Source organism: Solanum lycopersicum, chromosome 9 (assembly GCF_036512215.1).
Source record: "Solanum lycopersicum chromosome 9, SLM_r2.1".
Lineage (NCBI taxonomy): Eukaryota > Viridiplantae > Streptophyta > Magnoliopsida > Solanales > Solanaceae > Solanum > Solanum lycopersicum.
The window spans coordinates 13,967,115-14,039,203 of NC_090808.1; the positions used below are offsets into that span (position 1 = coordinate 13,967,115).

General features: G+C 33.3%; 5 protein-coding genes across 5 annotated transcripts in view; 4 read left to right on the plus strand and 1 right to left on the minus strand.

Moving 5' to 3' along the window:
* The window catches only part of LOC101256025 (uncharacterized), a 13,043-nt gene extending 11,694 nt beyond the window's left edge, over positions 1–1,349 (plus strand). The window contains exons 8-10 of the mRNA XM_004246224.5: positions 1–262; positions 428–828; positions 906–1,349. The exon at positions 1–262 is cut by the window's left edge and continues 853 nt beyond it. Of these exons, the coding sequence (XP_004246272.1) occupies positions 1–262; positions 428–828; positions 906–969 (727 nt within the window). The 3' untranslated portion in view covers positions 970–1,349. The remainder of the gene's footprint in view (positions 263–427; positions 829–905) is intronic.
* Positions 1,350–11,213: 9,864 nt separating this feature from the next.
* Positions 11,214–16,809, plus strand: LOC101255722 (probable serine/threonine-protein kinase WNK5). Its single transcript, XM_004246223.5, has 7 exons — positions 11,214–12,169; positions 14,206–14,471; positions 14,563–14,786; positions 14,873–15,030; positions 15,355–15,676; positions 15,749–16,114; positions 16,193–16,809. Exons 1-7 carry the CDS (start codon positions 12,074–12,076, stop codon positions 16,579–16,581), a joined length of 1,821 nt encoding a protein of 606 aa, XP_004246271.1. The 5' UTR covers positions 11,214–12,073; the 3' UTR covers positions 16,582–16,809.
* A 3,713-nt stretch (positions 16,810–20,522) lies between these two features.
* On the plus strand, positions 20,523–24,718 carry LOC104649024 (uncharacterized). Its single transcript, XM_010327449.4, has 3 exons — positions 20,523–21,787; positions 23,496–23,829; positions 24,272–24,718. Exons 1-3 carry the CDS (start codon positions 21,513–21,515, stop codon positions 24,479–24,481), a joined length of 819 nt encoding a protein of 272 aa, XP_010325751.1. The 5' UTR covers positions 20,523–21,512; the 3' UTR covers positions 24,482–24,718.
* Positions 24,719–27,462: 2,744 nt separating this feature from the next.
* Positions 27,463–37,705, minus strand: LOC138338380 (uncharacterized). Its single transcript, XM_069289335.1, has 4 exons — positions 37,589–37,705; positions 29,844–30,069; positions 28,737–28,938; positions 27,463–27,985 (listed from the first exon to the last, which is right to left on the minus strand). Exons 1-4 carry the CDS (start codon positions 37,703–37,705, stop codon positions 27,463–27,465), a joined length of 1,068 nt encoding a protein of 355 aa, XP_069145436.1.
* A 6,587-nt stretch (positions 37,706–44,292) lies between these two features.
* On the plus strand, positions 44,293–45,216 carry LOC138338381 (secreted RxLR effector protein 161-like). Its single transcript, XM_069289336.1, has 3 exons — positions 44,293–44,388; positions 44,761–44,938; positions 45,038–45,216. Exons 1-3 carry the CDS (start codon positions 44,293–44,295, stop codon positions 45,214–45,216), a joined length of 453 nt encoding a protein of 150 aa, XP_069145437.1.
* The last annotated feature ends 26,873 nt before the right edge of the window (positions 45,217–72,089 follow it).

The window sequence follows — 72,089 nt, forward strand, 5'->3', positions numbered from 1 at the left end:
GTTTTATGAACATGCCTTGAATATTCCTGCTCTGACTGTACCTCAAGCACCACCTTCTCCATATCACATGAAGTACTCATGGGAAGCTGCTCAGCAGCCTTCATATATGAATACCAATGGGTTTTCTCATGGGAGTACAAATGGTGTTATCCCAAGTCAAGCATTTTACCCCATAAATCCAATGTTAATGCATGGTATGCCTTATGCTGCCTTGGAAGAGATGCCAAAGCAACGGGGAACTGGGACATACTTCCCGAATTTGGTATACTCATGTTCAACCTGTTGTTTATTGGCATTTTAAATGTATGGGGCTCACATGCAATACTCATTGCATATGTGGATGTCAGTCCTATGCATACATTTCTTTCTGTTGTGAGCTAAAGTATGTTCCTTGTTTGGTAAGTAATTTATGGCTTAATTTTTGCAGAATCATCCTCCACATGGTTATAGGCCATCAACAGTGAAGGGTAGACATCAGGCAGGATTGAGATCTCCCAGAACTAATGGCCGGGGAACTTTCTCGGAGATGCACACACTTGGGAGAAGTTACCATGAGCAGGTGCAATCTGAATCTTCTGCTGATCAAAGTAATGTCCACCCTTTATCATCCCCCCATAGGAGGGGACACCATAGTATGACAGGTATGGTTTTACCGACCGAGAGAACGGTTAATTTTGGTTCTGTTGGCACGGGGCCTTTGGGAACAAGCATCTCCGAAAGGAGTAGGCAACAAAGAACTGTTCCTTCTCTTACTCAACAGTCCAGCCCTGTATCTCCAGTACCAGCATTTCAGAGGTCAAATTCTGTATTTAGTAAGGAGCTTGATAGGTATGAGCGACTTTGATTAGTAGTAACTCCTACAGTATTCAATCACAAAACTCCTAAGCTTGCTTTTAAACATTCAGGGTTACCCTCAAGTCATCATACCATCTAAAAGATGAAGATGAGTTCCCCCCTCTCTCTTTCTGAGTGTGGGTTCTGGAGATGCTCCTGGTGTTCTGCTAGAAAAGAAGTATGATCTGGGCATTTCTGCCTCATGGTCGTCGTGATTTCAAATACATGATGTATTATTAGTCTTTTTAATGTGTAACTTTGTTCAAGGTGTTTGTACAATATTACAGATGATGTGTTTGTGTGTCGCAACTGTATAGGATGTTAAAATCATAGAAGTTCTTTTATGAGTCTCTGCTCTTGATTATAAGTTGTAGGCTTGTCATAAGATGACTTTTGGTTAAGTGCTTCGTTTGTAACAACAGGTAGGGAGTGAATGGAGATGTTGGAATGTAAACATCCCTTATTCTGGTTTTCGAAGTTTGCTTCTACGTCAAAAATCATGAAGCTTGAAGACATATTCTATCTTTGATTTTACAGCCTCTTAGCGTGGAGATTTTCCCTTCCAAATTATCTATAAGTGGTAATTAAGCTACAAGTAACATTTTCCAACAATTACTTTTTTTGGTTTAAATCTCAACTTTCGTACCATTCAAAATAACGTTTTCAAATCTTAGTTTATTCACTGTCCACTTCGAACCATGTTGTGTTTCTAACATGCTATTAGTCTATTGATGGAGTCGTGAGTAGTGGCTATGTAGAATGTGATGGAGATGTGAGTACGTGCAATTGTTTTGATATTTATTATTATCTCATAATGTGTTATCAATACGTTACTCTGTCATCTTGAGTGCGTATCTAACATTATCAAAGGTATATAGTAACTGTGGAGTTTCATGGATTGAATTTGGAATTGAGATTTGTCGTAGTAAAAGTGTTAGCTGCAGACGTATGGTAAAGTGATATGTTGTTGTTTAGTTCATGCAAATTATTAAGATAAGTAGCATATGCAAGTCAGAGTTTGAATTATGACTTTTAAGTTGAATGACATTTGATGCCTTTGAACAAGAATTTCAACACCACACACTGATTCCTTTATAGATTTAGGAATAGTTTACAATGTAAGATCAAGAGGATATATTCTTAAACAACTACACTATATGCTCCTGAGATTTCAGTCGTTGTTTGAATAATTCTTCTGTTTTGATTTTCGATGGCCTTTGCAAGTGGTTTTGAAAATGTTTTATCAAGTTGCAAAAACTAAGAAATAATGTTTAGGAAAGTGACTTTTGTAGAGACAAGTCCCTTTCCTTAAACTCTTGTCATTGGTTGGAGAGGTCTGACTTTTCTGACGCAGTTGGGACATGTGCACCCGCTTTCTGTACCTTCTCCAGCTGGCAGTCAATAGGCTAGTCATGTTGGGGAACCTGGTACTTGTACGAGGTCCTTGAGTTCGTTACATCTTCAAAACTCATGTTGAGAACCTGATACCTTTACAAGGTCCCTGAGTTTGTCATATCATCAAAACTACAAATAACATTTCCCTAACAAACAATACTCAGGCACCACTCCAGTTTTATAACTGGTTCCCCTTGAATTACGATTCCATCCTCCTGAAAAGAAATTTCCCCCCTCATTGTATTCCCCCTTACTGCATTCCCCCTCACTCACACATCTACCACTTATCAGTCAGTTATAACTCCCCCTTTTGGCATCATAAAAAAGAGATACAGTAAACCAATAATATCAACAATAATATCAGATAAGATCAGAGCTTGATAACAATCAAACATAAAGGAAAAACATTCACAATAGATATTAGCTATAACACCAGGGGAATAAGATAAATAGCATCTCAAGATAACATTTACTACATTAAAAACAAACTGATAATCCAACGACACAAAGACAAGCCACACAAAGAAGACACAGGAAATGTTTGGGACAGACTAAGAAGGGGGAGGTCGATGAGAAAGGGACTGATAATGAGAGTCAGTAGATCATTTGCAGCATCATTATCCTTAATTGAGTTTTCTTGCAAAGCAATAACCTTGGCCCTCAGCTCTGCATTTTCTCTTTCCAGGGCTTGAACCACGAAAGTACCAGGTCCCTCTGTCTGTGCAGTGAGTAGTTCAGCTTTGAGTATAACAATTTCAGCATCTTTTCCACTCAAACGCACAGTTAACTCTTCAACCTCATGCTTGAGTTGATCCTGATCGTCTATGAGTTGAGACATCTTGCTCTAAGGATTGCCTTTCCCTTCGATACACTCACATTCGACCAGGGTATTCTCTGAAAAGGTTTGTTTCACAGTCCCAACCCTGCCAACGCTCAGAGGAATTTTAAAATGTTTGAATACTTCAGTAAGAAAGTATATGTATCCCATACCATGAATTCCTTTCCTCTAAATGACAGTCTTGTACATGTTCTCAAGCATAAGCCCTGGGAGATTCAGAGGTTCAAATCTGCACTACATCTCCATCACAAATAAATCAGCAGAAGTAGCTGAAGTCCTCTTTTCAGTCCAAGGGAGGAGAGTTTTGTTTACAAACTCGAACGCCAACTGATACTCGCTCTTCATCACCTTCTTAAAAACCCCAGCACATTTTGTTGTAGGAATCTTCGAAACCACAGACACAAACTCAACCGAACAAGTTTTCCCAATCACAGACCTGGTGTCCTCTCGAGGTACCGTGAGAATTTTGCCCAGCAGAAACTCATCCAGATGCACTGCAATATCATTTACTCTTGTAAGGATACTCCTATCTTCCTTAAATTGAATGTTGTAGTAGAATTCACGCACTTCCTCTTCGTGAAGGATAGGAGATTTCCTGTTGAATATATGCATCCATGATTGAATTTCCACCATGTTATGGAGAGAGTCCATGCCGGGAAGATTGATTATTGCCATTTCAAAGACTCTTCCAGCCAGCACATCCTGCGTTCTCAAGTTGTCAACAATTTCTTGCATGTTGACCTCCTCTTCACCCCTTTGTTGGGTACCAGTTCCCTGTGATCTTTTCCGTTTTCCTGTAGAACTCTTCTTCGTCGGTTTTACTTTCTCAAACCTTTTTGGATCCCTTGAATTTGTTTTTCCTGAACTTTTCTTCTTGTTTTTCTTGTCCATTTCTTCGGCAGACACCCTTACGACACCAAATTCAGGCATTCTAAAGTTTGATACTTAAATGTTCTGGCACTCCTGATTTCAGCCGTAGATCTTGCACTAGCCTTTAAGGAATCAACCATCAACTTCCTAGCATCAGACCTAGTAGTAGCTCTTGTTCTAGGAACCTCTTCCACTACCTTTTCTTTTCCCTTTCTTGATACCCCAACATCCCTCCTTTCAACCTTCCATTAGATAGGTTCATCATAACTTTCAGAATCTGAGGAGTTAGAATATGGATATCTCCCAGAATCTGGATTTTATCAAAAATGGGTTAAGTATCTCTTACCTCTTCACCTTGTAAAGGCTCATTTTGTTCAGCCCTAGCTTCTTCTCTCATCATCGCAAGACTTTCGATTACCACTTCTTCACTTGCTGCCAAAATGTTTGACTCAGACGATTTATTTCTTGGAAAATCTCCTTCAAAAAGAGTGTCTGGTAACATCTCATGGTAAGGACCAGGTCCAGTAGGGATACTAGTGCTGTTCAGATCTATGGAATGGAATGGATTTTCAAGAGTATCTTGCTGAGAACTTGAAGGAACACTAGATCTGGACTCTACTGCTGAAGGAGAGTAAAATGCAATAGGTTCAATCTCACTGAGAGCAGTGAGCATTTTCTTAGAGGTTGGAGAAGGATCAGACATCTTGCCCAGAATAAGAACAAAAATAACTTTTCAAAGACAAAGAAAAAGGAATAAAAGATCAAATTTTGTCTTTAACTTTTCCTTTTTTTTTTGAGTGAAGGAATGTTGAGAGACAGATGAGAAATCAAAAAGGAGGAAACAGGGTTTAAAAAGGATTTGAAACGGTGTCAGGTCCTTAATTTGATGTGTTGCTGGAAGAATAAGCGATGGGACTAACGGTCAGAATGACCGATGAGTGACACGTGGCATTATCAACGGTCATATTTTTTCAATTTAAAATTAATGTACAAATGCTAACCTAGACAGGAACCAGGTCCCATAACACAACTTTATCATCATTCCTCAGCTGTTCTAGCCATGTCTTTGCTAAGCTAGTCCTTCCTGAAAGTATACCTACAATAGGTACCAAAATGATCTAATCCAGATAATAAATTATTGACACAAAGGATACCTGTACTGCAAATTTAGCCATCAAAGAAATTCAACTGTTGAAGCTCCGGAATTTAGTTAGAGATCATCATGCCCAACTTCAACCTATTTCTTTCAAATTGATCTTTACTGAGAGCCTTGGTGAAGATGTCTGCAATTTGTTCCTCTGTTGGACAATATGTAAGCACAATATTCCCTTTTTCAACATTGTCTCTCAAAAAATGATGTCCAACATCAATGTGCTTTGTTCTCTTATGGTGAACTGGACTTTTTTCCCATACTAATTGCACTGGTATTGTCACACATAAAAGGAATAGCTTTGATGTTTATACCAAAATCCTCCAAGTGTTGCTTGATCCATAACAATTGTGAACACATGCAGCAGCTGCTACATACTCAGCTTCAGCTGTTGAAAGAGCCACAAAATTCTGTTTCTTAGTTCCCCAAGAAATGAGTGAAGATCCAAGGAAATGAGCCATTCCAGAAGTACTCTTCCTGTCAACTTGATAACCAGCAAAATCAGCATCTGCAAAGCCAACTAGATCAAAAGTGTCACCTGCTGGACAGAAAAGGACCAGGTCCCCTGTCTTTTTCAAGTATCTTAGAATATGTTTTGCAGCCTTCAGATGTGAATCACGAGGACACGCCTAGAATCTAGCACACATTCCAACACTGTAAACAATATCAGGTCTACTAGCAGTCAGATACAACAAGGACCCAATGATTCCCCTATACATGGTTTGATTCACAAGGAATTCAGATTCCTTTACTACAAGCTTGGAGTTTGTTCCCATAGGAGTATCAATAGGTTTTGAATCAAACATATTGAATTTCTTCAGTAACTCCTTAATGTACTTCTACTGACTGATTGAGATTCCATTTGATGATTGCTTGATTTGTAGGCCAAGGAAGAATGTCAGTTCACCCATCATGCTCATTTCAAATTCCTTTCCCATTAATGATGAGAATTCTTCACACAAGTGTTCTGAAATAGCTCCAAAAATTATATCATCCACATAAACCTGAATAATAAGCAATTCTTGTTCTCTTTTTAATAAGAACAAAATATTGTCTATTTTTCCTCTTTTGAAACCATTCTTCAACAGGAACTTTGACAACCTTTCATACCATGCTTTAGGGGCTTGTTTCAAGCCATACAGAGCTTGTTTAACAAATACCTCCTCTTTCAGATCTCCATTCAAAAATGCACTTTTGACATCCATTTGATACAACTTGAACCCAATCTTCATCATTCGATGCATTTCTTTTCAAATTTCCATCTTCATCAAACACAACATGAATGCTTTCTTCAATACATTGAGTTCTTTTGCTGAAAATTTTGTATGCTTTACTTGATGAATAATATCCAACAAACACTCCTTCATCACTTCTAGTATCAAATTTTTCCAGATCATCCTTTCCATTGTTCAGCACAAAACATCTGCAGCCAAACGCTCTAAGATAGCTCAACATAAGCATTCTAATATTGAGAAACTGATAGGGATTTTTATTCAAAACAGCCCTTATCATACACCTGTTAGTAACATGACATACTGTGTTGACAGCTTCAGCCCAGAAACTTTGAGGAAGATTTGACTCAATGATCATGGTCCTGGCAATGTTCACCAAGGTTCTGGTTTTTCTTTCCACCACTCCATTTTGTTGAGGAGTTCTTGGAGCAGAAAAATTACGACTAGTACAATTCTCCATGCAAAATTGATCCAGTTTTGAGTTTTTAAACTCAGTTCCATGATCAGATCTAATCCCAACAATCACTTGATTCAATTTAGTTCGAATCATTTTGAAGAACACTACCGATTCTTCAGGTGTCTCTGCTTTTGATCTTAGGAATCTTGTCCATGTACCTTGAGTAATCATCAACTATCACCAGGATGTATTTCTTACCATTTCTGCTTTGAACCTTCAAAGGTCCACATGAGTCCATGTGTAACAGCTCCAGTACTCTTGATGAAGTTACTTGCTTCTTTGACTTGAAGGATGATCTGATTTGTTTCCCTTTGACACAAGCTTCACATATTTTGTTTTCACAAAACTTTAACTTTGGCAAACCTTGGACCATGTCCTTAGAAATTAGTTTTTTCAATAAAGATAAGCTCACATTCTCTAGTCTACGATGCCAAAGATCAACATTTTCATTTTGAGCACTAAGACATGTCAGATCATCTCCATGAGACGTTTCTAAATTGGCCACATAGATTTTTTTACTTATAAAGGCAGTGAGAATCACTTTCTTTGTAGTTAGACTGACCACTGTGCACTTCTCAGAAGTAAACTTGACTTCATTTCCCTTGTCACAAATTTGAGATACACTCAAAAGACTATGCTTCAACCCATCAACATGATACACATTGTCAATTGATTCTTCAAGAGACTTTCCCACTTTACCAACTCCCAAAATGTTCCCCTTCTTTCCATCACCAAAAGAGACACTTCCTCCTTGAAGTGTCTTGAGTGAGAGGAAATTTTTTATGTCACCAGTCATATGTTTAGAGCATCCACTGTCCATATACCAACATTGACTGCTGCTCCTCTCACTAACCTTGTCGTCCTCTTCTTCATTTTCTGTATGAGCCATTAAAGCAAACATTTCATTGAATATGGTTTCCTCTTCATGAACCACCACCTTAGACACGTCATTTGGTTCATCAGGATCTTCTGAGTCACTTGAAGAGTCTCCCCATGCAGCAAGAGCCTTTTTGACCACATAGTCAGCAACAATTTTGCGATCATTTTTACTGAGTACCAGGTCCCTTCTCTTCTATTTGTCAGCTCTTGGTTTTTGATATTCCTTATTTTCAGTTTTGAGCAAAGGACACTCTCTAATAAAGTGCCTTGCTTTTCCACACTTGTAACATGTATTATTTTGAGTTGCAATTCGAGGACCATTTTTTCCCCTTCTATAGCCTTTGTTCTTTCTCACAATCTTTTGAAATCTATTGATGAGATAAGCCATATCATCATCACTGGAGTCCTCCTCATATTTGTATTTCAGCATCAAGGACTTATCCTTTTTGACTTCCTTCTTTGACATATCATGATTTAGATTCATCTTATGAGTCTTTAGATTTCCAATGAGAGCATCCATTGTCAGCACTTTCAGATCTTTTGCTTCAGTAATGACATCAACCTTGCTTTTCCAAGACTTTGGAAAAATTCGAAGCAATATCCTGACTTGCTGGCTCATGCCGATAGGTTCTCCAAGGCTTCTCAACTCATTGGTAATGGAGGACAATTTAGTGAACATCTCATGAATGGTTTCTCCTTCTTTCATCTTGAAATTTTCATACAAAGAAGTGAGCATATCAATCTTTGACTCTTTTACTTGTTCAGTTCCCTCATGAGTTGTTTTTAAGAAGTCCCATATTTCTTTTGCAGACTCACAGGCTGAGGCACGATTGAACTCATCTGGCTCTATCCCGCAGACAAGAAGAGTATTTGCTTTGTAACCTTTTTCGATCTTCTTCTTATCAGCTTCATCATATTTTTGTCTAGGCTTTGGAACAAGCCTAGTTTTTTCTCCATCCTTTTCTTCAATCATTGGAATAAATGGTCCATCTAAGACAATATCCCGTAGCTCACTGTCTTCAGCCATGAGAAAATCATGCATTCTAACTTTTCACCAACTGTAGAAGTGCCCATTGAAACGAGGAGGTTTGGTTGAAGATTGACCTTCTTCTAGATTAAGTGAGGCAGCCATCCTAGAACAGATATCACTTTCTTGGTGTGAACCAGATAGAAAGTGCCTGCTCTGATACCACTTGTTGGAATATATGCGTCCACTTATTAATCAATGGACCAGGTCCCTTGACACACAAACAAGAATGAACAGAAAATAAATGCAGTTTAACAACACAATAATTTTATGTGGAAACCTCTTTGCTTAAGGGAGTAAAACCACGACTTGTCTCACAAGATTTTCACAACTATTTCACTAATCTTTGCAAGCAAAAGTAAAACCAGTTACACAAATGTGAGAAAAAGTTTTTAATCTCACGTTCAAGCAATAACTCTATTGCTTGATAAGCCTAAGTAGAAGTTATTCTACCCACTAAGCTATCCCTTCTAGACAACTTAGAATTTCAACATCACACACTGATTCCTTTATAGATTTAGGAATAGTTCACAATGTAAAAACCAAGAGAATATATTCTTAAACAACTACACTTTATGCTCCTGAGATTTCAGTCGTTGTTTGAATAATTCTTCTGTTTTGATTTTCAATGGCCTTTGCAAGTGTTCTTGAAAATGCTTTATCAAGTTGCAAAAACTAAGGAATAATGTTTAGGAAAGTGACTTTTGTAGAGACAAGTCCCTTTCCTTAAACTCTTTCCATTGGTTGGAGAGGCCTGACTTTTCTGACGCTGTTGAGAAATGTGCACCCACTTTCTATACCTTCTCCAGCTGGCAGTCAACAAGCTAGTCATGTTGGGGAACCTGATACCTTTATGAGGTCCTTGACTTCGTTACATCTTCAAAACTCATGTTGAGAACCTGATACCTTTACAAGGTCCCTAAATTTGTCATATCATCAAAACTACAAATAACACTATATATAGAGGATAAATCGCCTCAGAAAACAAAAAATAACAATGAAATAAGTGGATTTACAATTATGTGTACCATAATGAATAGCAATAGGGAGGCTAAGATCTTCTAGAGGATTAGACGGATGATGATCTGATGACAAAGGGACAGGTGCATGACATGTATCATGGCCTCTTGCCTCATCGAGTAAATTTGTACAACTGGTGGTCTTGCCACCAGTTATACGGATGATAACATGGCTTATTTAAAATTTTTATATTATATTCAAAAATATGTTGCAACAGTCATAACTGCTGCAACAAATAATATATTTCCAGGATCGTATAACCGTTGCTGGATAACCATTTGAATATATATTTTACACTGCGCGAAGCACAAATAGCGAAGCACAGATAGACTCAGTAGTTGGAAATAAACGAAAAAAAGTCATACTCAAGCTTTTTTTTTCCTTCCCTTTTTAGCTTAGCATCTCAAACAATAGTAATAATGAATTATCTATATTCAAAATATAACTATAAAATCTCTCAGTGTTAATTATATCTATTCAAAATATAACTATAGATCTCTAATATATAATAAACCTAGACGAATAATGTCGGCACATATACGGTTTAATATTTATCTTGATATATATTTGTGTGTATTTATCTATCTATCTATATATATATATATATATATATATATATATATATATATTTGTGCGAAAAATGAAAATCATTTTTTAAATGTCAATTTGAAAGAATCAATTACTTATGATGTGAGTAACTAAAATATTTTTAGTAAATATATATTTACAACATATTATTCATAGGTCGCATAAATTATGACCAATCGAATATACACTATCGTACGGAAAATGACTCCAAGAATAAGGTAGCCAAATTTTCAACTCTAAGCTAGTTACAACACTGACATTATTGGCCAGTATTTTGTATATAATTTATACACTAATGAGAAAAATGTCATTAGAAATTTCCAAAATTGCATTTTTGTGTTCATCTCCTTCTTTTAAATCGTACTAATTCATCGTCTTCATCACATCATATTATTTCTTTTGGGAATAATGTTCCATCAATTTATATAAAAAGAAAAGGAAAAATGTGTAGTTTATGGGTAAGTAAAGGGGGAAGATCACAAAGGATGAACTTAACATAGGAATGAAGAATTTGGCATAAAAGTCATTTATAACACTGAGATTGCAACCAAAATCATGTGGAATAATATTAAGAATAGGACTATTAGTTGCAATGACAAAACCGTCCTCAAGAAAATGAATTTATGACCTAAAGCACACATGTTAGTACCTCCACTCTTCTAATATAGTAGAAAAGAAAAATAGTTATTTATAATTTCTAATGAACTAATAATGAGATTGTGATACAAATCATTAAAAAAAAAAGAGAATAAGTTTTAAAAGAAAATGCTTGCTTAAAAGGTACCAATAATGATATGACAAATTTAGAGACCCCATTAATAATTAATAAATTAAAAAAGCTTGGCCAATCGTTTCTAAGTACTAACTTCTATAGTTGACCTAAAACTGTTTCCAAATAAAACTTACTAGAAATAATAACAAAAAAGGACATATGACCAAATTGGAAATAAAAGGAAAATTTAAACAAAAAATTACACATTGGGATATACACAAAAGGTCAACAGTGTTACAGTAATAAAGTCATCTCAAAAAGGCCATATTTCACCATAAACACCCCACCCTTTTGTTAATCCCAAAAGTCTTCTTCTACAAAATCCCTCTAATTCAACCCTAATATTTCACACAAACACAAGATTAAAGTTTTCTCCATCTCTTTTCTCTCAAATTCTATTCTTTTTATTAGTTATTCCATATTCGATCACATCGCTCTCTGGTCCAAAATCTCATTTATGTGATTATCATCCGCCACTCAAGAAAAATGTCACTTCCAAAACATGGCCATAGATTTTTCAAGTTTAGAATCCCATCAATTATATTTGTTGTCAAAAAGTACCCCACTTTTTAAAATTCCTATTGAAAAGTTGTTGTCTACTTTAATTTAGTTATATTCCCTTGATTTGTTGATTGCATCCTCACCTCTTATAGTGCTTTTTCTTTTGTGTTAGACTTATTCCAAATGATTTGTGGGGATTACGAGTTTTCACGTGAAGTTGTAGCCATGTCTTGGATTATGCTAAGGATTGATTACTCAAGGCTCTTTTGGTTATTATTTGGCGTTTTCTCTTATGAAAATCATGAAGGAAAGCCTCGGATTCAATAGCATTAGCTTATCTATTATCTTTTTAATTACATCAAGAGAAACTACATTAGTTTTGTGTTTTTGTTCTAATAAAGTTTAGTGATAATCATATATATATAGAGAGAGAGAGAAAGTAGTTGCTTGTTAAATATATTTTGTTGGAGTTGTTTGCTTCTTTGTGTATGTATAAGGATTTGGTTGAACATGCTTAAAGTTGGGATGAATGAAATGCTTGATGTTAATGGAACAAATTTGGAGTTGGAGTATGTGGAAGTGGATTCATCTAAACGCTATGGACGTGTAAGTTTTTCATATCTTTTTTTCCTTCATATATATTGTTGTTTTGCACTTTATCATCAATTTGATAAATTAAATTTAAATCATTGATCTCTTTGAGAATTACTCTATAGACCAATGAAAAGTCCACTTCTCTTCTTTTTCATTTAATTTTCTTGTTTTTGCGTTTAAAAGTTCATAGCTCTTTTGTCATACTTCTTTTGGGTGGAAATCTTTTACTGCTGGACAGCATTTAGTTGAATTTAATTAGAAATATTTTTTTCCCAATAAAGATAAATATAAGTAAAGGAGCTAGATCTTATCATATCAATTCTTAAGAGGTAACAAATTTATATTAATTAACAAATAAAACTATAGAAAACTAGGAAAAATTCTCAATAGAGATAATTAAGTACAAGCAAAGGGCTATAAATTTTATCATCCCAATCCTAACGAAGTAACAAATCTATCAATAAGAATGAAAGAAAATAAAATCTAGGAAAACTAGATGCTTGTACACTACAATATTCCAATGAGGACTGGTAATTAGATAAAAAAAACTAAAATATTAATTATTGGCGATTATTTTCTAAATTTCAGTGGGCATTATTGCTTATGCTGGTAAAAATTAAATAGGTAGCTATGGAAATAATTGAAACGTGGCTCAACCTAGTCCTACATGACTATTTATAAATTGCCATTTTGATTATCCTCAGAAATAGCATGATATAGGGCGGCAAATGTTGGTTGAAAACATCCAAATTAAAATGGCCGACCTCATCATTATTAATTAATTAAGAAGCAAGTTGACTTGTAGAATATATATATATAAAAATTTTATTTGTTAATATTACAGAAGGTGGTTCTCCCCGTGATGATAAAAATATTCCTCCTTTTATTTTGTTTTGGTAGGTGACAAACTTGTGTGTTATAGGGATTTTGGCTCATTGACTTTTTGGATTTTTTCCCCCTTCCTTTTTATATTAATCTATCATAATTAGGTTGTAGAGGTATAGAGGGCTTGGCTTGACCCTACAATATTATGTTATGCACAAAGGAAATAACATGAGGAGGACATGAAAACCTTGTCTCTAGTCTATAAAAAATAGATTGATAGCCTATATAAAGTAACAAATCTTCGGCTAGCTAGAAAATTGACTTTTGGAGGATATATACATTTGGTTCTAGAGAAATTAACTATAATTATACTGTTATAATGTGACAAGTTAAATGGAGTGGCGCGAACAATACAAATTCATATATGGTTGATATTCATGATAAATTGTACATTTTTATGTTTCATTTGAAGTTTTCAGTTTGACTGCTAAGAAATAAATAAATAAAATTTAAGTTTTGTGATCTTAAATTAAATATATTTGTATAGTTCTTTACATCTTGTGGTTTAAAATGTTAAAATTAGACTAAATATAGAAGGGATAAGAAGCAAGTATATCCCTCCCGGAATCTCAGAGACACATCTTACTTAAACTAAGGTCCTATTATCCTTTTGAATTCATTTTTTTTAATTTTGTACACCTTTTGGCTTACGTAGCATACTTCGTGACCCCATGCACTTGAAGCGCGTGGGAGATATTTGGATGTCACATAAGTTAAAAAAGTGTATAAAATTACATAAAAAATGGATTTAGGAGTAATAGAACCTTAATTTAGTTAATGTGTGTTTTTGTGATATTGGTTATAGTTTAAGGGGTACTTGTACCTTGTCCCAATATACAAGAAACACTCTTTTTTAAACCGACTAACAAAAAGTAAGACAATTAAATTGGAATGGAGCGTAGTTAATTACTTCATCTGTCCCAATTTATATGACTTATTTTCCTTTTTAGTCAGTCCCAAAAAAATAACATATTTTTATACAATTTAACTTTAAAATGTCTATTTTATCTTAATAAAATTATTTATAGCATACAAATTTCTAATACTCATTTTAGACCACATATTTTAGAATTCTTCATTTCTTTCTTAAATTTCGTATCGAGTTAAACTATCTTACATGAAAAAGGGACAGAGAAAGTATTTATTGATGTGTTCTTTTGCAGTACAAAGAGATCCTTGGGAAAGGAGCAACCAAGATAGTATACAGAGCATTTGATGAGTTACTAGGAATGGAAGTAGCTTGGAACCAAGTGAAACTCAATGACATGTTTAGGTCACCTGAAGAATTACAAAGGCTCTACTCAGAAGTCCATCTCCTCAAAGAACTTGATCATGAAGCCATCATGAAATTCCATGCATCTTGGATCAATGTTGAAGGCAGAACCTTCAACTTCATTACTGAAATGTTTACCTCTGGCACCCTTAGAGAGTAATAACCTTTGTTCCACGTCTTGGAAAAGTTTTAAGTTATATACACTGACAACTATATCATAACACCGCACGTGTGTTTACTGATGTAGGTATAGACACAAATACAAGCGATTAAACATACACGCAATTAAGAATTGGGGATGTCAAATCCTTAATGGTCTTGCTTATTTGCATTGTCATGATCCTCCAGTTATACATCGAGATCTCAAGTGCGACAACATCTTTGTAAATGGACATCTTGGCCAAGTCAAAATTGGTGATTTAGGATTAGCAACCATACTCTGTGGATCACACCATGCTCATAGTGTCATAGGTGATACATTACCTGACTTTACTATTTTTCCATACTTTGTGGCCAAGACTACTGATTCTGTTTGTTATTATTACTGCTTATATTAGGTACTCCTGAGTTTATGGCACCAGAACTATATGAAGAGGATTATGATGAACTCGTTGACGTATACTCTTTTGGGATGTGTGTGTTAGAAATGCTCACTTCCGAGTATCCTTATAGTGAATGTTCAAATCCAGCTCAAATATACAAGAAAGTCACCTCAGTAAGATCATCAATGTGGTTTCCACATTTTATTTTCGTATCAAATATTTACACAATTAGATTACTTTTAAGTATAAATAGTTGCACATAACTCCATATATAATAGTTCACATCAGCAAAATGGACAGATAGTGAGAATAGATTTTCTTTTTAACAGTAATATTTATCGCCTCAAAAACGTTTAACAACAATTGAGTTAATGTCATTGCATCCAGAGTCGCTAAAACATTTTGTTACATTTATATAGAGTGTTGGTTATCAATACTCGTATTATATCGTTAACCTGTTAAATCACACTGATAATGAAAAATATTTTGATCAACAGGGAAAGCTACCAAAAGCGTTTTACAAGATAAATGATCCAGAAGCCCAAAGATTTGTTGGAAGATGTTTGAGTCCTGTTTCTGAAAGGCCATCTGCTTCTGAGCTATTAAGGGATCCATTCCTTGCTGTTGATGAACATGAAGATTTACCTCCAGCCATAAATTTGTCATGTCAAAAGTATATGCCAAACGAAAAACAGAATGAAATTATACCTTTTCAGCCTGATGATTCAGTACTAGATGGTACAAACATGACAATCACCGGAACAATGAATCCTGAAGATTATACCATCTTTCTCAAAGTACAAATATTTCAAAAGAATGGTATTGCTTCACCTTTTATTCTTCACAAGTACTTAGTTAGGACTTGTACTGATTGAACTTGTCTACGTGTAGGGCAAGCGAGGAACATATTTTTCCCTTTCGACATTTCTAGTGACACAGCAATGGAAGTGGCTGCAGAAATGGTGAAGGAGTTGGACATAACAGATTGGGATCCTCTTCAAATTGCTGATATGATTGACACTGAGATTTCTGATCTGATTCCAGAATGGAAGAACTCGCGCTCTCTTCAGAATTATGAACAACAACATAGTTTCAACTACGTAGAAAACGATGATAATGATGATGATGATGAAAACACTCCCCATCCTTTCTATTACAATTCCTCCCACTCTTCTTCCCAACTTTCTCTACCTGGTCTCCTCCCTTCATATAAGTCCACATTCCATCAAGGGAAATTAGACCATGATTGGCTTCAAGGTTTGTGTGCTTTATTCTTCCCTGTTTAAGTTATTTCCAATGTTCCATACTCTTATTTTTTTTCCATGCTAATTGCAGATGAGTTGAAATTGTATGATGATTCAAGTTCTCAATGCTCGATGAACTCATACGAGTCCTACAACAACGTAAACTTTCATGAAAATGATGCTGATTGTATGAGTTCCAAGAAAGCAGAATCTCAGTGTACTCAGCAGATAAGCAAATGTAGTACAAGGTTTTGTCCTGAAACAAGCTTGTTGTCGAAGAATCAGAACACAATGCAAATGAATAATCAACGCCCAAAATTGACGAAGGTACGGTCACTTGTTGATATACGTAGTCAATTGCTGCATCGTTCTCTTGTAGAAGAGATAAACAAGAGGAGATTGTTCAAGACCGTTGGTGCTGTTGAGAATATTGGCTATCATGAACCTGGGATCGGAAATGGCCATGGCTTAGGTTGGTGACGCTCATTGCACTTTACAGGATGATCGTACAAGGTTTGAAATCGTTAAAGTCTAATAAAACGAACAAAATGATCTCGCTCTTTCTTTCTTTCTCCTTGTTTATGCATTTGTCAAGTACCTTGGTACTTAAAACTCCGAAAATAAATTACTCATCGTGTGATTGTAAAATATTACAGAATCTCGAACTATAAACATAAATGTTTATATGTGAACTACATTTCCCTGTCATGTCAAATATTGTTTGTATAGCTCATTCTTCGGCTTCACTAACGCTCACTGTTTACGGATTAAAGCAGTCGATGCAAAATGTAGTGACTCAATTATAGGTTGTGGTCGAATCCCACAAAGAGCATAGTAGAATTTTTTTATAATTTGAAGTTGACATTCAAAGCAACAACTTGGATTTGTATCAATAATAAATGCGAACTAGAATTATAGTTCTTACATATTGAAACTTAAACATGTACTATACTATCAATTCATTATGCAGAACTGATAAATTTAAATTATCTTCTTAAGTCTCTCGACCGAATTAAGAGAATATCACCGTAAGTCCTTTTTTAACACTTGGGATGTCAAATTAATTTGGTCATTCATAAAAAGTCTCAAGTAAACTATCCTTCCTCGAGCTCAAGTTATTAGATGGTGGCTGGTAACACCAAAATATCGGTTAATGATCCATATTCCTAATCTGTACATCTATGGTCCTAGCAAGTCAGAATAGATACGAGTTCTTTAGAATGTTGTCAATCATTCAAAAAAAATATTAAGTACGAAAGGAATTTAATACACGATGATTTCATCCCTTCAAGAAAGATATTTATTGCAAAGTGTTCAGAATTATCATCCCTATTCTAAGTTCCATAACCCAAATTACAAATTTAGCTACTCATAACTAAAAAAAGAATAGTAAATATAATAAATCAAATTACTTGGGAAAATGATTAATGCGACTCTTGAAAGAGATTTGTTTTTTTTGGTAAAGCAACTTTCATTCCTTTCAGACCAAAATATTGGAAATACAAAACCAAATAGATGGTGACCACCTATTTCTCATTCTATACTAACCTGCAAGCTAAGACTAGTTAAACAAACTGCTATTCTTACTACACAATAAATAAATAACAGAAATGTTCTACAAACAATTTCAACTAGTTTTAGGATGCTTTTAGGAAGCACAAATATTTGTGCCTAGTAAGTTTGAATAACAAAAATACCTGACTTGATCAATTGTGTCCTTCCAGCATATAATAATAGCTTTCATAATCAGCATATGAGTTTTCTGTAATTATACCATGTAATTACAAAAATTCAAAATAATATAAATAAAAACATATTTAAAAAAAAAAAGATACGGAAATAAAAAGAGGTTTTCAACTTGTAACTATATCATGTAATTAGCAGTATTCACAATCCCTCCGTAAGAATAGGTGAGTGTAACTACCTATGTCAATTACGTCCAATCATTTGTTGACCAAGTAATTACATGTAATGACCCAGAACGTCTTTTTTGAAATTTTTGAAAAATTATTGTTTACCTCTTTCGATAGTTGCCTCGAGCATGTCTAATCCATTTACGAGGTTGGTTCATTCAAAATATTTAACATTTTGGAGACTTTAAGTTGTTAAGAATGACTTTTTTCAACAACCAGATCTACGAGTTTGGAAACAAAACTTCATTAGCTCTAGAATGCAGAATTTGGTCTAGGAGTGTTTTCGTCATCAGTTTCAAAGTCTTTATGTGGATTTGAGCTCTTGAGTGTGAAGTTAAGTGTATTTAGACCAAGAGTTGACATTGATCAATTTTCGTGATAAGAGACTCACCAGCTGTAAAAAGTACTGGACAATTGTAAAGGTTGTCTACATCAAGGAGGTTGGTGAAGAGCATTGTACTCACCAATCAAAATCGACTAGGTTGTTTTGTTTGATGGATAATGAATCTTCATGATATATATCAAAGAAAATATAAGACAATACTCATCCATTCACAAGGGAAAAACTCTCCAAGCATCAAGAACAACAAGAGATCAGCCAAAGCGTTTTCAGTTCTTCTTGTTATTGTTGTATCCTATTTGCTTGTAATTGTTCTCAAATTTTAGGATTCGTTTCACCTTGATAGAAACGTATCAACCTTGAGTGGTTCATTGTAAGGGCTTGGGTTAAGGGTAACTTAGACTTTAACTTCAAGACTATATTAATCAGGTAGGATTAGTATAGGGAGCAACATTCTATCTGCTCATGCTCAACTAAGTGATAGGGTGTATTACATAGTGAAGAGACTAGATGGTTAATCTCTTGTTTTGTAACCGACTTTTGCTTTTGCTTGTTGAAGATTAGTGAAAGTGATTGTTGAAAAGTCCTGTTGAGAACATGTCGTGGTTTTACTCCCTTGAGCAAGGAGGTTTCCACGTAAAGTAACTGTGTTCGTTAATTATTGTGCATTAGTGTTGAGAGGAACAGGTCCCATCTAAGTAAGTAGATGCATACATTCAAACAATTTGGATTTTGAATGCTCGAATGAATTTTCAATGACTTTGTTGGATTGAGATGGTGAGTTTAGATTAAGGTAAGATTTGGGATGAATTTCCAAAGGTTCTAAGGGAAGCTTGGTTTGTTTGAGTGGAAAATACTTTATATTGACTTTAACAGGCATTGGGTCAAGGAAAGCTCTAATACATATTTTCATTGTTTTAATGAGTCATGAACTTCAAATTTAGTCAAGCAACATATCTCGTTTGTGCGCACGAGATTTCAAATAAATCTGAAGGTACAAACTGTGAATAATTTGTGTTTTGGTGTTGGTTTGCTCCTCTATGTTTGCGGAGCTTTGTCCATATTTGCAAAGGGTAGGGGAGTTTAGCCTCTGTGTTCCTATGGCCTCAATTGCTACTGTGGATGGATGGAATGTTTGACCTTTGTGTTTGCAGAACCTTGCCCCATTCACGAACGCTCAAGCCTTTGGCCTCCATAATTATGGAGGGAAGTTCGCGTTCGCGAAGGATTAGGCCTACGGTGTTACACCTCACAAGTTTGTAAGTTGAATTTGAAAGGAATGTTGCAGAAAAGTTGTTGGTTTTTGTTTGAATGAGTCCACCAATGGACCATACAAGGCCATGTAGTCCTTTGAGTGGTCGTGGAATAGGTTTTGCAAAAATTGAAAATGTAAGTTCTATATGAAGGTCTACGGAACGATAGGAAGGTCCATAGGAAATGCTCATAGATGGAGATCCAGACTTGTATTTTGGTGACTACAGTATAAGATCCTATATGGTCCATAGCCCATGGGTCGTATAATGGTGATGGGACTAAAAGAAATTTTGGACCAAGGGTTCTATAAAAAGGACCTATGGGTCGTAGGATAGGTGATGGGCCATAGACCATGTGGGTCATGGAAATTATTATATTCAGTAAAAGTTAATATTAAAGTATTACTATCTCTCCCCACCACCACCCCTAACTCCCACCCCCACCCAAAAAAAAAAAAAAGAAAAGAAAATTGAAATTTTATATGTTTTTGAAAATAAATTTAAAGTACTTTCTCACCCACTACACCATCATCCCTCCCATGCACCCCTCCCACCATAAAAAAGAAATTTAAAATATTTTATTATTCGTGCAAGATTTCATGTGAGATCTAAATATATTTACTCCATCCAAATACACGTATCTTAAATACATCGGGTCAAAATCAATGTAATTTGGTTTAGATGAATTATATTCAAGTGGATTCACATGTATTTGATTCTTTCACTCACCTCTCTCTTATATCACTCTTTTTCACCATCTATCGCTCGTAATTCTCTCCCTACACATGTATCTATATTTCAGAATATATCTAGGATGTGATATCTGATATACATATATCCATTGTGATTCACATGTATCTAGAATACATGACTCTGTCTCTTTCTCTCTTGCGCATCCCTCACATCTCGCTTGCCTCCCTCCTATCTCGTTCTTTTCTCTCCCTCTCCCTCTCTCTCTCTTCCTAAATGTTTTTATTTCATAGTGTATCTGGTGGCAAAAATAGATGTATTAGGTGTATTTGAATTTGAAATCTAGTATTAAATTATTAATTAGTGATATAATATGTAATTATTTAAAAACTATAGGTAGAAGTTAATATGAAAGAAATGTTTGTGTAATTAAATAGTTTTATAGGGTACATATATTTTGTGAGTAATTTTCCCCAAAAAACAAATGATACTAAAGACCTCTAATATTAAGAAAATATTTACCATCTACATTAATAACATATTTTATATTACATAATCATAATAATACATTTTTAATACATATTACATAAAAACAATTTATAAAAAGACACATATAATATAATTTTTATTTTTAAATAATACATTTATCACATTGTGTAAATTTCTTACCAAATAAACATAATATATTTTTTTAACATTTATAATATATTTATATTGTATGCATTATTGACATTAACATATGGTATATTTATCATAATATTACTATAAATGATAATAAATAAAAAATATCACTTAAATCAATGATTATTTATTAATAAAAGATACTTATCCAAGTAACTAGTACGCAAATTTTCTCCATTAGTAATTGCTTATAAGATTTGAAGGCATTTTTGTTTCTTGCTAACTTTATGGAAAAGCAAGACGTGCTTACTACTACAACTATTTTTCTTTGACTTAGCACCCCCACCACTAAGGCCCTCTCCACCAAACTAAAATTTTCTCAACTCTTCACTTTCATTTTCTCATTAAATCATCAATCAAAATTAATGAATTTGAGAAAACCTTTGCCCTCCTCTTATGCAGCACCACCACCATCTCCGATCCCCACGGGGAAAGGATCGCGTTCGGCTGTCAATTCAATGTTTGGAGAGTACATTGATCAATCCATAAACATTCCTCATTTGACTCCCCCAAACTACTCCTCATCATCGTTGGATGCCTGATGAAATCAATTATCAATCGATTTTGCAAAGGGAAAATGACGCGATGATTAGGTTATTGAGTTCTGCTGCTGAATTCGGAGTGGTTCGGATTATTGGTCATGGGATATCTAGTGAGGACATAAGAACATTGTTGATTGAGAATGAATTATTGTTTCGATTAAGTGAAAAGTATGCTAATTATGATAAGTTCCTTTGGGATTGGTCTGATGATGCAATGGTGCAAAAGGCCAAATTTGCTTTAGGGGATGCAAATTTTCTAATTTTCAGGTATTCTCTATAACATTGATTTTTTATAACGTGTATCGTTGATCCCTTCATAAAAGTTTGTTTTTCACCATTTAAGTTATAATTTGCTAGTTACCATGTTTGTAAATTAGGTTTGAATTAAATGATCTAATAATACGAATGTATTATTTTTTTAATGCACTCTACCTATGAATCCTAAATATAAGCAGAAAAATATTAGCTCAGATCCGTTTGCATTTGACTGCCATGTAAATCTAATTTATTTTTATTAAATACTTGTTCTTTATGGACTTTTATAATTATTCAATAAAGTAACGTAGAATAAATGACCAAAAAGTTTTATAAGTATATCTAAAAATTTATCTGCATCCTTATATTATTATTGTTATTGTTATAGTGAAAAAAAAACATTTTAAAACTATTTGAAAGGTGTTATGAAATGTATTATTTATGTGGATGTTAATTAAATGTAAACTCCTCCTTTTTACATTCCACTTTTATTTGTTATTATGCGCATTTTGAAAGTCAATTTGACTAATTTTCAAAGTTAAATTAGATTACATTAATTTGATATTTTAATATTCAAAAACTATATAAAAAGTACTATAAATTGCAATTTTTTGCATATCAATATGATGAAAAAATACATCTTAAAATATTAGTCAAGTTCTTAAACATTATTATTTAGATACCGTTAGGAGAGTATTATTTAGATACTAAATTTAGTAATATATTCAATATATTATTGGAGAACCTATTCTATATATGTCAAGTACGGTCTTTTTTGATAAACATTATTATTTAGGTACTAAATTTAGTAATTTGTTCAAATATATTATTGGAGAACCTATTCTATATATGTCAAGTACGGCCTTTTTGTGATAAACATTATTATTTATGTACTAAATTTAGGAATTTATTCAAATATATTATTGGAGAACCTATTTTATGTAGTAATTTATGTGCAAAAAACAGTTAAGCGCTAATGATACAAAAATATTTATTTTTTTTAAAAAAAGAGAATTTCTTATTTATTCTTATATTTGATAAAGTAAGCTAAAATTTTTATTATAAATATATTTATATGTATTTAGCACTATGGGTGAAATGTATTATAGGAGTGAGATGGTGTGGGAAGTGGGGGTTGACATGGGTAGGAAAGTCAATGGGGGAAAGGGGGTGTTGGATGGGCAGAAAAAAGACAAAAAAATTTGAAATGTTACTTAACAAACTTGTTTTCTCTATCTTCGTTAGGGAAGGCATACTCCTCATATTTTAGGAACTATTTCTTTTTAGAGAATGTTTATAAAATAAAATTGACAAATCAAACAAGAAAAAATGGAATTAAAAGTGTGTTCTCGCCTATAGCTTAAATTTTTAAATGAGATTGCCACACATTCATTAGGTTATCAGAGCTGACAAAGGTCTTGGAATCAAATCTCTCCTCCACCCATGTCAAAAAAAATTCTATGGCCCATAAAAATCAGGTCTGTGAGAAAGCGTGTTGAGAACATTTTTAATAAAAGTATACTCTCTCTAATAGCTTAAACTTTTAATTTAAATGGTCACACATTTCAATACCAATCACCCGAGATAGACAAAAGTCATCTTATGAATTGGGATGTTCATTTGATTAGTTATCTCACCATATATGACATAATTTATGTCATCACTATAGAAAAATAGTGGCATTTTTGGTTGTTAATGATAAATATAACTTTTGGTGCAGGGAAAAGTTGGAAGAGGTATTGAAGAAATTAAAAGGAATAGCAAAAGAAGTGGATGAAATAATAAGATTGAGTGACAATGAACAATGTTGGAAAAAAATAGATTCAGAAGAAGCGAAAATGTACATATACAGATGCACTAGAAATCAATCAAGCAATGTGGATCAAACATGGCTTCCACCCCACAATGCAACACTTGAAGATTCACTTAAATATGCATTGCATCTATTTCTTCCATTGGAACCAATTGAATTCTCTATGCATTCAAAACGTGGTCGTTTGCCCTTTAACACCACCCCAGACACAATCATTGTTACTATTGGAGATCAACTTGAGGTAGTCCTTTTTTCTACGAAGTAATATAAACATTTGTCCAGTTTCTTAGCTAGAAAAATACTAGTTTTATTACTTCTCTCTCTGAACTATCGATGGTTTTAAAAGCACCCCTCTACTTGACTAATTGAACTTAAATGCACCCTCGATTTGTCACATGACATAGCAAGTTATCTTGGACTCTTATAGGAGCATGAAACTCTTAATAAAAAGCCGAGAGATGTCTCTTAACATGAACAGAATTTAGGAGTGTAATTCACTCAGTTACAATATCATGGTATATTTAAGTTCAGTTAATCAAGTAGATGGGTGTTGCTAAGACCGTCAATAGTTAATGGATGAAACTAATTAGCATTCACGTCAAATTTAGAATGTTTTCAATACTTCTCTCATCTTCTAAAGGAAGAATGTTACTCATCTGAAATTCAATGTCGTTTGTTAATAGGAATGGAGTGATGGAAAATTCAGGTCTGCAGATGGAGAAGTAGCCTTGAAGCCAAATCTTCACATAGATCAAACATTATTATCATTGGAGCTCAAGTGGTCATTTACTAACCTCAATAAAAATGAAAAGATAATTACCCTATCTGATCAGGTTCTAATTCTAGTTATATTATTATTAGTATACAAATTGTTTAATTATATAATTAATTAAACTGTGCTCCTTCAAAATACACAACTCCAAATAATGTGGTTTCATTTTTTGTACATCTTTTTGGTATTTGTTGCTTATAATTCTACTACGTGAGAGATGTGAAAGGTGGTTTAATTAACCTTCAACAAAATGGATGTACTTTGAACAGGGATTTGTTTGACATAAAAATGTTAAAACTTGTGTTGTGCTCTTGCTTTCTGGTTTTGATTCAATACACAACATATTGTTGAGCTGTTACTTGGAAGTTAGCTTCATAAGAACACATATACTAAATGTAACTTTTGGACTTCTCATATTGAATCTATGTGTTTCTTGTCATTGTTGCCTTAGGAGTGATTGCAAATACTCATGTGAAATTCTAAACTATGTACAGTAACGACTGAAATACTGAAATGATGTACATTTTAACAATATGTTAAGCATTACCAGCTTGCTAAACAAGTACAAGTGTTGGGCATGACTTAACCCTTTGGTTAACAGATCAGCTTCTTGTTGTTGTGAGTGTACATATACTGTTTGAATCAAACCAGCCTTTAATTTCTCCCTAATGAAATGACTATCAACATCAGTGTGTTTTACTCTATCATGGAAGATAGGATTTGCTGCTAACTGAATAGCAGACTTTCTATCACTCAGTGTTGTGATGGGCATCTGTATAGACACATTAAGATCTTTGAACAGTCCTAGTACCCAAGTCAATTTTGCTACAGCTGAATCCATGCTTCTATACTCAGCTTCAGCTGAGCTTCTGGATATTATCTGTTGTTTCTCTGATTTTCATGATACTATAGAATCCACAGATATGACTATATACCTTGTAATTGATCTTCTTGTGTTGGGACGTGCAACCTCTTTTGAAATCAATGTTCCCTTTTCTTGGTCAAAATTCTTTTAGGAAACCATAGTTTCTTCTTAACTTAAATGTGAAAACATTTATAAACTTTCTAAGGAATACTTAGTTCCCTTGTACTTTTGAGAAATGAACTCACATCTTTACTATTTTCTTAGCTTGAAACTTGTGTCTTAGCTCAACTCTTAGAAAATACTTAGTTCCCTTATATTTCTTTGAAGGAAGCTTTTCAACTTTTTACTCCTTACTTAACTTGAAACTTGAGCCTTAAAACTAAGTTTAAATGTTTAATAGAGACGCTTGAAAACTTTAAGAAACTTTGCTTTGACTCACTCCTCAACTTTTAGACTTAGCTATTAACTTCTTTGACTTTGATCTTAACTTTTCTTGAATTGGATTACGGATTCAAGATTCATCATTTCATGTTTATGGATGATTCCCGATTTTTAGATGTACGTTAGAGTTTTGGAATCAACTAAGAAACGTGGTACATCACTTAGGAACTAGTACGAAAAGTGGGGAATGAATGGGGTGCACTTGCGTCCTTGGCGCTCTAAGAGGCTTGGGGTGCCAGGCCCCAAACATAAGAGGTCAAGTTGGGGCGCTCTTGATGGTGCGCTGCCCCAAGGACCTACGGACAGAGATTGTCCTATGGGGCTATGGGAGGCGTGGCGCCCAGGGCCCTAAGGATATTTTCAACTTTTTACTCCTTACTTAACTTGAAACTTGAGCCTTAAAACTAAGTTTAAATGTTTAATAGAGACACTTGAAAACTTTAAGAAACTTTGCTTTGACTCACTCCTCAACTTTTAGACTTAGCTATTAACTTCTTTGACTTTGATCTTAACTTTTCTTGAATTGGATTACGGATTCAAGATTCATCATTTCATGTTTATGGATGATTCCTGATTTTTAGATGTACGTTAGAGTTTTGGAATCAACTAAGAAACGTGGTACATCACTTAGGAACTAGTACGAAAAAGTGGGGAATGAATGGGGTGCACTTGCGTCCTTGGCGCTCTAAGAGGCGTGGGGTGCCAGGCCCCAAACATAAGAGGCCAAGTTGGGGCGCTCTGGATGGTGCGCTGCCCCAAGGACCTACGGACAGAGATTGTCCTATGGGGCTATGGGAGGCGTGGCGCCCAGGGCCCTAAGGATAGGCGTTTCAACTTTTCTTCTTTGTTTCTCATCTCTAAACTCTCTAAACTCTCTAAACTTCCAAGGTTCTTTCCCCAACACTTATGATCATTAGTACCCTCAATACCCAATAGATTTGACTCCAAAAACAACCCAGAAACTCGAATCAAATCCACACTAGGCATGCAACAACTCAACCAACAAGAAATCGACAATGTTCTTTAAGAATTTCACTTTTTATCATTCAACCTTACTCAAATTGCTTAATTTAAACAAGTTGGTGCGTGGTTGAACTAATCCAACACAAAAGTATCTCACATACCTTGATAGGGATCACTCCCGACAGATTCCACTCGCAAACCTTGGCGTTCTTAGCGAATTTTTGACTTTTCTCCATTTTTTTTCTCTTTTCTCTCTTCTTCAAGCCCTAAGCGTGATTTTGATTCTCTAAAACTAAACTAAACTTGTTTTTACCCTAAATAAATCCCTAAAATGAAATAGAAAATCAATTGGTGAAAGACTAGTTTTCCCTCCCTTAAATCCAGATAGGGACCTTCTTTAATCCAACAACCCAACATCTGATAGATATATCTCCCTCATACGATATCGAAAATGTACAAACTCAGCGGCGTTAGAAAGATATCTCCAAGAGATTTCCATCCATATCAAGAATTACCTCTAACTAATTCTGAGCTAGGGGCTATGACCGTTTGAAAATGACCAGAACTCACTTCTTAACTTAGGAAATTTTCCATTACTTTTCAAAAGTGATTATATTTTGTTTCTTAGCTTATTCATAGCTATTTCATGAGGTGTTACAATATCTCACCCTTAGGAATATTCATCCTTGAATGAGATTTCTTTCACTAAGCTAAGAATAGTAACCTCAAGTTCAACCTCAACAATCAAAATTAAGTAACAATATACTTACTCATAGTTTATAAAGTACTAATTAGAAGAGAATTAGTACCTTGATCTGCATTCTCTCCATTATTCAAAGAGATGGGTATCTCTTCTTCATATTCTCTTCTGCTTCCCAAGTCGCTTCTTCAACAAATTGGTTCCTCCAAAGGACCTTGACTGACACAAATTTCTTTGTTCTCAACTTGTGAACTTGGCGATCTAAAATCTGAACCAGAATCTCTTTATAGAATAAGCAATCCTTAATCCCAACATTTTCAGTTGGTACAATCAATGAAAGATCACCCATGCACTTCTTCAACATGGAGATATGAAATACTGAATGAATCACTGCTAACTCTTGTAGTTGCTCCCACTCATAAGCTACATTGCCAATTCTCTTGGATATTCTATAAGGACCAATATACCGGTGACTAAGTTTCCCCTTATCATTTATGGGTGAAACTTTCAGATATACCCAATCATCCACTTCAAACTCTATCGACCTTTTCCTAACATTTGTGTAGAATTTTGACGACTCTGTGCTATTTTTAATATTTATTGAATCACCTTCACTTTCTCCATGGCTTGGTGAACTAGATTTCGTCCTATCAACCCTTTTTCGCCAACTTCGAAAATTGAGCTATAAATTATGCACCTCTATCACAAATGATCAAAGCTAGGACTCCAAGAAGTCTCACCACCTCCTGAATGTATAACTTTGCATGATCCTTTGCCTAATGAATGGCCTTTACCGGCTAGAAGTGGGCTAATTTTGTCATTCTATCGACAATTACCCAAATTGAATCATGCAACCTGCGACATCATGGCAAGCCCTTGATGAAGTCCATATTAATCATCTCCCACTTTTATTCTGGCAATTCTATATTCTGAGCCTACCCTCCAAGCCTTTTTTGTTCTACTTCACTTACCGGCAATTCAGGCATTTGGCAACAAACTCCACAATGACCTTCTTCATACCTTCCCACCAATATACCTCTCTCAAATTGCAGTACATATATGTGGAACCCGGATGAATGGAATATCTGGAGCTATGATCCTCTTATAGATCCTCTCTTGGAGTCCGTCTACCCTAGGTACACGAAATCTACCTTGATATTCAACATACCATTTCCCCCTTGTTCAAAATCTAATATCCTTTGCTTATGAACATTTGCCTCCAATTCAAGCAAAATGGGGTATTGGTCTTGCTATTCTTTCACCTTTGACACTAGTGATGATTCAACCCATTGGTTATCACTATTCATCCTTTTGTGGAATCTATAAGTATGACTCGTAGGCGTGCAAGTCTTTGTAGCTAAGTCCTTTTTTTCTTCCTCAACATGGGCGGTACTCCCCATGGATAACCTGCTTAAAGAATCAACGACCACATTAGCCTTACCTTGATGGTAAAGAATACTCATGTCATAATCCTTTAGTAATTCTAACCACCTCCACTGTCTGAGATTTAGATCTTTCTGGGTGAACACATATTGTGAACTCTTGTGATCAGTGAATATATCAACATGAACTCCATACAAGTAGTGACGCCATATCTTCAAGGCGAATACTGCAACAACCAACTTCAAGTCATTGGTTGGGTAATTCCTCTAGTGAACCTTCAACTGTCTGGAGACATAAGCTATAACTTTGTCATTCTGCATTAACGCACAACCCAACCCAACTCTAGATGCATCAAAATATACCACAAAACCTTGAGTACCCTCTAGTAAGGTCAAAATTGTGGCAGTAGTCAACCTTTTTTTCAATTCCTGAAAGCTTTTCTCACAAGCTTCAAACCATTGAAATTTAACTGTCTTCTGAATCAACTTGGTCAAAGGAGACAAAATAGATGAAAACCCCTCAACAAACCTTCTATAGTAGACAACCAAACCTAAGAAACTCCTTATATCAGTTGGAGACGCGGGTCTAGGACAACTCTGAACTGCTTCTATATTTTGGGTATCCACTCTTATTCTATAGTCTTAAACTATGTGGCCCGAAAACGCCACAGAATTAAGCTAAAACTCACACTTGGAGAACTTGGCATACAACTCCTTATCTTTCAAAGTCTGAATGACTATCCTGAGGTGACTAGCATGATCTTTTTCATTCTTTAAATAGATTAGTATATCATCAATGAAGACGATAAAAAAAATATCTAAATAACGCTTGAAGACTCTGTTCATAAGATCCATAAACGCCGCTAGTGCATTGGTTAACCCAAAAAACAAGACCAAAAACTTATAATGCTTATATCTGGTTCTAAAAGCTGTCATTGGAATGTCACATTCCCTAACTTTCAGATGATGGTAGCCAAATCTGAGATCAATTTTTGTAAAACAGGTGACACCCTAAAGTTGATTGAAAAGATCATCTATAATTGGGAGAGGATACTTATTATTGATGGTATCCTTATTTAATTAGCGGTAGTCTATACAAATTCTAAGAAAAACATCTTTCTTCCTTACAAACAAGACCGGATAACCCCTTCGTCAGGCACTATGAAATCTTTATCTAGTATATCTTTCAGTTGATCTTTCAACTTTTTTAATTCTGCTGGTGCCATTCTATATGGCGGAATATAGATAAGACGAGTGTCTGGAATGATATCTATGCCGAAATCTATTTCTCTCTCAGGAGGAACTCCAGGTAGATCATTAAGAAAAAATTCCGGAAACTCCTTTACTATATAAACTGACTGAAGGGAAGGTATCCCAACACTTGAGTCATTAACTCAGACTAAGTGATAGATATATCCCTTTGATACTAATTTTCTCACCTTAAGGTATGAAATGAAATGATTCTTAGGCACTGCCGAACTACTACTCCACTTTATGACTGGCTCATTAAGAATCTGAAACTTGACAACTCGATTACGAGGTGTTATTCCAGGTGATTATTTTTAGTTTCTTAAATATTTTGAGTTATGAGGTGTTACATCAGAATTAATAAAATATAAAAAGAAAAAGAAATGAACTATCCAAGTCCACAGAATTTACTGTATGTCCTTAAGAAATTTAATTCCCTTAAGTACCAGAGGTTGCAAATTAATTCCTTTCGAGATAAAACACATTAACCATTTCAGAAGTAGTAGTGCCTTAAACTTCAATAATTTCAACGAACTCAAAATGATAGTAACGAATCACACATATAGAAACCATCGATAGATTTTGTTTTTTTTTGATAAATGTATGCAAAAGAAGGGAGAAATTTTATGCAGAAAAATAAGAGAAAGCCTCTCTATTTATAGCCAACAAAGGTTAATGGTCACAAATTTTTGGAAAAAAGACAATCTTTCAAAAAGTTCACAACCATTTGAAAAATGCACAATCTTTTCAAATAGTCACAACCCTTTAGAAAAGACACAATCTTTCATAAAGGTCACAACTCTAAGGAAAAGTCACAACCGTTGAGGAGAGTCACAACAACCTTTATTTCCTATTCACTTTTAAATCCCCCCCCCCCACATGAATAGGGAATGACTATTGTTAAGACATATGAATGAAATATGTGTGATTTGTATGTAAGTAAGGATTGATTGCATTTGGATAAGTGAATTCCCTTTTAACTTTCCATAGCAAACATATAACAGATATAATCGGTCAATCAATAGATTCGATATCTTTGAACCATTAAGCTTAAGTGTATACCTAGATAAAATAAGTCACACAATTAATCCTTGAACTAATTTTTTTTCTCATTGTTTTGTTCGTTTCATCCATTAATATGTCTTGATTTATAAGTTCTTAGAGAACTGGCCTTACCGGTTTCTCCTTGAAGTGGCTTACACTTCGCACTTACATATGTGATTTCTAAATGTGTTATTCCGTAGATACATTATTTTTCTATATCATATGTGACGAGACTTTCCGTTACACGTCATGCTCCATACCCTAACTATTGCAAATTAACTCTCACAATGTATGCATATTGGAGCAAAGGTTTGGCCAAATATCTTTCAAGAAATTTCAGAGTTATTCAACTTATTCACCGACCTTATCTAGAGTGATAAACTCAAATTTCATAGTAGAGAGAGTAATACATTTCTATTTGGAAAATTTCCAAGAGACTGGTACTCTACAAAGAGTAAATACATATCGACTCGTGAATTTTACTTTATTTGACCTGGTGATTAAATTTGTATCGCTATATTCTTTCAATACCACTGAATATTAGTTAATAATGCAAACAATAGCTTTTGGTATGTTTTAAATACCCCAAAACTATTTTTATTGTCATCTAATGAGTTTGATTGAGATTACTTGTGAACTGACTTAGTTTACTAATAGCACATGTTAATATTGATCGTGTACACTTCATGATATGCATCATACTTCTCAATACTCTAACATAATCCAATTGTGAGTCACTTTTGCCTTCATTCTTTTGAAGTATAAATCTCACATTTATTGGAGTCTTGACAATATTTAAATTCAAATACTTAAACTTTTCAAGTACTTTTCAATCACAACAATAACTTCAATGTCATTCATATCAGAGTTAGTTTCTAGCATATGCTTAGTAGAGTGTCTTTAATGTAAAAACATTCATCACATTCATTAATTTTGAATTCATTTGTCAACATAGTTTGGTCATACTTCGCGTGTTATATTATTTGGGCGCTTGTTTTTAGTCCAAAAAGTGACTTTATAAGTTTACAAACTTTCTTTTATTTACCAGGAACCACAAAACCCTCAGGTTGTTCCATGTAGATTTCTTCATCCTATTCTCCATTTAAAAAAAATATTTTCACATCCACTTTGACTATTTTGAAGGTCATATACCTCAACTAGCGCAATTAACCTCTTAATTGAGGTAATCCTAGTTAGTGGCTATTTATGTGGCTTATTGACATGTTTCAAGTGTTCATGTCACAAACAATCTGATTCAAGCTAGTAAAAACAACCAGAAATACTGAGTTAAAAAGACTTTCTATGAGGTAGCTCTTTCTAACAGATATTTTGGTCTTTACTTTTTATAACTTTGTCCAGTATAAACATTGTTTTAGAGTCAACACCTTGTCAGATGTCCTTTACGGAAGAACTTTCCATAACATTTAATTCGTTGTAGAATTACTCATGATCATAGTCTCATAAGTCCAATAAGAGCAATATGACTCAAATATTTGTTTTACAACACAAATATAACATATCACTTTTCACCAACGTTCTTGTCTATACAAATAAATTTATTTGACATATCTTTTCATGAAAAATTATAATATTTTAAGTGACTTTATACCAAAGAACAAAATTCTTTTGAACGAGTCATAGAATTTTGTGATATTATACTAGTCACTCATATACTAGTAAAAAGAGACTCAATAACCACAATATCAAATATACTCTAAGAATTTTGTGGGTCTTACATAACACAAGAATGTTAATAAGTTTCATATATTAAACTTTCAAATTTAAATTAGATAGTTAGTCTAATTTTGTCTTTATCAAAAGTAAAGAATCTTAACATTATAAATATGTTCTCAAAAATATTTTTCAAGTATTTAAAATATTTTTCACATTTTTTTCATGCTTTCAAATTGCATAGAAACAATACATATTAGCAATACGAATCGTTCTTTTGGAGATTTAATCCATAGAAACACCTATTGTATGCACAAAATACTAATTTTATGTTACTAGTGTTTGTTTTCCCTTTTTGTCATAACTAGACAAATCACTTAGTATTTAGAATACTAACAGTAAAGATTCAATCTCTATCCAAATTGTTTCTAGTTAAACGATGAAGTTTTTATATTCTTCTAATCGTTAACCGAATGAACCTTCAATTTGATGAAAATTTTATATTCTTCGAATTAGTTTCACCTTTAAACAGAGTGGTAAACAAAAAAAAAATTTAATCTCTAGAAACCTCAAATACAAGGGCACAAGTACCCCCTCAACCTATGCCCGAAATCCCAAAGACACACTTATACTATACTAAGGTCCTATTACCCCCCTGAACTTATTTTATTAGTAATTTTCTACCCCTTTTTAGCCTACGTGGCACTAGTTTGAAAAAAAAAGTCAACCATTATTGGGCCCACAAGATAGTGCCACGTAGGCTAAAAAGGGATAAAAAATTATTAATAAAATAAGTTCAGGGGGGTAATAGGACCTTAGTATAGTATAAGTGTGTTTAGGAGATTTCGGACATAGGTTGAGGGGGTACTTGGGCATTATCCCCAAATACAACATTGTTTCTAGCTAAAGGTGAAGATTTTATCTTGTTCAGATCATTTAATCTAAATATTTCTGACGAAAATTTTGTACTTTTCAAGTTAGAATATTTATTCATACAAAGTATTTAAGTAATTGGTGAATTTTATATATTCTTCAACCAATGCACAATGTGATTTGTTCGTGAGATTCTTATATTCTTCATTCGAAGAAGTAAAATAATTAGAAAATTTTGGTCTTTGAAAGTTAAACACAATCAAATTTTATATGGAGTAGAAAACTACAAAAATAAAATTCTCTTTTAAACAGAATATATATAAGTAATAGTAAACATATATTCTGAGATCATCATATAATGACCATCTATCCTAACATCTACGAAATAAATCTCATAACTTATACATGATAGGAAAATAACATAATAAAGGGAAATAAAGATAGAACCTGATCTTTACTCTCATTGAATCATAATCTATGTGTTAGCAATGATTTCATGCAAGTCACTTTCCTTGCTATTTTTTTCTACTTTTCTCAGTTTCCATCATATTCCTATTTTTCTCAAGAGGACATTTAATTTCTTCAAGAAACTAAACTCATATTCAAATATTGTTAGGAGATAATATTTGTTCATTTACTTCTTCTCATAGTTATATAAAAGTAAGAATATATAATTTTTTTTAAAGTGCATAATATAACCTTTATGCATAGAATAACTTTTCTTATTGAAAAGAAAAGTGAAGGGGTGATTTGCTTCAATGCACTAGGAAACAAAATAAACATAATCTTACCCATCTTAGGAAAACATACTATATAAAATATACTCAAATATATTAAAGTAGTATTGATTCATCCCAAATCCCTTTTATCATATGATATAATAATTCTCTTTTTCTTCTTTCCCCTTTTCACCAAAAAGAACATAGAAAGTAGAAGTAATTTCCTTACCACAGAAAATACCATCAATATTTAAATTTCTTAAGTTTGTTGTCTCTTGTATTCAGATTAGCAACAAGAAGTTATAAAAGATGAAAGAAAAAGAAAAGGACAATCTGAGTCTACAGATTCACTTTGTGTCGTTAAGAAATTTAGTCACCTCAAGTACCCGAGGTAACAGATTAATTACTCCCAAGATAAAATGGATTAATCATTAAAGAAGTAGTGGTATCTCAAACTTCGATAATTTCAACGAACTCAAATGATAGCAACAAATCACATATACAAACACGATCGATAGAATTTGTTTTTAAGAAATGTATGCAAAAGAAAGGAGGAATTTTATGTAGAAAAATGAGAGAAATCCTCTCTATTTATAGCCAACAAAGGTTAAAGGTCACAACTTTTTTGAAAAAAAAAAACAATCTTTCAGAAAGGCCACAACCCTTTGGAAAAGGCACAACCTTTTCAAACGGTCACAACTCTATAGAAAAGACACAATCTTTCATAAAGGCCACAACTCTTAGGAAAAGTCAAAACCCCTAATTTCTTGTTCACACCTTTAAAATCCAACACCTAGAAAAATATTGCTAGTGCTCCAGTTAGCTACCTTGTTAGTGTTGATGCATAATACATGTACAAAATCGTCAAACAAATCACTATATGATAATTCATATTGATAATGTTCAAAGAAACTTGTATGTTATTCTTATGTCTTTCATATATAAACTCAAAGACTTAATTTAATAGATATTTTTTTTAAAAACAGTGTACCAATAGTTCAACTTATACGTGCAAGGCACGTGAGTAGAAACTATTTAATTAAAAACACAACGAGATTGTAGTGTTCAAATATACTCCAACTTTTTTTGTTCTCTCTTTTGGACACAAGGTCATGTAATCAATAAACTTTATAAGATATTATTTTACGTCATCAAAAATAAATTTCTGAAAAATCAAATAATCTATATAAGTTATGATCTTCATCTCAACTTCATTGCAAATTCTAGTGATTCCTAGGTCCCATCATTGTCATTGAAATCAACACTAAAATATAGACAAATAAATACAAATGTTAGACGCTGCACACAATGTTTACAGGCAAAATTGTTAGTATAATTTTCTTAGAGAATTCCTTACTTTAAAGGTGAAGTTAAAATTTATAAAAAAGGTTCATACTGATTGATATAGAGTTTCCTTCAAGGAAAAATTTCTAAAATGACCTTAATTAAAAATTATTTGATTAAACATGTAAACATTTATATAATACGTCATGACCTGGTTTTTTTCACATCTTGAATGGTAAGATTCTCAGTAATGCTCGTAACTTTTTCCAAAGTCCATCCAGACTTGTGCCCTTGAAAAATTTGTGTGCCGCTTTTATTGGTCTCTTTATTTTTCTGCACAAAATAAAATAATTGTGCAATCAATAAATTATACATGATTTGATATATGTTAAGTGTGTATGCATTTTTCTGATTGTTGCATTGTATTGTAGGTTAACAAAAATTGTGTTATAGGGGGTGAGTAAGTACTTTTCAAAAAGATTATTTATATAAAATAAAAAAACATATAAAAATGATCACTAGAATATTGTCACATGTGATGAGTTCAATAATAGGTCTAATATATCATACAATTTTGTTACTACAAGTGCTATCAATAATAATATAAAAAGGTTGTATGGTGAAAGTAAACATAAAAAAGCTTATAATCCTATTTTCTCAAACAAAATCTATTGTGAACTTAAGTTTCATGGCATAGTAAGAGTTAGTTGGATACTGTAGCGTGTTGTCACTATTACCTATTCAATCATGATAAAAGAGAAAACTTTCACTCATTTTTTTAGCCTTCCCTCCTTTTATATATGTTTTGGCTATGGAATACCTTCCATAAATCTTGAAGGCCTTACATAAAATGATACCAAATACAAAAGGGAATAATCCATCCGGGTTATGCTGCGATTTACTACGATTTCGTAGATGTGATGTTAGATTTGTTAAATGTCTTTATGAACATGGTTTAGATGTTCTTATCTCAAGCTTCAAAGTAGGTGATTAATATTGATAAATTAGCATATGTCTTAGAGGGTTTAAGATGAATGTCCAAGACAATTTAATTCAAGAGCTAAATTTTGTGACGGGAGAGCTTCCTCATTTTTCAAGTATCTTAGAGTACCTTTAAGTACTAAATTAAATGTCCATAGTCCAATATAGGCCTTTCATTTATAAAGTGTGTTGAGAAGAATTTTATGTTGGACCAGTATATTTCTATTTTATAGAACTCAATTAGGCAAACGTATCTTATTTGTCATACAAATATTCTAGTCACAAGTCTTCACACTACCTAAGTAGAGCATACATGACATTGTATATAGTTGTAAAAGGTTTTTATTAACTGAATATGCTGATGCCCCTAAAAAAGTATTGATTGCTTGGAAAACGTTATGATGCCCCAAATCCAGTGGAGGTGTGAACTTTATAGAGGTATACAACTTATACTTTAAAACCTACTATAAAACTTATATAAGAAAAATGACCAATCGTGGATGGTATGGGTACATAATTATTACGGAGAATCATCTCAACCTATACTATCCAGGCTTGGCGATTACATGACCTTAATGTATATCCTTAATTATGATAGATAATGTATTGATAGTGTTTATGGTGTTTGGGCAAGGCTTGGGCCCAACAGTCAAGTTCTGCTAGTTTTTTGTCTTTAAAGTTCTTTAAAGACTAAATTTTATATATGAAAAATTACTTATATGAATGAAATATTGATACCAAATCATGACAATGAAAAGTGAAAATTCATATCTTCATTCATGGTTTGACTACTAATATATATATATATATATATATACAGATATATATAAGAATCAAAAGATCTCAATTGGTAAGTAAAAGAGAAAGTGATATATCATGTTCTTTAATTGATCATTTTGACGATAAACTTCGAATAAAATAGGAGAAAGTCATTAAGATCTATCTATCTATCTATCTATCTATCTCTCTCTCTCTCTCTCTCTCTCTCTCTCTCTATATATATATATATATATATATATATATATATATATATATATATATATAAGAAAGAATTTACCTTGTTCCAGATTGATCTTTCACGCAATTCTATCTTCAATTTATTTTCAATGGCAATGCACCCATAAACAAGATTTTCATACCTAATCGTAGCCTCTAAAATTAGGGTTTCAGCCATTTTTGCTTTTTTTTTTTATTGTCAGCAATAAAATTAAGCATATGTATGATAGTGCTTACTTTGTAAAGTCAAATAACTTTGTCATAATCTTCAACTTTATTGGTAGGAAAAAATGGATCTAACTGACAATTCTCCTCACATTGTTTTCTTTGGTACTTACATGTTGCACATTTAATTCTTGCACCAGCATCATTCATCTTTGTTGTAACATCTCGTAAATCTAAATAACTAAGAATGAGTTAAGAAATTAGAGAAATCACTTTCGGAAAGAAAGGAAAATGAAAAAAATCCTAAGTTTAAGAAGTGAGTCTTGGTCATATTCAATGCCCTTGGAGATGTCTTTTCAACGCCATCGAGTTTGCGCATTTTTTCTATCGTATGAGGGAGATATGCATATAGGAAGTTGGGTTGTTGAAGTGAGGAATGTCCAAGTCCGAATTTAACTAAGGGCAAACTAGTCTTTTCACCAAATTATTTCCTAATTCATTTTAAGGGTATAATTGGGGTAAAAATAAGCCTTAAGTCAATTTTTGAAAATCAATTCACGATTAGGGATTGAGAGAAAAGAGAAGAGAAGAAGGAGAAGGGAGGAAGATCAAGGTTTCGTCAAGAACGCCAAGAAATTGTAAGTGATCCGTATTAAGGTATGTAAGATATTTTCTATTGGGTTAGTTCACCCACACACCAATTTATTTCAATTTAGCAAATCTATGATTTGATTTCATGTTAGAAGTTTAAGTTCTTGAAAAAAAGTGTTGAATTCTTGTTGATTGAATTGTTGGCTGCCTATTATTGGTTGATTCTGATTTTTCCAGGTTGTTTTTTAGTTGAATTTGGTGGATATTGAGGCTACCAATAGTCCTAAGTGTTTAGTGAAAGAACTAGGGACGTTTGGAGGGTTTAGAGGTTGAAAAACGAGTTGAAAAGTCTATCAGACGCACCTGGGCAAGCAAGGCATGTCGCACTTGCAGTGCGCCAAAAAGTGGCCTCAGTCACTAGGTCCTAGCTCGGTGTCCCCAAGTGCGCGAGGAATCGGCCTCAATTAATTGAGGCTGGCGCGGCGCCCCCTGAATGCGCCTGGATCGACATTTTCCCCCAATTTTTGTATTTTATCCCTTTTAAGTCCTTTTATGGTATATTAACACCTCCCAATGATTCTATTTACTTCAAATGATTTCTAAACACCTAGAAATTACTAAAGAAAATAAATCATAACCTTGAATCCATAATCCAATTCAAGGAAAGCTAACATCAAAGTCTAGGAGTAAATAGTCAAGTCTAAAGTTAAAGAAGTAAGTTAAAGCAAAGTTCTTAAATGTTTTCAAGAATCTTTATTAAACACTTTAACTTAGTTTTAAGTCTCAAGTTTCAAGTTAAAGTGAAGAGAAAAAGTTGAAGTCTTTTCTTTAATGAAATATAAGGGAACTAAGTGTTCTTTAAGAGTTAATTAAGACTCAAGTTTTCAAGATTAACAGAGAGTAAAAAGTTGAGTTCATTTCTTAAAAGTTATAAGGGAACTAAGTATTCCCTAAAAGCCTATAATGTTTTAACATTTAACTTAAAGAGGAGATTTCCAAAAGCGTTTCGAATAATAAAAATGATAAATTGATCCCAAGAAATCTTTTTAAAGCTAAAGTAGTGAGAAAATTATCTCAACCCAAAGGAAGAAAGTTATTTTAAAAGCATGAGCTAAAGTATATTTTTGGAGAAGTCTTGAGCAGCAATATGGGGATGAGAGTTCTTATTAACTCAAGTCTCCATGTATACCATGTTGCCACAATGGGTATTACGGGTCATAATTTTTAGATGATCACGTAAGTTAAGTTAGTGGATCCATTATGTTGAGGAGTTTTGTGCGACAACAAAGTATAGGACGATTTTGGCAGCGTGGGCGAGACGTTGTATCACCATTTAGGCTCATAGTGGTGGTTGTCGGTTAGGGAATCTGCCACTGAAACTATATTACATTTATATATAAGTAAAGTTGAGTTTGTTATTGCATTTTCTTTAACGAACTGGGTTGTTTACACTTTTTTAAAGCTCTCTCTCTCCCTCTCTCTCTCTCTCTCTCTCTCTCTATATATATATATATATATAGACACACACACACACATTGCATATGTCTTTATTTTGTTTATTAAGTTTAGTACTTAATGAGTTGAGCAGAGCCAAGGTAAGTGTTTCTTCTTATTCTTTTCGAGCTTAAGTTGTTATTTACCATTCCAACTCGCATTAATGTACTGATTCCAGTTGGCATACATCATCTTATGATGCAGACGCAGGTAACAAGGATCAGCATCCAGCTACTCGTTGATCCAGTTTGTGCACTAAAAGTCAGTGGTGAGCCTCTTTGCATTCCGGAGGATTCTTTTATTTATTTCCCTTCTTTTTCATTTATAGAATATTATTGGGTTTGTCCCAACATTCATATTAGTATTATAGAGACTTTATAGACAAATGATCAGTCATATTGTTCAGTCTGAGTTTCTGTTTATCTCACATTTCATATGTTCAAATTTTGAGACTTCAGTGCCATTTTGGCCAAGACAATTATGTAAGTTTATTTATGAGAATGTTTCTGTCATTATGATTAAGTTAAGTATTTCGCTGAGTTAAGTAAGCCAGACCAAGGGTTCGTTCAAGACCAACAATGGTCATTGGGTGTCGGCCACGTCCAGGGTGTACGCTCGGGGCGTGAAATTTGTCATAATAGTTATAAATTAGTCCTAAATAATTACTTAATAGAGAAGTATATTCCTTATACTTGCCTCTTTTACCATGAAATTGTAGAAGAATAGAGTTGACTAAGAGAATCTTATTTGACATTTAGAGTCGATTTGGAATGACTTAAAAAAAGTAGCTTTTAAGTGAAAATAAAATCAAACTAAAATGACTTTTAAGTTAAAAAATAAAAATAAGGGGGGTGGGACCTACTTTTGATTTTTGACATATTTTAAGTGATTTTAAACTTATTTCATGTCAATTTTTATTTTTGCAAACACTTTCCAACTTATTTTAAGTCATTTTTTAGATATTTTAAATTTTTTTATGTTTGTCAAACACTTCAGAAGTAAAAAGCTTACCCGGAAATAGGTTTGACCAATGTTTAAGTCATTTCAAACACCCTATTAATTAGATATTTAATAGATGTTAATATTTTTCCTTTAAAGGTTAGTGATATGTGTTAGGTCTATTTAACATATTTAATTAATTTATTTTGGAGTTATAAGAATGATCATTGGTAGGCATTTGTGTTTTAAACTACCAATGTAATCATGCTATTCATCTTTGACTTGGTAGCCATGTAATGCCATTACTTTTGACTTTATTGGTTGAATTCATTGTAGAGATAAAAACATTTCAATAAACATTGGAATGAATAACTTCTACATCATCCATTAGCATTGGTTGTCCATCACTTTATTTCAATCTTAATTCCCCCATTACTCTTCATAACCTATGTAACCTATGTAACACATATTGTAACCTATGTAACCTATGTAACTTCTATTGTAACCTATGTAACTCCCAAGGCCATTACTTACTACCTCCATTATCTTCCTATTCATTGCTAGGAAGAATTCTTGTAGTATAAATAGTGGTGGTCTTCATTTGGTTTGGACACACAATACATAAGACAAAACAAAGAGTGAAAGAGTTAGTCTAAAAGAGAGTTCGTATTAGTTGAAGGGAGGTATTATTTTTTATGGAGATTTGGACTCAACTCTTGTCCAGAGTTGTTGAGTTATACTTTGTGAAGCCTGTTGTATCCTGGAGGGGACAAGTCAAAGAGGACTACTGCTGGACCGGTGAAAACATTTGCTGCAGTGGGCTTGAATCTCCTTAAAGAGAGCGAGATATCCGCGCTAGCCTGAAGAGATTAGTTTCTTCATTTTATTTTCAGTTGTTATCTTGCAATTTTATTATCTTGTAAGTTTTTTCACTAACAAATTTAACGAGATTCAAAGATGGCTACAATTGAAAAAACTGTGGATGTCAAGATGGGAGATCTTAACAAGCCATTTCGGTTCAATGGTAACCATTTCAAGAGATTGAAGGCTAAAATACTTTTCTACTTAAGTCTTCTCAATGTTTCTTATGTATTAACCGAGAAGAATCCAAATAAAGAAGACACCACTACTATGAATGATGATGAAACTATTTCTCATCTAGAGAAAGTGGAAAAGTACGATGGTGATTCCTATAAGTGTCGGTATTATCTTCTTAATTGTCTATCTGATAATATTTATGATTATTATAATAGAACTTACTCTAGTGCAAAGAAAATTTGGAAGGCATGGCAGAGTAAGTATGCTACCGAAGAGGCTGGATGAAAAAATATGCAACTAGTAGATTTTTTCATTTCCAAATGGTGGACAACAAATCAGTGGTAGATCAAGCTCAAGACTTCATCATGATTGTTGGAGAGCTTAGGTCTGAAGAGGTTAAAATTGGAAATAACCTTATTGTTTGTGGCGTAGAGGATAAACTTCCACCTTCTTGGAAGGAATTTCAAAAAACTATGAGCCACAAACAAAAGGAAACCTCTCTTGAAACCTTGATAATGAAAATACGCATGGAAGAAGAAGCAAGGGGCCAAGATGCACTTTTACAAACAAAAGAGAACAACATCACATCGAAGGTAAATTTAATTACTTCGAATAATGCTACTCCAGGAACTCACAAAAATACTTATTTAAAGCCTAAGAAGAAAAAATTCAAGAAAAATAATGGTAGACCTCCCAAAAAAAAATAATGGTGTAAATCACCAAGCACAAAATCAACAAGTTCAAGAAAAGGGACCGTGCTTTGTTTGTGGCAAGAATGGGCATATTGCTCGATTTTGCAGATTCCGGAAACGTGGTCCTAACCCTTAAGCAAACGTTATCGAAGAACCTTTTGTGGCGGTGATTATCGACATAAACATGGTTGAGAATGTTGATGGATGGTGGGCTGATTCTGGTGCAAATCGTCATGTCTGTTATGACAAAGACTGCTTTAAAAAATATACTCATTTTGAGGAGCCCAAAACCATCATGTTTGGTGATGCTCACACTACTCAAGTTCTTGGAAAGGGAGATGTTGGATTGTGTTTTACTTCTGGAAAGATATTAACATTGAAAGATGTACTTTATACTCCTTCTATGAGAAAAATTTTGATGTCTAGTTTTCTTCTTAATAAAGCAGACTTTAAACAGATTATTGAATCTAATCAATATGTAATAGTGAAGAAAGGTATTTTTGTGTCATATTAATGATCTTTATGTTGTAATCATGAGTAGTTTAGGATTAATCCGAATGGTTAAAAAGAATTTTGAAAAGTGTGAGGCTTGTAGTAACGCCAAGATCACTAAAAGGCCTCATTTTCAAGTTGAAAGAAAAACTGATTTGTTAGAATCAGTTCAAACTGATATTTGTAAACTTGGTAGAATTCTAACTCGTGGAGTAATAGATATTTTATCACTTTCATTGATGATTTTTCTAATTTTACATATGTTTACTTGATGAAAAATAAAGCTGATGCTGTTGAAAATTTCAAAACTTATCTCAATGAGGTTGAAAATCAGTTTGGAAGAAAAATAAAAAGAATTAAAAGTGATAGAGGCCGTGAATATGAATCAAATGAGTTTAATTCTTTTGTTAGATCATTGAGAATAATTCATGAAACTACTCCTCCTTACTCTCCTTCGTCTAATGGAGTAGAAGAAAGGAAAAATAGAACCTTGGTTGAATTGACTAATGTCATGCTTATTGAGTCACATGCATCATTAAATTTTTGGGGTGAAGCTATCTTAACTGCTTGTTATGTGTTGAATTGTGTGCCTCATAAAAAGTCTAAATTGACACCTTTTGAATTGTGAAAAGGTTACAAGCCAAGTTTGGGATATCTAAGAGTTCGGGGTGTTCTAGACTTTGTGAGGCTAATGGATCCCAAGATTACAAAGTTGGGTAAGAAAGTTACTACTTGTGCTTTTCTTGGTTATGCTTTAAATAGTACAACCTATAGATTTTTTAATCTTGAAGATACTATTGTAATAGAATCTGGTGATGCGATTTTTCTTGAAAATAAATTTTCTTTTGATACTAAAAATAGTGGGGGTCAAAGGATTGAACAAAATATTTTGTCACTACCTAGTTCTTCTACTTCAACTTTCAAAAATAAAGAAGTTGTTGATTTTGAGTTAAGAAAAAGTAAAAGAGCTAGAGTAGAAAAAGATTTTGGTCCTGATTTTTATGTGTTTAATGTTAAAAATGAACCTCTAACTTTGAAAAAAACATTATCTTCACATGATTCTATTTTTTTGAAAGAGGCTGTAAATGATGAAATGGAAACTCTAATTTCTAATAAAACTTGGAAGTTAGTTGATTTACCACCGGGTTGTAAAACAATTAGTTGTAAATGGGTCTTACAGAAAAAGTTGAAACCGGATGGATCTATTGATAAATACAAAGTTAGGCTAGTTGCAAAAGGTTTTAAACAACTAGAAGGCATAAAATTTTTTGATACTTTTTCTCCGGTAACAAGAATTACATCCATTAGACTTTTAGTTGCTATGGCTGCAATTTTTGATTTGCAAATTCATCAAATGGATGTAAAAACTGCTTTTCTAAATGGAGACCTAAATGAAGAAATATATATGGACCAGCCCGAGTGTTTTGTTGAAGCAGGCCAAGAAAGCAAAGTATGTAAACTTACTAAATCCCTATATGGCTTGAAATAGGCACCAAATCAATGGCATGAAAAGTTTGATTCCTGCATAATTGAAAATGGTTTTAAAACAAATGTGTGTGATAAGTGCATATATCATAAGTCTTGTAATAATTCACATGTGATCATTTGCCTATATGTTGATGATTTGTTGATCTTTGGCTCTAACATGAATGTTATTGATGAAGCTAAAAATGTTCTTAGAAGCCAATTTGATATGAAAGATCTTGGTGAGGCAAATTTTATTCTTGGAATAAAAATAACAAGAACATGTGAGGTGATTTTCCTTGACCAGTCACATTATGTTGAGAAAAATTTGAAAAAATATAACTTTCATGATTGCAAGCATGTTGCTACTCCTTTTGATTCAAGTGTTCACTTATTTCCTGTTGAAAGTGAAAATGATATAATAAAGCAAAAGGAATATTCTAGTATAATCGGAAGTTTAAGATATGTGATTGATTGTACTAGGCCTGATATTGCCTATGCAGTAGGAGTACTTGGTAGGTTTACAAGAAAGCCAGGTAATCAACATTGGCATGCTATAACAAGAGTTATCAGATATTTAATTGGAACGAAAAATTGTGGTTTGTTCTATAAAAAATATCCTGCTGTACTTGAAGGCTTTTGTGATACGGATTGGAACACTTTGTCAGGTGATTCATGTTCTACAACTGGTTATGTCTTTAGTTTAGGAGGTGGTGCTGTTTGTTGGAGATCAAAAAAGCAAACTATAATTGCTAAATCTACCATGGAGGTTGAACTAATTACTTTAGCTTCAGCTAGTGAGGAAGCGAATTGATTAAAAGATTTATTATTTCAAATTCCTTATTTTGAAAAAATAATTCCTCCTATTTTAATGCATTGTGATAGCACCACTGCAATTGGTAGAGTTCAAAACCGTTATTACATCGGTAAATCCAGACCTATAAGGAGGAAACACAGTAATGTAAGATCGTATTTGACAAATGGTACCATTAATGTTGACTATGTCAAATCTTGTGATAATCTTGCAGATCCTCTTACGAAGTCCTTAACAAGAGAAAAGGTCTGGAGAACATCGAGGGGGATGGGATTGAAGCCTACAAATCCTTGAGTCATATATGAGGAAACCCAACCTGGGGACTAGAGATCCTATAACCAAGTTCAAGGGGAAAAACTAATCATATGATGACTTGTTGTGAAAAATGCACTATTTTTTCCCCTCCCTATGATGTGAGTGCATTGTTTCCTGTAGTTTGTGAAGGTTGAGTTGATAAAACTCTTAATGAATATCTGTAGCCTGTATGGGTGAACTGTTAATCTTATAGGAGCACTCTCGACAGATTTCACCTATGTGATGTGTGGAAGTAGGCAACTTCCTATGAGAATGGGGCTTATTCTCAAATGCACTCATGAAACCGGAATAACACATGGCCATAACGTGCTGACTGTTAAAGCTCATGTCAACACGTTGATTATTATGTGTGAGCAGTGATATTTTATTTCCCTTAAGCAGTCATAGTTCAAGTCTGAGATCACTACGACTCTGGAGTAAAAGTTACTATTTCACTAAGTGGAGGTTCAATGCAGAGCACACTTTCATTATGCATAATAGTCTTCCTTCAACTGATATACTCTCTTATCTAAATATTAAAAAGGTTAGTGATATGTGTTAGGTGATTAGCATTTTAATATTAATATTTAACATATTAAATTGCTTTATTTTGGAGTTATAAGAATGGCCATTGGTAGGCATTTGTGTTTTAAACTACCAATTTAATCATGCTATTCATTTTTGACTTGGTAGCCATGTAATGCCCTTACTTTTGGCTTTATTATTTGAATTCATTGTAGAGATAAAAACATTTCAATAAACATTGGAATGAATAACTTCTACAACATCTATTAGCATTGGTTGTCCATCATTTTATTTCATTCTTAATTCCTCCATTACTCTTTGTAACCTATGTAACCTATGTAACTCCTATTGTAACCTATGTAACCTATGTAACTCCTATTGTAACCTATGAAGCTCTTAAGGCCATTATCTTCACTACTTACTACCTCCATTATCTTCCTATTCAATGCTAGGAAGACTTCTTGTAGTATAAATAGTGGTGGTCTTCATTTGGTTTGGACACACAATTCATAAGAGAAAACAAAGAGTAAAAGAGTTAGTCTAAAAGAGAGTTCTTATTAGTTGAAGGGAGGTATTCTTTTTTATGGAGCTTTGGACTCAACTCTTGTCCAGAGTTGTTGAGTTATACTTTGTGAAGCCTGTTGTATCCTGGATGGGAAAAGTCAAAGAGGACTACTGCTGGACCGGTGAAAACATTTGTTGCAGTAGGCTTGAATCTCCTTAAAGAGATATCCGCGCCTCAGCCTGAAGAGATTACTTTCTTCATTTTATTTTCAATTGTAATCTTGCAATTTTATTATCTTGTAAGTTTTTTCACTAACAATATGTTTTAGCTTTTTTATAGGAAATAATTCTTGCTAGTAAATATCTTCACATTTGATTGACTAGCTTAGCGTATGTGTGTCACACATTAATTGTATGTCGACCAATAAAAATAATTATGTATACAAAATTGACTTCAGTATAAATGAAATACTTATTTAAATAAAAAATATTATTACGCTGACACAATAGATGAATATAAAGTTATTAAATATCTTCTAAACTTGTCAAACAAATATTGTAGCTGAATTACTTATATAGTTTTATAACAAAAATAATTAATTATGTAGTATTTGATCCAAATATCCAATTGAATTTTGAAAATGCATACATTTTTGTTAAACTTGTGCTCCTGCCAAAGAATATATTAAATGAAATATTTATTAAATAATATACGTTAGCTATAAAACAGAAAAATATAAATAATTTTTAATTTCCTGAAAATAATAAAAATTTACGATATTCTATGAGCCCAAAAATGAAAAATAAATTACATTACAAAAGTTTTTAATATTCAAATGTCATAGAAAAATAACATACATCACAAAAGTATCCAATATTAATATTATAAGTATACTTACTGTTTTGTAGAAAGACTGAAAATTCACTAAAAAAAATACATAAAAATGATACGCACAACAAATATAATTTAAAAAAATTAATTTCGAAGGAACCCAAACTACAATTAATATAAGAGAAATTACAAAAATAAACACTTTTTTTTTTCACTTATTTCCATTACCCCTTATTTCTTGTTAAAAATATCCAAAATCCCATATTTCTTTAATGTATCCAATCTGCATATTAATGTAGGCGAGCTAGTATTTAATCTATATGAGCTAGTTATTGATGTATCCGAGCTAAATATTAATATATATGAGACAATATTTAATGTATCTGAACTACGTATTATGTATTTGGGCTAGTTTTTGATGTATCGGAGCTACATATTGATATATCTGAGACAAGATTTAAGGTATATGAGCTTCAATTGTTGTATCAAGATTTTTTAATTTTTAAGGGATGAATGTAATTAGAAACTTATTAGGGATAGACTGTAATTCATTTTAAAAGTATGGTATTTATATAATTTACTGAATATATTTGTATAGGTTGGTTTTGAAGACTGAAATAGTAAAAAATAATTGAAATTAGTTTTATCTAATTTGAAATATTTTTTTAAAATCTTAATATGGGGAAAAATGTTTAAATAGGCAACCTTTTATCCTAAAAATTAAAACTTCATACCTAGTTCAAATAAAGAATACAAACAATAACAATATATCTGATGTAATTATATAAGTGAGATTTATGGAGGTTGGAAATATGTAGACATTATTTCTATATTTGTAAAGTAGAAAAGTTGTTCTCGATAGACCACTAATTTAAAATAAATGTAATCAAAGCATCGTAGAAAGAAAAAAAGTCAGTAACAAAATAACTAGATAAACAAACAAATGAAACAAGATGTAATAGTGAAAATCAAGAAAATAAGGTACTTCATGTACACTAACTAATACTACAATACTCGGCTACATATTATTCTTTTTATCTTTATCATAGGGTTATATTCTAAATATGTTGAAGAAGCGATATGTAGCACCTGGGAGAAAAATTTTTTGAACTAAGACTTAGCCTTTATTCATAGTTAGTGAGATTTCACCAAGAAATTAAACATTTCTTAATTATTAAGGTCAGTTCACTAGATTTAGCACTATGAGTTCCAAAAAGAATTAAATGGGAACTATCAAAATATGAAATTTTACAAGTTCAGCTAAGAATGAGTTTTAGGTCAACTTCAAATGAGTTTAACTCTTAAAATAAAATGAGTTAGGTATGATACAGGATACTATAGGAAATACATTTGAATTATATTTCCAACACAACTGAGTTTACTAAGTTTTGAGTTTGGATGAGTGAGATATGACCTTTTGAAGTTAGGCTGTCCAGTTAAGGAAAGTAAACCAAAAACAGTGAGGGGTATTTTAATCCTTTCTTTATCCAATTAGATTTAGTTCGTGTTTATTCATATTTTAGTGTTATAATACTTTTAGGTTCAGTTTTATAATCCTGATATACGCCTAGGGTTTTAGTTAAGAGTTCAAGAAGATACAAGAAGAGAAAAGAGCAAAAAAGAGGAAAGGATGAAGACGTTTGTCGACATTCTTTAGTTTAGTTGTGAATTTTCGCCATGATTTAATCCCTAAGAGATATGTAAGATTCGATAGTTTTGGGTTAGTTCACCCACATTCCAATCATATAAATTTTTCAGCGAAATTCATTCATAAAGCTTAAGATTAGAGTTCTTGAAAGGTGTTCTTGAAGTTCATTCTAAATTTAGTTGTGTTGGGGTTTTGATGATTTATTGAGATGAAATTGAGTAATTTTAGTGTTGCTTAAGTAGTTAGAGTGTAATTAAGCCAACTAATCGAATCCAAGTAATTGGGGAAGATCCATTCGATTTAGGCAAGTTAGGGTGAGAAAACGAGCAAAAGTGTTTGGCAGATTTTCTAGGTTGGAGCCTGGCGTGATGCGGCTACCAGGGTCGCCTGCCTATCCATTTTGCCCTCGGTTGCCCTGTTTTAGTTCGTTTAAATTCCACCTTCACTCCTTTTCGAATCTAACTAATCTAAGCTATTTTTAACGCCTAAAATCCTAACATGATCATAACCTTGAATTCATAACTCAAATTCAAGGTAGAGTTGAGGGTTATGTTTGAGAGTTCTTCCCAACATTCTAAGAAAGCCCCTTTGAGTCCTTTGGTGGAGTCTCTACAACTTCCAATAACTTGTTTCAAGACTCGAGCAAGTGAGTGTGAGAAAGAAGAGAATGTATTCATGAGTCTACATTGTCTTCATGAGATTTTCCATGTCATGTACCAAAATTCTTGAATTCATAATTCACATTCAAGAGAGAGAGAGAGAGAGAGAAAGAGAGAGAGAGAGAGAGAGAGAGAGTTAAGAATAAAGATCAAGAAAGATTTTCAATTTAATAGTGAATCATTTGAGGCAAACCATTGATTAGAACTAAGTTTTGAGGAAGTAAGAAAGAGAACGAGAAGATTTTTATATGAGTGCCATCTATTTTCTTAGACGTTCGAGTTGAGTTGTTCATGCCCATAAATTCCACATGAACCCTCCATGTTGAAAATCATGAAATCATCCATAGACATGAGATCATGAACCTTGAATCCATACTTCAATTCAAGGAAATTTAAGAGTCAATAAGTTTAGATCAAGTCAAAGTAAAGTTTATAATATTTTCAAAAGTCTTACACAAATGTTTCACTTCGTTTTAAATATTTAAAGCTCAAGTTCAGAAAAGAGTAAAGATTGAAGACAATTCTTCAAATAAGTATATGGGCACTAAGTATTCCCAAAAATATTAAAAATGTCTTCACATTTAGAATAAGAACATAAACTGGATTTCCAAAGATTCTTTGGGCTAGTTTTCAGACAAAAAGTAATAGCTTTGTAAAATTAAGCAAACAGGAAACTATAATTTTCAAGAGAGATTTTAAAGCTTAGTTTTGTTCACTTATCTCAAACCACAGAATCACAATGTTTTAAAAACATAAGAGTCAGTATATTTTCAAGTAGTATTGAGCACGAATTGTGAGGATGAGACTTTCAGATTAAGTCAAGTCTCCATGAAAACAATGTAGCCATCATGGGTAGAAAAGGGTCATACTTTTTATATGAATATTTTTTATAGATTACTAGTAGATTCATTAGGCAGTTCAGGTCCTATACTCTGACAAGGTTAGGATGTCCAGGCAGCGTGGGTCGATTAACGCTATATCAGCACTATAACTCTTAAGTGATAGTTGTCAGTTAGAGAAGCTCCCACAGAAGTTATTGTATTTTTATATACATAAGTTAATTTTATTTTCATATACATTTTATTGTTGTGTTGTATCGTTGTTATAAACACTGAGTTGACTTGTTTTAAGCAACTTTTCTTTTTATTGCACTTGTTTTAAATTGTTTTATATTGAAATAAGTTAATTTAAGTATCAGGAGTTGAGTATTTCGTGTTGAGTATCTTAATTTGAGTATCTTGAGTTAATTTGTGCTTCATTGAGTCGAGTATCATATCTTTTAAGTTTAATATCTAATCCTTGAGTTGAGTATCTTATTCTTGATTTGATTTGAGTTGAAAAAGGTAAGTATGTTTCCTTTTAGTAAGTTGTGAAACCTATGTTTTATGCGTTAGATTTCCCCTTACATGCTCGTACATTCCACGTACTTAGCAATTTAGCCTATATCTTCTCATGATGTAGAAACATGTATTCAAGATCATCAACAGGAGCTTCATTGATACATCCAAGATTTGAGTTAGCTATAGTGAGCCTCCTTGCTTTCGGAGGATTTCATTTACTTTTCTGTTACTCAGTATGTCGTGGGTCTTGCCTCGACTTCTTTCTTTATAATTTAGAGGTTTCATAGATAGTCACTATAGTTGAGATTCTGTATTAGTCATTTATTTTATCAAATGTTTTTGAGTCTAAACTTGCCTATTTTATGGCTACTCGAATATATTATTTTATTCAAAGTTGTTCATTTGAGTTAAAACTTTTTAAAGTTGAGTTTATTGAATCTTATTTTAGTTTTAAGCTTTTGTATGCTTAAGTTAGTCTTCCGGTTGCAGTCAACCAGGATGAGGGTTCGTTGAGACCAACAATGGTCTTTGGGTGCCGGCCACGTCCAGGGTGTAGACTCGAGTCATGACACGATAGGGTGTTCTTAATTACCTCCCTTCCACCCTCTTTTATTCTTTGTCTTACATATACCTCTTGTCAAACTTCTTACACCTCCTTAATGATGCATATGTGCTCTTGTTCTTCACATGTATGTAACACCTCTCTCTTTCTTAATTTTTTCACTATGGAATCCACTTCAACCTTGTCTTATATAACCTCATTCATATTCGTATCTCTCCGAGTATGTCTACAAATCTATTTGAACATCCTCATCCTTCTACCTTCATCCTTGAAATGGCGTATATATTTTGGACTGCTGATCACACTACTCATATAACACATTAGGTCTGACCACCACTCCTTAGAACTTGACTTTTAATCCATGATAACATATTTTTATCACACAATATCCTAGATCTGAGACTTCATATCATCAACTCCGATCGAATAATACATAACACATATGTGACAAATTCATCATATCTCTCCATTTTCTTAGATTATAGACTCAAGATATTAGGAATACGTCTCTTAATTATAAGAATTATCAATTTTAACTTCCACATGCACTTCATAATCACATATGTGGATGAACAAAACTATATCCAAAATGGAAGACACCTAGAAGGATAAAAGGGCGCATGATATTCCATTAAAGACCTTCCCTATTATGGTTGATAGGACATATAGTAATACAGTTTAATCTTAGATATAATAATATATTTTTTAGAAACTCAATAAATTTAGTTTTAGAAAAGAAGTCGAGATAATTTAGAGGGAGTTATGGCATTTTGAACATTATAAACTAATATAACTTATGACTTGCATCTTAGAGAGTAATAGACCCTCAACTCAAAGAAGCAACGTGATGGAATTAGATTCTACATCACATATGGTCATATATATACACACACACAATTTCATAGGGTTAAGAGTTTCAACTAGGTAACAAAAAATGCATATGTTTAGGTGACAGAAGTAAAAAACTATTATGTTTGAGTCTACTTGAAATAAATTACATAGCTTCAAACATCTTCATCTTCATCCTATTAGTCTCCGTCCTCTTCCTCTTCTTCTCCCTATGGATTATGTAGCACTAGTAAATCCGACAGGAACACAATGTAGCCACTCTAACAAGGGAGTCTACTTGAAATAAAGAACTCTTTTTCCCAATTAATGTATCATAACATTTAATGGATTGAAGTCCCATATGAGGAGAACATATAAACGTTTACACATCAATTAACTAGTTCATAATAGGCAAGGTATTATATTGCTTTCCTTCTCAAAGTTTATTGAGCATATGACCAAATCACAAAACTGAAATACACTCTGTTATGAATTTGGCAATACTAATTATCATAACTGTCCTATTCAGGCGCAAGTTCAATTTTGGATCAAGCATTAACATCCAATGTCCCATATGAGGAGAACGTATAGACGTTTACACATCAATTAACTAGCATCATAATAGGCAAATTTTTTTACAAAATTACAAAAAAAAAAGTTAAGGGGGTAATAAGACTTTAATTTACTTAAGATGTGTCTCTAGGATTTCGATCATAGTCTAGGAGTACTACTACATTATCCCTATAATATATATAAATATGTATGCCCAAATTTTTTAGATATGAATTCGAGTTGACTTACATAAATGTCCCCGTCCAATTTTCTTGATAGTGAGATTCTAATACAAAATTTGTAGTGGTCACTGACCAACAAATTATAATTTGAAAGAATCATTGTTTTTGGGAAATTACGCGCTTAAAAAAATTTATACTATGTAATTACTCATCATAACTATAGTTTGATCTAACTATCACTCACGACTAAAATTATACATTGATTTTGTGGGCTGACTTTGAGTTTGCATAATTAATCATGTTTGTATATGTATAATTTATCATAATTTAAAAATACATATGAAGAAATTACTTTTTATCATGAACATATAATAAGTGGTTACATGGACTATGTCCAGAATTTGTATTATTCGGTTTCTAATTGAACAAATTCATAATTTTATATGCTTTTTAAAGCTATTTGTATACAATTTATTATCCTGTGTGTATATGATTTGTTGGTACATTTGATTTGTATAGATAAAGGATTTATATAATCTTACCCGGTTTGTATCCTTGCTAGCCCCTGCAAAATATTGGTTCAAAAAACTACTGTAAAACTTTCTCATGATTTTCTTTAGATCCTATGTCAAGAATTTTACTTGGCCAATAGAAGGCCTAGATCAGTTTAAGTTTGATGATGATCTTTGGGAGAAAGCATAAGTACCCCCAACCTATGTATGAAATCTCAGAGACACACTTATATTATACTAATCTTCTATCACCTTTGCGAACTTATTTTATGATTAATTCTTTACCTCTTTTTGGCCTATGTGGCACTATCCTCTGGCCCAACGCGTGCTGTTAATTTCTTCAAGCTATCTGGTTGTAACATCTCACAATTTGAAATAACAAAGAATAATCTAAGAAACTAAAAATATTCTTTTTGGTAAGAATAGGAAATAAATATGGAAAATTTATTTAGTTAAGAAAGTGATTTTTGATCATTTTCAAATGGCCATAACTTTTACATCAGAATGAGTTAGAGGTAGTTCTTTATATGGTTGGAAAGCCCTTGAAAAATAACTTTCCAATGCCTTCGAGTTTGCGCATTTTCGATATCTTATGAGGGAGATATGCATATCGGAAGTTGGGCTGTTGAGGTAAGGAAAGTCCAAATCCGGATTTAAGGAAGGGAAAACTAGTCTTTTCACCAATTAATTTCTTATTTCATTTTAGGAGTTTATTTGGGGTAAGAAAAGTTTTAGTTCAGATTGGAAAATTGAAGGTTACGCTTAGGGATTTTGAAAAGAGAGAAAAGAAGAAGGAAACTTAGAAGAGCCAAGAATTCGCCAAGAACGCCAAGGTTTGCGAGTGAAATTCGTCAGGGCTGATCCCTATCAAGGTATGTGAGATCCTTTAGTGTTGGGTCTGTTCACCCATACACAAGGCTTGTTTCAATCCTACAATTTTTTGATTGGTCAAATGAGAATAATGAAGTTCTTGGAAGACATTGTTGAATTCTTGTTGACTGAGTTGTTGAAGGCCTATTGTTTGTTTTGATTCATACTATGTGTTGTATTTAAAGACATATCTATTGGGTATTGAAGGTACTAATAATTGTAAGGGTTTGGAAAAGATATATAGAGGTTTGGGGGGGTTGCATTGAAAAACGAGATGAAAAATTCATTAGGCGTCACTTGGGCAGGGTAAAGCGCAACGCATCCCGTCTGTGCTAGAGGGTCTAGGGAGGCGCGCCTGTAGTTCACCCAGATGGTGCCTCAGAACAAGGGGTATGGCGCGGCGCACCCAAGATGCGCCCGAATCTGCATATTTCTCTAGTTGTTGAAATTTAGTTCGATTAAGATCTTTTTAGCTGTTTTACCACTTCCTAATGATTCTAATTACTCTAAATGACTTCTGATCATTTACGAATCATCCAAAAACATGAATTTACATCCTTGAATCCATAACTCCAAATTCAAGGAAAAGTTAGAGCCAAGTCTAAAGAATTCCTAAATTTTGATGAAGTCTTTTGCAAATGCTTTAAACGTGTTTTAAGACTTTAAGTTTAGTTTGAGTAAGGACTAATTATAAGAAGGAGAAGTTCATTTCAAGTTTCATAAGTCTTTCAAAATCATTTTAATTGTCGTATTAAAACTTAAGCTCAAGTTTATTTCATAATAAACTGAAGTATTTTCTAGAAGTAGTATATGGGAACTAAGTATTCCCAAAAGAACCTAAATTGTTTTCACATTTTAAAAGAAGGGAAACAGTGACTTCCAAAGAGCCTTCGGGCTAGTTTTCCATAAAGGTAAATAACTTTCTAAATTAAGCATGCAAAGAAACTGGGATTTCCAAGAAAGCCTTTGAGATAAGTATTTTGAGCACTAATGTCAAATAACAGAATCAATATGTTTTTAAAAATATAAGAGCTGGAATATTGTTGTAGTAGTATTGAGCACTAATATGGGGGAGCATTAAGAAAACTCACAACCCCCATGAACCATGTAGACACCATGGGTAGAAACGGGTCATACTTTTAGATGAACCCATTTCACAGTAGACTAGTGGATCCATTAGGTAGTTCACGTCTTATGCCTTTGGTCAGGTATACGATGCAATGGCGACGTGAGGTAGATCATTGTATCATCACTGTAGCTCTTAACTGATGGTTGTCAGTTAGAGAAGCTCTCACAAAAGTTAAATGTATTTATTTATATACATCAATTTATTTGTATTTTATATACATCTCAGAGTTAATTGTATCATGTATACATTCAAAGTTTACAACATGTTTTCAAGCAGTTTTTCTTTATATTGCATTTGCTTTTAAATTGCTTTATATTGAAATGAGTTAGTTATTCATGAGTTGAGCAGAGCCAAGGTAAGTGTTCCCTATTACTCCTTTCAAGTTTAAACTTTTTAGCATTCCAGCTCAAATATTTGTATATTCAATGTACTGATGCTAGTTAGTCTGCATCATATAATAATATAGCCACAGGTAACGAGGATCAGCAATCGACATACCATTGATCTAGAGGAGAACTCCATAGTCAGTTGGTGAGCCTTATTTCCAGAGGACTCGTTTTATTGTATTTTCAATATTTTCATTACTAGGATGTCGTGGGGTCTGTTTCGACATCCACCTCAGTTTTGGAAGGCTTCATAGATAGACAGTCAAATGTTATAAATTCAGTGGTCTTTGTATTATCATTTTTATGTTAAAGACTTGGGTTTCCATTTTTTCCAAGTCGAATGTTTAAATCTTTAAAACATTCAAGTTATATTATTATTTAGTATAGTTCAGTTCTATGATCATTATTGTTTTGATTGTTGTCTTCCTCTAAGTTAAGTAAGCCAAGCCAAGGATCTGCTCAAGGCCAGCAATGGTCTTCGAGTGTTGTTCATATCAAGGGTGTAGGCTTGAGTGTGACAAACTTGGTATCAGAGAACAAAGTTTAAGAGTCCTGGGGATTCTATAAAGTCATGCCTGTAGAGTCCTAGTTATTGGTGTAAAGCACGCTACATCAATAATTAGTACGCTGTAATAATATGGGTTGAAGTTTACCCAACTGCCCCACAATGCTCCTGAAATGGTTAAGGACATGAGGAGCAGAATGAGCTTTTTTGTCACTAGCTTGGGTTGTGCATCAAGTAAAGAGGGCAGAGCAGCAATGTTGATGAAACATGGACATATCTAGGTTGACGGTTTATGTGTAATAGGTTAAAGAGGAAAATATGAGGGATAGAGAAGAGTATAAAAACTAGAGATCTAAGAAAGATAATGAGTTCGGGCAGCAGAAGAGTAATGCCAACCGATCATCTTGTTTCCAATAAAAACAGAAGGGTCCTGCCCCATCATCTTCTAGTGCACCTGCACCTAAGAACAACGGTGAGTACTATGGTCAAAATTCCAGAGTTAAACCTCCATATTCAATGGGTAGTGTGGCGTAAGGGGGTAGTAAGCCTCTTTCCCACTAGTTTCTTCAAGTATGGGCAGACCGGGCATTTCATGATAAAGGGTCCAAAGAATAAGCAGACATGGTAGTGGGAGAAATAGAGACCAATCTTCTTCAGTTTCTCCACCATACAGGGTTGCACCTAGAGGTGCTTCTTCTGGACCTCAAGGAGGAACAAACTATTTGTATGCTCTCAACAATTACCAAGATCATGAAAACTCGCCAAATGTTGCCACTGGTATGATTCAAGTCTTTACTTTACTGTTTATGCATTGATAGTCTCTAGAGCAAGAGTATCTTTTATAACTCCATATGGTTCTATTTACATTGATATTATTCCTGAGAACTTAGGGAACCAATCAGATTTAGTTGAGTTAGACATGGTAGAATTTGATGTCATTATTGGTATGGATTGGCTTCATGCCTGCTAAGCCTTAGTTTATTGTAGAACTCAAGTAGTTAATTTTCTATTTCCAAATGATCTAGTCTTATAGTGGAAAAGCAGTTCAAGAGTGCCTAAGGGTCGCTTCATTTCTTACTTTATCACTTAGTTAGAGTTAATGACTCTAGTTTTGAGATACCTTTTATTGAGTTAGTTCCAATAGTAAAAGAGATTCCAAAAGTCTTTCCTGATGATCCTCTCGGATTTCCTCCTGACAGAGAAATAGACTTCGACATAGACATCATTTCAACTACTCATCCTATCTCTATTCTGCCTTATAGAATGGAACTAGTAGAGCTTAAATAGTTGAAAGAACAATTGAAAGATTTGTTAGATGAGGGTTTTCTTTGACTAATTGTCTCACTTTCACAGAGTCCCTCCTAAGAAAGAAATAGATTTTGGCATAGAAATCATTCCAACTATTTGTACTATCTCTATTCCGCCATAAACAATTCCACCATAAGAGCTGAAAGAAAAGAATGATCATTTGAAAGATCCGTTAGATAAGGGTTGCATTCGACTTAGTGTCTCACTTTGGGGTGCTCCAATCATGTTTGTGAGAAAGATGGATGGTTCTCTTAGGATGTGTATAGATTACCGTCAACAGAACAAGGTTACCATCAAGAATAAGTATCCTCTTCCAAGGATAGATGATTTTTTCGATCAAGTTCAACGTACTTCTTATTCTTTGAAGATTGACCTCTGATTAGGCTACCACTAGTTGAAAGTTGGAGAATGGACATTCCAAAGACAACTTTTAGAAATAGATATGGGCATTATGAGTTTTTGGTCATGTTGTTTGGGTTGTCCAATGCACATGCATTCATTGATTTTATGAAGAGTCTTCAAACCTTATTAAGATATGTTTGTTATCCTCTTCATTGATGACATACTGATCTATTGAAGAAATTAAGTAGATCATGCCAGTCACTTCTAAACAGTCCTCTAGACTTTGAAAAATAGGGAGTTATGTGTTAAGGTCTCAAAATGTGAGTTTTGGCTTAAGTCTATGGTATTCTTGGGCCACATAGTTTTCGGTGATGGTATTAGAGTTGATACCCAAAAGATAGAGGCAATTTAGAGTTGTCCTAGACCCACGTATCCAGCTGATGGAAGGAGTTTCTTGGGTTTGGCTGGTTACTATAGAAGGTTTGTTGAAGGGTTTTCATCTATCTCGTCTCCTTTAACCAAGTTGACTCAGAAAAAAGTTAAGTTAAAATGGTCTGAAGCTTGTGAGAAGAAGCTTTCAAAAATTGAAGAAGAGGTTGACTTCTGCCCCGATCTTGACCTTACTAGAAGGTACTCAAGGTTTTGTGGTGTACTCTGGTGCGTCTGCAGTTTGTTTGGGTTATGTGTTAATGCACAATGCCAAGGTTATTAATTAATCCTCCCGACAGTTGAAGGTTCATGAGAATGATTATCCAACCCATGACTTAGAGTTGACTTTATAGTATTTGTCTTAAGATATGGTTTCACTATTTTTATGGTGTTCATGATAATGTCTTCACTGATCATAAGAGCCTATAATAAAAATTTAATCAGGTAGAACTTAATCTCGGACAAAGGAGGTAGTTAGAACTGCTAAAAGATTATGGCATGGGTGTTCTTTACCACCCATGTAAGGCTAATGTTGTTTCTGATTCATTAAGAAGGTTTTCTATGGGTAGTACCTCCCATCTTGAGGAAGAGAAGAAGGAATTGGCAAAAGAAGTGCATAGACTTGCACGCCTAGGAGTTCGGCTCATGGATTCCACATAAGGAGGAATAGTGGTGACAACTAAGGCTCAGCCATCATTAATGTCAGAAGTAAAAGAAAAGCAAGACCAAGATTCCATTTTGTTTGAATTGAATGCAAATGTTCATGAGCAAAGAGTATTAGATTTTGAACAATGGGAAGTTTGTGCATTGAGATATCAAGTTAGATTATGTGTATCTATAGTTGATGGATTCAAAGAGAGGATCATGGAGGAAGCTCGTAGCTCTAGATATTCAATTCATTCAGGTTCCACAAAGATGTACCACAATTTGTGAGAAATATAATGGTAGAACTTGTTTCCAAGCGTCCAAATCACCAACAAGCTAAAGTAGAGCACCAAGGCCTTGAGGGTAGGTTCAGAATGTAGAACTTTTAGAATGGAAGTGAGAGATGATTAATATTGACTTCATCAGATGGTTACCAAGGTATCTCAAGCAGCACAATTCAATTTGGGCTATTGTCGAAAGAATGAAAAAATCAACCCACTTCTTGTTGGTAAGACCACTCATTCGGTAGAGGTTTATGCAAAGTTATATATTCAGGAAGTGGTGAGACTTCATGGAGTCTCAATTTTGATCATTTCATATAGAGATGCACAATTTATTGCACATTTTGGGAAATCTTTCCAGAAAGGTTTTGGTTCAAAGTTCAACTTAAGCACTGCTTTTCATCCTCAGACATATAGGCAAGTAAGCATAGCGTACAATCTAAACATTAGAAGATATGTTGAGGGATTGCGTGATTAATTTCTAGGGGAATTTGGATGATCACCTACCTCTCATTCTGTGCGCTTACAACAATTATCATTCGAGCATCCAAATGGATCCATATGAAACCCTTTATGGAAGAAGATGCAGATCTTCTATTGGATGGTTCGAAGTTGGTGAAGGAGGGTTGATGGGACCAGATCTAGTTCACCGAGCCATGGAGAAGGTGAATTTAAAGGTGATTCAAGAGAGATTGAAAATGGCACAAAGTCGTCAAAAATCCCATATAGTTGTTAGAAGAAGGTCATTGGAGTTTGAAGTGGATGATTGAGTATAGTTGAAAGTTTCACCCATGAAGAGTGTTATGAGGTTTGGTATGAAGGGGAAACTTCCCAATATATTGGATCTTATCGCATAACCAAAAAGATTGACAATGTGGCTTATGTCTTGGAGTTTTCATAGGAGTTAGCAGCAGTTCATGCGATGCTTCATATCACTATGTTGAAAAAGTGAATGGGCGATCCTTCATTAATTGTACGAGCTGAACGTAACACTTAGAAAGTCCATGAATTAAGCTAGAGCCTCACATGATGAACTAAAATTTAAAACATTGTTTCTAAGCCTAAAATAATTTTTATACACCAATTAGTAAGTTTCAGAGTTAAGGCGTCAAAAAATGGAAACTAGCTAAATTGAACTAGTTGACGTCCCTAAGTTTGGTGAAGGATTGGGAGGGTCAAATGAAGTATAAACCTAGTAAAAATCCTTTAAATTGATTACATATAGATAGAGGTTCCAAAATTTTGGTAACGATTCCCCAGCAACCACCCGAAGGGTCACTGAGGAAGACCATAACATGGGCAAGCAGGCTGCAAAAGCAGCCTTCGCGCAGCCAAGAATGCGGGGGCTGCTGCGCCCTCAGCTAACACGTGGGAGGAAAAAAGTTGCCTCATGATGCTTGCACTCCACGAGAATTATTGAATCAACCCGAATTTCAAAAATAAAATGTGAAATTAGCCCCGCGACATGCAGCCACTTCTCAGATTCTTTGAAATCTAATTTTAAGCATTTTGACTTCACAAAAAGACCCAATTAAGTGAGGTATCTTTTGGGTAATTTAGGGGGTGATTATATATAGCCTAAAGGTCAGTTTTAGGTCATATTTCACTCACCTAAACAAAATTCCCAAAAGAAAGCCCAAAAGATCTCATCACTCTCTAGTCTCTCTATTCCTAAATCCTCCATTGAAGAAGCAAGAAATCTTGAAGAATGAGACCAATTTCTCTAGGATTTCACTTCAATTTCATTGATTTATATTCATTAAGGTATGAGTTCTTCACTCTTGGGATTCCTTTACTTAAGAGGTTCTTTTAAAGTTGATTTCTAAATCACCCAATTCCAAGGAGTTTTCTAATCTATTGGGTTTTCTTTTAAACTTCAATTTTTGATAAATTGTGATTTCCTATGACTAATTAAGTGTATATTGTTGGTTAATTGATGGAAATTGATGGAAATTCATATATATATATATATATATATATATATATAATGTCCCTTTCCACAAATTCCCCAAATCTTGGATATTGCTTATAAATTTACCGGGATTGATGAATGTATGGAATATTACACTTGTTTTATCTATTATAATTCATCTATGGATTGCTTAGGGTAATGTATTATTGGTATTAAATCTATTTCTTGAATAATTCATGATAAATCCTTTTCTCCAAACCCTAGGTTATGAATTGAAGGTAAATTGGATAGTGATGATGCAATTGACTTAGCTATAGTATTAATTACTATTGAATGACGTTACTACACCTCTCATTGGATGAAATTGGTTGGTTGATGGTAAAACCAAGATGATGGATTTTGAAGTAGATTGGGTAAGTCTTTATGATCCTAATATTTACTTCGATTATGGTGGCTTGTGAGTGATAATGTAGTTCAATTGAAGCATGTCTTGTGATTAGCCTATGTAGGTGTTGGTATGATATCGAATTGAAATTTCTTAATTATGTGATTGTGAGATTATTCTTAAGATGTAATGATATAAGGTTGGTTATTAAGTACGTATGTGCCTTACTATGATGTAATGAGGTTACAGTGCTAATCTCACATATGAGGGTCGTATTGAAATGATGTTCTCATGCAATTCCTATAAAGCTAATGACTATGACTACAGAAGGGGTTAGACCTCTATGACCTAAACGAAACTATGATTATTAATTAAATATATTTCAAAAGGGACTCTATCTTAGCACCGAGTGAACTTGAATATGTGGGGTGGCGCCTTCCCAAGGAGGAAAACTAGGGTTCACCATAGTCCTCACGGGGTGGATAGCCTCATAGACCCAAAAAGGGCATAGAGTGATACTTACATGACAGACCCAAGGTCCATAAACTTTGTTTCCACCATAGAAATACTAGATAGTGTATCCAACTAGATACTATGTTCATGTTTGGTACTACTTTGGTCGGTATACCACCTTCCATCGGTGTAAGGTTTTATAACACAGGATTCCACCCTTAGCTGTTGTAGTCTGTGTCGGTTAAGACAAGTATTATACAAAAGTAAAACAACGTAATGATGTAAACACTAACTAGGGTGACTCAAGAGATTTGACTTAGCCTAGGTGAGGGTGTGGGACTCTACCTATGCCTTGCACTAGTTTGCCTTGAGGAAAGCCTTAAAAGGTTGTTTTTATGTTCTTATGTTTTATAAAGTGAATGTTATGTATATGTTAACTTTACATGTTGATGATACTATATGATGTTAGTTTCATGTATGAGCATGCTATTGGTCTATATTGCTAAACATGATGATGACTACTCTTGATGCTATATTATGTTATCTTAGGCATTTTTTATGATCCTTTATTTGGTTTACTTAGTTCAGTAAAGTAATGGGGTTTTACATGGTCATTGCACTTGTAGACTTGATATGGGGTTATGATTAAAAGTCTTATTTATGTTGTAATGTTATGAACTTTTATACGTGCTTTGTTATTAAACATGATGTTGGAATTACTTTGGTTATAAATATAAGATGCTATGCACACATTATGTTGATTATGCTTGAGGATGTTGGTCTTGTGTTGAAGATGTTGTTGTATTAATGTATATATGATTATTAGCTTATATGGACTCTTGAATCTACATTAAAGACTTTCAAATGACTTGGCATATATTCTAAAGTAAATGTTCCTTTTTCATGCATGTTTCAAATGTTTTATGTGCATATGCCTATACTTAGTACAAGTGATGTACTAACCCATATTCCTATGTTTACTACAAAAATGTAGGTTCCGGCAGTTGAGTTTTTAGAGGGTCATTGAAGAAGGCTTGGAATCATACTCTCCAAGTTCAGCATATCCTAAATTTTTGAGGATGATGCCACTCTTTTGCTATTGGATCTTGTTTAGTTCTAAAAACAATTTAATTCATTCTGTTTCTTTGTTGACTTTGTATATGCCTATATGAGGCCTCTATTGTAACGAAGTATGGATTACGCCCAGTGTTTTATTCATTTTAGATGGTTTAAATGAGACGTATCTTAGACATTCTTATGAATTTATATTGTATATGTGAAATAAAAGTAGAAGACTATATAATCTTTTTATACGAGGAGTCTATGTATGCTCGCTAAATATATATTATGTGTAAGTGAGAGGTCTAAGTAAATCTCAATTTAGAAGTAGTTAAAAATTATTAAATTTTCTCTAGTTTAACCTATGAAATGTAGTGACGAATGCTAAGAGGTTAGGCTTAGTCCTCTTCTAGGACGAAGACACCGGTTAGTTATAGGGGGTGCTCCCTGGATGTGAGAAACTTGGTATCACAGCATGTGGTTGAATATCTTAAGGATTGATGTCTCATTAAACCACGTCTATGTAGGTTCTTATTCATAATTGTGAAGCGCACCACACTTATAAATAAGAATCTATATGATACTTAGGAAATTCTCATTTACTTGAAATCCAATGTAATGCCTCTAGAGTCTACTTTAAGTTGGCTTTCACCTAAACTTTGTATTGTGGTTATAGGTATGAATACTCGAAAAGCATCCGTATGAAGACTTGATGAAGAGATAACTTACGCGGGAGTTCCTCCCTTTGAAAATCAAGATCCTCCTTTTAAAGAATTTGCTAATGAATATTAAGCTCCGGCCAATCCTCCGACCTTGTCGTATGGGGACATAATAGTAACCTTTCTATCATGACTCGGATTCTTGAATCCGGATCGCAACCGGCGTTGTTGACCTCTCAGAGGTCGCAGACAAGAATCATTTTGCATTCATCACATTTATCTAGTTAAATTTGCGGAAATTTAAAACTTTTTATATGTATAAATGAAGTATACATTGACTTCATATAATTATTAACTAGGTACATCATATACTAAGCTCAACATAAAAGAACAACTATCAAACATAAGGAATCAATTCGAAACTGAAGAGTGAATATTTCATAAATATTTTTCCAAACATGGACTTATTACAAAGCTTCGAAATGAATGTGCAAAAGAAATGCTAGGAAAAAATCAACTAGCTATGTCTAAAACTAAGGCTAGACTAAATATGTAGCATCGTCGAAATCATGAGGACCTACCAAATGGTTTGTAGAAACGCTGAAGTCCATACCGCTGCAAGTGTCGTCATCTTTCAAACGCCGCTGAGTTTGTGCATTTTTGATATCGTATAAGGGACATATGCATATCGAAAGTTTAGGTATTGAGGTAAGAAAAGTCCAAATAGGGGTTTAAGGAAGAGCAAACTAGTCTTTTCACCAATAATTTTCTATTTCTTTTTAGGGGTTTATTTGGGGTAAAAACAAGTTCTAGTTCAGATTGGAAAATTAAAGTTTATGCTTTGGGATTGAGGAAGAGAGAAGGGAAGAAGGAAAGGGAGAAGAGTCAAGAATTTTCCAAGAACCAAGGTTTACGGGTGGAATTTGTCAGAGGTGATCCATGTCAAGGTATGTGAGATCTTTTAGTGTTGGGTCAGTTCACCCACACACTAATCTTGTTTCAATCGTATGATTTTTGAATTGGTTGAACGAGAATACTAAACTTCTTGAAAGACATGGTTGAATTCTTATTTATTAAGTTGTTGAATTTCTATTGTTTCTTTGATTCGTAATTTCAGGTTGTTTGTCGAGTTATATCTATTGGGTATTGACATTATAATAATCTTAAGGGTTTGTGAAAATAACTTAGAGGTTTAGGGGGTTTTTTGTTGAAAAATGAGATGAAAAATTTGTCAGGTGTCACGTGGGCAGGGTCAGGCCTGGTGCGCCCCACCTAGCCAGAGGGTCTGGGGCGGCGCACGTGTAGTGCGCCTAGATTGAGCCTCAAACCTAGGGGTCTGGCGTAGATCTCCCAGGACGCCCCTAAATCAGCATTTGTCGCCCAACTTTCATAATTTAGTCCAATTAAGGTCTTTTAAGGTGTTTTAACACTTCCTAATGTTTCTAACTACTCTAAATGACTTCTAATCATATAAAAATCATCCAGAAACACGAATTTACAAGCTTTAATACATAACTCCAAATTAAAAGAAAAGTTAAAGCCATGTCTAGAAAATTCCTAAAGTCATTTCATGAAGTCTTTTGCGATTACCTTAAACTTGTTTTAAGAATTAAAGATCGGTTTGACTAAGGACTAGAGATGAGAAGGAGAAGTCCATTTGAAGTTTCTTAAGTCTTTCAAAAACGTTTAAGTGTCCTTTTAAGACTTAAGCTCGTATTCAGTTCAAAGTTAAGTGAAGTATTACTTCAAAGCAGTATATCAAAACTAAGTATTTCCAAAAGAACTTAAAATATTTTCACATTAAAAAAAAGGGAATACAAAGAGCCTTCAGGCTAGTTTTCAACTAAAGAGAAATAACTTTCCAAATAAGGCAAGTAGGGAAATTGTCCAGATAGCCTTTGAGCTAAGTAATTTGAGTATTAATCTCAAATAATAGAATCAATATGTTTATAAAAACATAAAATCCAGAATATTATGGGAGTAGTATTAAGTACCGATATCGGGGAGAGTTCAGACAACTCATAGTCCCCATAAACCATGTACCACCATGGGTAGAAAAGGGTCATACTTTTTGATGAACTCTTTTAGAGTAGACTAGTGGATCCATTAGGCAGTCAAAAGGTCTTATACCTTTTGTTGGGTATAGGATGTGCTGGCAGCGTGATACAGATCATTGTATCATCACTTAAGCTCTTAAGTGATAGTTGTCAGTTAGAGAAACTCCCACAGAAGTTAAATGTATTTTTTTATATGCATTAATTTATTTTTATTTTTATATACATATCAGAGTTAATTGTATCCTTGTATACATTCAGAGTTTACAACATGTTCTTAAACACTTTTTCTTTACATTGCATTTGCTTTTATAGTGTTTTATATTGAAATGAGTTAGTTATTTATGATTTGAGCAGAGCCAAAGTTAGTGTTCCTTCTTACTCCTTTCAAACATAAATTGTTTTAGCATTGTAGCTTGCAGTTCCTTATTACTCCTTTCAAACCTGAATTATTTTAGCATTGTAGCTTGTATACGCATACATTGTATCTACTGATCCAGTTGGACTGCATCTTATCATAATGCAGACGCAAATAATGAGGATTGGCATCCAGCGCACCGTTGATCTAATTGAGCACTCCAGAATCAGTTGGTGAGCTTCCTTCTATTCTAGAATACTCCTTTTATTTATTTATTTTAATATTTTCTTTATTTGGATTTTGTGGGTTCTGTCCCAATATCTATCTGAGTTTTAGAAGGCTTCATAGATAGATAGTCAGATGATAGAAATTCAATAGTCTTTGTATTATCATTCTTATGTTAAAAACATGGGTTGTTACTTTGTCCAAGTCGAATGTTTAAATCTTTATACATTCCAGTTATATTATTATTCAGTTTAGTTTAGTTCTATAATCATTATAATATTGATTTTTCTCTTTCGGTGAGTCAAGTAAGTCAGGTTAAGGATATTCTTGAGGCCAATAATGGTATTTGAGTGTTGTCTATGTCTATGGTGTAGGCTCGGGGCATGACACTGGTTGCATGACACTGGTTGATAGTGCCACGTAGGTTGAAAATGGTTAGAAAGTTATTTATAAAATAAGTTCGGAGGTAGTAAAACCTTAGTATAATATAAGAGTGTCTCTAAAATTTCATGCCTATGTTCGGGGGATACTTATGCATTTTCCGATGAGTAATAGTAGAAATTAAATTTAGCAACTCGTATGTGTTTCATTTTGGATGTTGAATCAGTTTTAATTGTTGATTATTAAGTTAGTTGCTATATATATTGGGATTTTGATAGTTTAGTTGGTTGAAAGATTTATTTTGGGGTCATTTTACTCATTCTCCTTATGCTGCAATAGAATTTCTACAATTTTACAATAACATTTTGTGTTGCCGAGGTTTTGAAACCCCACAAATTGAAATTTTCATAATACATAAATATGTAATTTAATTTGATTTGAGCTGACATCTACGATTTAATTTTGCGTATGCACACTTATACACTTAAATTTATATTAAATTTAACAAGTAGACAAACAGAGTCTACGTGATAGAACACAAAATTCCCATGTAGGACGTGTGTGTCTATTTATTCAATTATATACAAAAATTTAAAGGTTAAGGCACATTTATGTATTATGCTTTTAAATCTAATTATTTGTCAAAAAAAGATTGCAGAGGTGAAAACCTCCTGCTAAATCAAATTGAATAATTTATCAAAAATGATTGTTAATTGAAATATTTGTGAGTATTTTTGAAACCAAACCCACCCCCGCTAAATGAGCATATTTAGTGATTTTAATTAGGCACTATGCTCCTTAACTTGGTCTCAACTAATATTTATGTCCTCCAATTTTTTGTGTGCACAAGTAGGCACTTTAGTTTGTATGAAATTGAACAAGTAGATACATGCGTCCTACATGAAATCCAACATAGTAATTTATGTCATACATGCAATCTATGTAGTTTCGTTTGTATATATACACATTGAAAAAAATGATATATTGAACCTACAACTGTGGAAAGATATACAATTATGGTTCATGACTCACACAGAGAAAGAGCTAATTAGTTGGTATCAACTCTCATTCAATGTGTTGGTTGCCATGTTATAGAAATTTTCTTGATCACGATTTTTTTAGGGAAAAAATCATTGAAGTACTTTCAAATATGTTTCAGATGTCTTTAAGATACCACTACATTAGTTACAACACAACTTGGGAAGGCAGAATCTCAAGTAATCATATTTATACACGAAATAGAAAATTTAGCTAGACTATGAGCTAACACATTCCATATTCGAGGAATATATACAATCTTGATTTTTTTCCAAGGACTTCATCAATCAATAGACATCCTCAAAAATGGTCTTTATTTCCCAAGACATTATTAAATTCTTTTGTAATATTTATACAATACTCTTTGCAACTGATAATATATGAACCTTTGACTAACCATTTTGTAGTACTCTTTCCATAGCAGTTATGTCTTCCCTCCTGGGGTACCATAGGCATGAAGCAAGTGACCAAGCTATTTATAGTCTTCATTTCAATGCTTGATGTTTATTTCTCCCTTTGTAGACTTGCATTTATGAAAACAATAATCTCATCTTGGGTCAAGTAATAGTAACATCATAAATCTTGTTAGGTCACAACCCTTCATTTTCTATTCACACCTTTAAAACCCAACAATTCCCCACATGAATAGTGAATGAATATTGTTAAAACATATGCATTAAAAATTATAAAAAATTGTATGATTTGCACGTAAGTACGGATTGATTGCACCTGTATAAGTGGGTTTCCCTTTGAACTTACCATAGTGAACATATATTGGATATACTTGGGCAGTTAGTAGAATTAATATCTTTGAACTGTCAAGCGTTAGTATATACCTAGACAACATAAGTCACATAATCAACCCTTGAACTATTTTTGGTTGTTTTGTTTGTTCCATCCATGAACAGGTTTTGGTTATAAGCGCGTGAAGGACTGGCCTTACCGAATTTCTTCTTAAAGCGGCTTATATTTCACAGTTACATATGTGACTTCTAAACGTGATATCCCATAGATACACTATTTTATATACCCTGTATCAAACTTAGAAACCATTAAAAATTTCTAATGCCTTTATCCTTGTTACTGGACATTGTCGTATCATGAGCATTAGACCAACAAAATATCTTGACAACATTGAACCATCATCAACGACTTTGTTTGATCATTTTGAACCTAGATTTTGGGATCTCCAGTCTTCTAGGTAGTGTTACCACCACAAATGACATGTCTTCGACCATAGTCTCATTCCCTTTGATAATCTATCAACTCCCACTCTAATTAGGCCTTTTGTAAATGGATCTGACACATTATCCTTCGACGTTACATTGCCAATTATAATAATTCCACTACATAGTACAATGATATTATGTCTACATTATATATGAAGAGACCTTTCGTTATATATCTTACTCCATGTCCTGCCTAATGTTAATTAACTCTCATTGTGTATGCATATTGGAAATAAAGGTTTGAGCCAAAAATCTTTCAAGAAATTGTAATGTTATTCAATTTATTCATCATATGATCTACAGTGATAAACTCCACTTTTATAGTAGAGTAAGCAATACATTTATGTTTGGAAGATTTCAAAGAAACTGCTCCTCCACAAAGAGTAAATTCCTATCCACTCGTGGATTTTACTTTATTTGACCTGGTGATTCAATTTGTTTCACTATATTCTTTCAATACTGTTAAATATTAGTTTACTGCAAAAAAAAGTATTTAGTATGTTTTAAATACCCCAAAACTATTTTTATTGTCATCCAATGAGTTTGATTGAGACTACTTGTGAGTCGACTAAATTTACTAATAGCACATGCTATTTCTGATCATGTACACTTCATGATATATATCATACTTATCAATATTCTAACATAATCCAATTGTGAGTAACTTTTGCCTTCATTATTTTAAAGTATGAAGACCACATTTATTGGAGTCTTGACATTATTGAAATCCAACTACTTGAACTTGTCAATTACCTATTCTATAACTTCAATGTCATTCACACCGAAGTTAGTTTCTAGCATATTCGTAGAAGCATTTATGTCACAAATGTCTCTTTTGATGATCAACTTGTCATGAACATAAAAACAAATAATGACCTTGTGATTTGGAATGTTTTAATGTAAAAACATTTATCACATTCATTAATTTTGAATTCATTTGCCAGCATAGCTTGGTCATACTTCGTATGTTATTATTAGGGCACTTGTTTTTAGTCCACAAAGTGACTTAACAAGTTTATAAACTTTATTTTCTTTACCTAGAACCACAAAATCCTTGAGTTGTTCCATGTAAATTTCTTCCGCCTATTCTCCGTTTATTTTTAAAAATATTTCACATCTATTGAGACGATTTTGAAGGTCATATACCTAAACTAGCGCAATTAACATCTAAATTGATGTAACCCTAGTTAGTGGCTATTGTGATTGACATGTTTGAAGATTTCATGTCAAAAACAATTTGATTCGAGAAATTAACAAAAATGAGAAATATTGAGTTTGAAAAGACCTTCTATTAGGTAACTTTTTCTAACAAATATTTTGTTCTTTACTTTTTATAACTTTGTCAAGTAAAGACATTGTTTGAGTCAGCACCTTATTAGATGTCCTTTATGGAAGGAATTTTCCATACTATTCTATTTGTTATAGAATTACTCATGACCATAATCTCATCAGTTAAATAAGGGAAATATGACCCAAATATTTGTTTTACAACACAGATATAACATATCACTTTTCACCAATGTTCATGTCTATACAAATAAATTTATTTATGTTTTCATGAAAAATCACAATATTTTAAACATATTAGTCATATCACACATTAGTAAGGAGAGACTCAACGACCACAATATCAATCATACTCCAAGAGTTGAGGGTCTAACATAATACAAGAATTTTATTAAATTTCATATATTGTACGTTCAAATTTAAATTAGATTGTAAGTCTAAGTTATCTTCATCACAAGTAAAGAACGCCCACATTTTAAATATGTTCTCAAGGATATTTTTCATGTATTTGAATTATTTCCCACATATTTTTTTACATACTTTCCAATTGTATACTATGAAATACACATTGTCAACACGGAGTCTTTTTTTGGAGATTTAATCCATAGAAACAACATTACAGGCACAAAATCAGTAATTTTATATTACTAGGGTTTGTTTTCCCTTTTTGTCACAACTAGATAGATCACATAGTATTTAGAATACTAATAATAAAGATTCTATCCTAATACGACTTTTTTTTGGTTTACCAATGAATTTTGTTTTTTGTATTATTCTAATCATTAGCCAAATGAACCTTGAATTCTAATGAAGCTTTTATATTCTTCGAATCAGTTTCATATTCAGACAGAGCAATAAACAAAAATAATTTTAATGACCAGAAACCTCACTGTTTCTAGCTAATTTTAAGTTTCAAGTAAGCAAAGAGCAAAAATTTGAGTTCATTTCTCAAGAGTTATAAGAGAACTAAGTAGTCCCTCAGAGCTTAAACTAAAAATGTTTTCAAAATTTTGAGAAAGAAAGGAAGATAAACTTCCACAGAGACTATGACTAGTTTTAACAAAAGAAATAGGAAACTATGATTTCCGAGAGAGTTTTTTAGAAGCTCAGTTTTGTGCACTAATCTCAAATCAAAAAATCAATATGTTTTTTTAAAAAATATGAGCAGTATATATATTTTTTGGGAGTAGTATTGAGCACCGATGTGGGGATGCGAGTTCAGATTAACTCAAGTCTCCATTTAATCATGTAGCCATCATGGGTAAAAAGGGTCATACATTTTTTTATGGATACTCTTAATAGTTTACTAGTGGATTCAGTAGGCTGTTCAGGTCTTATACTCTGGCAAGGTTAGGATGGCGGGGCAGCGTGGGACAAGTAACTCTGCATTATCACTATAGTTCTTGAGTGATGGTTCTCGGTTAAAGAAGCTCTAATAGTAGTATTAAATTTTCATATACATTAGTTAATTGTATTTTTACATACATCTGAGATACTTTT

What these genes read in the sequence shown, in the direction of transcription:
- LOC101255722 (XM_004246223.5), top strand. Translation starts at nt 12,074, where the DNA reads ATGCTTAAAGTTGGGATGAATGAAATGCTTGATGTTAATGGAACAAAT. An exon ending in CATCTAAACGCTATGGACGT is followed by an intron (nt 12,170 to 14,205) that starts GTAAGTTTTTCA and finishes GTTCTTTTGCAG; the next exon opens with TACAAAGAGATCCTTGGGAA. An exon ending in ACCTCTGGCACCCTTAGAGA is followed by an intron (nt 14,472 to 14,562) that starts GTAATAACCTTT and finishes TTACTGATGTAG; the next exon opens with GTATAGACACAAATACAAGC.
- LOC104649024 (XM_010327449.4), top strand. Translation starts at nt 21,513, where the DNA reads ATGCCTGATGAAATCAATTATCAATCGATTTTGCAAAGGGAAAATGAC. An exon ending in GCAAATTTTCTAATTTTCAG is followed by an intron (nt 21,788 to 23,495) that starts GTATTCTCTATA and finishes CTTTTGGTGCAG; the next exon opens with GGAAAAGTTGGAAGAGGTAT. An exon ending in CTATTGGAGATCAACTTGAG is followed by an intron (nt 23,830 to 24,271) that starts GTAGTCCTTTTT and finishes GTTTGTTAATAG; the next exon opens with GAATGGAGTGATGGAAAATT.
- LOC138338380 (XM_069289335.1), bottom strand. Translation starts at nt 37,705, where the DNA reads ATGGCTGAAACCCTAATTTTAGAGGCTACGATTAGGTATGAAAATCTT. An exon ending in AAAGATCAATCTGGAACAAG is followed by an intron (nt 30,070 to 37,588) that starts GTAAATTCTTTC and finishes CCTTCCCTTCAG; the next exon opens with TCAGTTTATATAGTAAAGGA. An exon ending in GTCGTTGATTCTTTAAGCAG is followed by an intron (nt 27,986 to 28,736) that starts GTTATCCATGGG and finishes TTGGCGAAAAAG; the next exon opens with GGTTGATAGGACGAAATCTA.
- LOC138338381 (XM_069289336.1), top strand. Translation starts at nt 44,293, where the DNA reads ATGGATGTAAAAACTGCTTTTCTAAATGGAGACCTAAATGAAGAAATA. An exon ending in AAGCAGGCCAAGAAAGCAAA is followed by an intron (nt 44,389 to 44,760) that starts GTATGTAAACTT and finishes CATGATTGCAAG; the next exon opens with CATGTTGCTACTCCTTTTGA. An exon ending in TAGGTTTACAAGAAAGCCAG is followed by an intron (nt 44,939 to 45,037) that starts GTAATCAACATT and finishes CTGTACTTGAAG; the next exon opens with GCTTTTGTGATACGGATTGG.